Source organism: Tasmannia lanceolata, unplaced genomic scaffold (genome assembly GCF_043159265.1).
Source record: "Tasmannia lanceolata isolate RefF3 unplaced genomic scaffold, GAP_Taslan_0.1 ptg000015l, whole genome shotgun sequence".
NCBI lineage: Eukaryota > Viridiplantae > Streptophyta > Magnoliopsida > Canellales > Winteraceae > Tasmannia > Tasmannia lanceolata.
Genome location: NW_027518692.1, coordinates 8,997,146 through 9,069,234, shown reverse-complemented (window position 1 = coordinate 9,069,234; position 72,089 = coordinate 8,997,146). Strand labels below are relative to the sequence as shown.

Genomic DNA, 72,089 nt, shown 5'->3' with positions numbered 1-72,089 from the left:
ACCACAATTTGTTGTAGTGCCGACTCACGGTTGGTATGCCATCAGACATCCAAGCTGCCTACATACCCAAACCTCACTGGGATCAGAGTCGACGTAGTTCGGTGTACCTAAGCTAAGCTACTTATGCCTAACTCAACTAAGACACCGACCTAGACGGGATTGACTGTTTCAACAGTTTTAAGAGAAGTTATTTAATTCAAGTTGAGGATTTTATTATCCTAGGATTTCATCTAAGATGCTATATGATTCTTATCTAAATGCAAGTTGCTCCTTAGACTAATGCAGGTTAGCCTACATCCTAGTTTACTAGGCTTGCCCTAGGGAAAGATTGGGTGACTAGTGTAACTAGACCTATGGCACGGTTGCTATACATAGCAAACATCCGTGATGAGGCTGGACTCCTAACTCTAGGACTCCCTAAAATCTAAGACTCCCTAAAACCTAGGACACGACCTGACACAAGTGTTCCTAAATTGGGCTCTAATGGTTCTTATGACGGAAACCGTGATCCAACGGTTCCGAAAGACACGAAGCAAATCGATTCAAGTTCTTGAGGTTAATTAATTTCAGATTTCAAGGATTTTCGGTTTCTGGATATTTAAGGAATACCAATGGTTCTAGGGTTCACCAATTTCGGCCTCGAATGGCATCCAAGGAAGGGAATCGTGCGCTCTTTCCTTGTGTAATTTAATACTTAGGTTATAGCATCTTATTGCCTGGCATATCTCAGGATTTTCGTGGACAGTGAACCTCGGAGCCAACAACATGCTATAGCTAAAATATTCAAATTGTCAAAGATCGAGTGCAATTGGGATACGACTATGGATGCACTGGCCATTTTTCCAGGGAAATCTAAAGATCCTAAGATTTCTGTTTCAATGGATTAAGGACTTAATATGTAACAGAGATTTAAGGTTCTTTAGAGATTTTCAGATGATTTTCAATTAATTTTGGATTTTCAATGAATTTTATCAATTTTAAACATATGAGTGATTTTACAAATGAAACTGTTGTAAACGAATTCGAAATGAGTTGAAAATTCTACAGCAGTAAGATATGATGAAATGTAGCTTACTGAAAGATTTTTACAGATTTTTACATTAAGCTCATATTTAATTTTGATTTAACAATTAATTGATCAGATTGCAAAAATAACACAGAAACTACTAGAAATAGGAATCTAAATTCAATGAAATTTCTAAAGTAACAAGATATAACTAAAAATGGCATGCTCTGAGATTTTGATGAATTTTGGAAACCATTTACTATCATTTTTGGATTTTTTAATTTTCAGACAAGATTATGAATTAACTATACATCCCATATGAAACAAGATCTAAATAACTTGAAAATTTTACAAAAACTATAAACATGGAATATAAGACTACTGTAAAAATTTTGGGAATTTTATCTGTGATCTGGTCTGTAAAAATTCTCCAAAAATCTGATAAGTTTCAAAGAAAGCATAAAATAATATACCAAACCAATTTTAAAAATTCTCAAAAATTCATGGTAGAATGTATCAGCATTATATTATTTTCCTACGAAAGTTCATTAATTTTGGAATTCGTTTAGTATATATTTTATTTTTCTTCGTCGAAAAGATATTTTGAAGAGTTTTCTATTTTTAAAACACGATATTCTGATGTGATGAACACAAGAAAAATTTAAAATTCCAAAAAATAGATCAGCCTAAGATGGCTATTTTTTCGAATTTCGTAATTACTCAACCAATATTTTAAATAAAATACCACTCTTCACTCAAATTCTAAAAAACCGTTGATCCAATGTCCGATCCGATTCGATAGTTATTTTACTCTACTTAGATAGATCATTGTATTAAATTTTGGGACGAAACAGAATTGAAACACTCATGCAGATCATGATTTTAAACACACATATTTAATATTGAATTAAAATCATTTAAATGCTAAAAACCATGCAAAATACACAAAAAATACCAGATGATTCGGGAAAAATCCGAGAATGGGGTACCAACCTGTGATAGAGTTCCTCGCCGAATCCAAAAGCCAGAGAACCCGAAAAATATCGCCGACGTGTAATTCACTCCGTTTTTCTTCTTCTTTCTTTTCTTTGTTTTTTCTTCCCCACTGTGTATAGAGAGAGGGAGAGAGAGAGAGACACAGAGAGCTAGATAGAGAGAGAAATACATATAGATGGGGAGGGAGAGATAGAGAGGTATGGAGTGAAACAAGGTATGAAATAGAAGCAGAGATGGTGAGAAACGAGAGAGAAAAACCGAGAGCTTAGATAGAGAGAGAAACACATAGATGGAGAGAGTGTTTCGCAGAGAGTAAGAGTGACAGATTGATATGGAGTGTGAGGGATTGTGAGTGAGAGAGAAATGGAGTGAGATATATGGTGAATGAAAAAATAGAGGAACAAGTTAAAGAGGAGAGAAACCAATGGATACGATGCTCTGTTTTTGAGAGTTTTCTCTCTTTTCTTTTTATATTGTACGAGAAACACAAAAAGCTGTTGAGGGGGAAGATGTATGGGAGATGGAAACACAGAAGGAGATAGGGAAGATGAGATATAGAATGAGAACCTAAAAAACAGAGGGGAGAATGAGAAACGTAAAAAAACAGAGGGAGGGGATAAACAAAAAACGGCACTCTGTTTTTTACAATTTTCTTTTATTTTCTGCTTGGGGCTGAAGTGGATGAAGGAGATGTGGGATAGGGAGTGGGGGTTGGACCGAAGGTGAGGAGGGGCAGAGGGAGATTAGAAGATGCCGAATAGTGTTCTTCTTCCTCTTTTTTCCTATGCTTGCTGTTTTTTTTTTTTATATTGTTTCCTCGCTGCTGTTCTTGACATAAACAGAGCACTGCACTTTTTGATGGGCTGGAGAGAGTGAGAGGGTGAGAACAGAGGGATGGGTCAGGGAGATCATCGATAGGGGAGACCGAGACTTGATAATAATAAAAAAAATTCCTTTTTAAGAGCCCCCCTCCCCGCTGTAATTTGTGCAATTTTCTTTCTATAGAATACCCATGGAAGCTTGCCAAGCAAGAACGAGGGATTGCCCAATATTCAGAGATGATAAAAAAAGAAAGTCTCTCGAGATTTCCATCCAATAGGTAAAATAATAAAGAAAAATATAGTTCAATATTGAAAATACAGACTTGCCATCAAGGAAAATACTTGATTTACCTATCAAATGGATGGGCCAATAGACACATGTGAGAGCTATCCCACGAGTGGCTCAAATCATCCCCACGGTTTGGTCTATTCATGGGTTTCAATAAATCAATTATTGGACTTACAACTTGAACTTTCTGAGATGATCCTAACCATTCATCAGATGGGTCGAAGCATAAATGGGTTCAAATGTGCATTGGTCACGCCCTTAGTCTTTTCTATAGGATGATCGGAGCTATTCACTTGAATAAGCTATGGCATAAACGAGTTGCGCCCTCCTAAACCACTCCCTAGACCGATCCAAACCATGCAATTGATGGGCTGGATGTGCAACCAACATCACCCCCATGGGCTGATCCGATCCATTCATTGTGACAGGCCATGGCATGGACAACTTGTATCCTCCAAATATCATCCCCATGGGATGATCCAAACCATTAATTTATAAAGTTGTGCCTCAAAAATTACCTCCGAGGGTTATCCAAATAATTCAACTTGATGATCACAGCGAAAATTGGTTGTTAAAGTGACATCTCTGAGATCTTGACCATTCCCCCGATGGTCATCTTTAGGCATTAGATCGACGCAGGCTCAACGCTAATTTTTTATTAAATCAACATGCGGGCCCCCCCTGGTTGATTCAAATTTAAACAAATGTTCAATGCGGGCCCACCGAATAGGTCCAAATTCTCTCTTGCTCGGATTCTCGCGAATAACCACTCTCAACACTTAACGGAAAAATACGAAACATGGCGGAAATGATTGAAAACATCGAGAAAGCATAAGGGACGGACACGGGAATGGAAAACGATGGAAAACGGCTAGCAAAGACACTAACTTCTTTGCTGATTAGAGCGGAGCAAAATGGGGTATCTCACCAGCGTTTGTAGAGTCAAAGTCCGGTGAAAGGCTATTTCATCATGTTATCTTGTGGATATCGTTGTCAAAAATTAAAAATCTAAAATTTTAAACTCTCTAATCTTGGGCCAGTAAAAATGTGCTGTCTTTTCAACTTTGGCATTCGCGCAACAAGCACGCTCTGCCAAAGAGGGGCATCTGTAGACACCCCATTTTGACCGAGCCCTAATTGGCTTTGCGTAAATAGATACCTCATCAAACCAATGATTTAGGGCCTCAAATTTCACCCTAATCTAGGTTAGGGTCTCACCAAGGTCCCTGCGAAATTTCATCGTAATCCGAGAGTGTTTGCCTAGCGAACGAGTCAAGCAATGTCGTGGTACAAATACAGAAAACGGGGGTGAATTTATCCTGAGCGGTGCTGATTCAAATCCGAATGGGACAAGATTCGGTGGCGTGCCTATCATTTTTTCCGTCCAATGGCGCGCTCATCAAATAGTAGTGTCAATATCAACTTCTTATTTTACCTATAAATAGCAATATAGCCATCATTTTCAAAAATAAAATTAGAGTTTCTTAACCTAATCTAGAGAGAGAAGCTCTCGGTTTTGAGAGAGAAAACAGATCTCGCAAGTTATCTCTCCCGTTCATCTTCTCCGGCCAACTTTTCCGGCAAGATCTGTCTTTTCCGACAAGATTCACGATCATCTCTCCTCATTTACCTCCTTGAGATCTCCATTTATCTCTTTTAAACCCTTCTCCATGAAAATCTGGGGATCTCATTTTATTTTCTAAAAATCCAGAGAAAGCTGAGAGAGAGGGAGTTAAAAGAAGATTTTAAAACCCTAACCCTAGAATTTTCCTTGCTCTTCCGTTTCCGATCTTGTCCGGCTAGATTTCGATCACTCATGCCGGCGGTTAGATTGTTTTATTGCATTTTCGCTTTCCATGATCTATCGGATTTAGCTAGCATCACAGAGGCAAGAAGAAGGAAAAGGAGAAAATCAGAGAAAGAGAAGCTTGTAACAGGTTACATGTTTCTTTTTGTGCAATGATCTAAGGTCAGATTTTAGGATTAATCTCTTGATTTGTAGCGGCATATGATATATGTTGTTGATCTCTGTTCTATTAAATTTTGCCTATTATATTTTATCAGTTTGTGCTTTAAGGTTCTACTACTAATATGATCATTTCTATATCTGAAATTTGCAAAGTTGAGTGTAATTTTTCATTTGCAACTAGAGGAGAAAGTGTTTTGTCCTGAAGGAAATTTGAATATAGCTTGTATGTTATGGAATAGAACTCTATGCTTGCGGATTATTTATAATCTATGACGCTTGCAGATTATTATAATGTATGAAGCTTTCTTGTTGGTTGATCATTTTAAAATTTCTCATGATCCGTGGAGTTATGTGTATTGGATTAGGTTGTATGGATAGATCTTGCATCATTACCTCCTTTTACATCAATAACCCTACTTTTAGCTAAAAAACCCTAACTTTGCTTTTGCAAACCTTAACTCCGATGAGCTTCATAGATTCTAGCTAAGATCATTCTTCTCAGTGATCTTTCTCTGATCTGATTCTGAGAATTGATAATATCTACTATGCATCAAGTTTTTTTTTTTATTAAGCAAGCTTCAACAGAATTTGGCTAGTTTTCATCAACAAATGTTGTTAATTTTAGAATTTTGATCGTCATCAGCCATATACTTTGGTAATTTCATCATTTGAAAAAGTTAAAGTAGTAGCCTGATTATGTGTTCTATGCATTCTGATAATTGAGCCTTCTTTTATTTTTAAACTTGTTTTATGAATATTTTTCGATCTCAAATTTATGTGAATTTAAATGCCACAATTTATACCCCAAATCTGAGATTTAAAAGCGTGTAAAATTTCAATGATCTGTTGAGGTTTCCATTAATATCTTTTGTGATTTGTTGAGTAATATATCAATATTTTTAGTGGACATGATTTTTTTTTGAGGAAAAAATCTTCAAATTCTAAATTGTTTTTCTTATGGAAGAAATTTTACCTGACTGAATAATGTTTAGGTTCATAGATCAATTTTAAAATCGAATTTTAATTTTGTTGTGGTTTGTGTTTTGATGTGGTGAATTTATTCAGGTGGCATTTTGACCCTAATAACGCTAGTTATTGTTGTCAATATAATATAAACAAGAACAGGGCTCTTAGAACTCCTTTCGTAAAATCTGGTTCGGACATAGTTGTGAAAATAGAGATTTGATGATCCAAAAATACAAATCATGGAGTTCCTTATACTTGATGATGCTCGAAACAAATGATTCAAAGATAATGGCCATAACTTTTATGCACAGTTGTTACCTAAGGAAAACTCATTCCCATAACCTGCTCCCCAATAGCCCAACAAATTTCATCCCATTGTTTGATGCCATGCAACCATGTTTCGGTAATAGTATTCAATTAGTTAAGTGTTTAATGGATATTAATGGCTGCTCAACCATGTTTTGTGAAGTCCACAAATTCAGCTTGTTGAAACCATGTACCTTTTGGATTATATTGAATCCTCATAACTGTTGTCCATCGCTGCACAACTGTTGTCCATCATTGCACAACTGATGTCCATCGCTGTACAACTGCTGTCCATCATTGCAAAACTGCTGTCCTACAATTTCCTGCATTTCACAGCTATGATTTATGTTGGCTTAAAAGTTCACAGATGCTATCCTATATCTTCCTGCACTTTACTGTTATAAATTGTATTGATTGAAAAGCACATAGCTGATGTCCTTATAGGTCTGTACAGACATTGGTCATGATTCATTTTGCTTTTAAGCCCAAAGCTACTGTCCCATAAGTTCATATACTTTATAGTTGTAATTTTGATTTGGTCAAAAGCCCATAGCTGCTGTCATATAGGTTTGACACTCTGTACTTATAATAATAATTCAGTCAAAGGCATGTAGCTGTTGTCCCACCAGTTTATACATTCTGTAGCTGTGATATTTATTTGGTTTAAAGCACCCAGCTACGGTTTTATAGGTATATACATTTTGTAGTGGTGATCTTTGTTTAGTTTAAAATATTTGGCTGCTGTCCTACAGATTTCCAACCCTATGGGTATGTTTTGTTAGTCATTTATAGGTATGTCCCATATATTTTTGTACCCCATGGTTACGTTTTGCTGTTCTACAATTTTTTCTATAATTATAGTTATATTTTGGAAACATTTCAAACCATTCGTTGATTGGTTATTTTCAAGGATCAGGTACATTCGTTCATTTTCTCATACCTGTTTAAGCTGTAATTAACTATATCCAGATTGTTTTCGTTGATTTTGTTTGTTCTCTGTATACTTTAGAAACAAGAGGAGTTATATATATGGCAGTATAGACATTCACCAAATATTATTCAATGTTGTCTTTTCCATCATTTGAATTTAGGAAGGGATATGAAGAAATAATATTAGATAATGTATACAAGTGTGGTGCTGATATTTTATTATCCTGGACTTGGATTGAAATGATTCATTCTTATTGATTATATAAGTTAGATCCTTGGTGTAGGGAATTTGGTATTCAGGTTGAAAATGATAAGGATATTGTCTTGGAATTTGTTGCTTGCCGAGGATAAGTATGTTGATTGATTTTATAATGTCTTATTAGGGAAAATGAAATGACTTAGATATGATGGAATAAGTGAGAATGTATCACTAGTGATTTTTGTCAGCACTTCGTTATGTTTGCTATTGCATTCCTTCAATTTATTTAGACATATTCTTAGTTGTCTATCTTTTCTTTCATTGCCAAGGGCGATGAAGGCCTTAGCCCAAGCCCATTCCTTTAGAGGGACTTACCTAGTTATGATAGTACTCTTTTCCTTCTCTTTCCTTATATAGAAAGTTTCTGGTCTTTTAGATATCCTTCTTAGTCATTTGTCTTTCCTTGCATATCATCGCAAGGGCGATGAAGGCGTTAGCCTAAGCCCATCATTAGAGGACTTGCTCAGTCCAAGTAGTTCTCTCCTCTTTTTATTTTAAAGACTTGTTCAGTCTTTTGGATGTGTACCCTTGAACATTAGAAGCTCATATTTTGCAAAGGTGATGACAGCGCTAGCTGGAGCTTACTCTTTTAAGAGACAAGTTATGTCTCTTGTAAGAAATGTCCTACCCCTTTAGGAGACAAGCATTGTCTCATTTGCCCTGGTTATCTCTTTGTCTTAGGGAGACTCGTCGAGTCTCGTTTTTTTTCATTTAAGGAGACTCACCCAGTCTCATCCTTTTCTTTTAGGAGATTCACCCAGTCTCATCCTTTTCTTTTAAGGAGACTCGTCCACTCTCATTCTTTTCTTAGGAGACTTGCCCAGTCTCATTTTCTTGTCAATTCTTCTCTTTTAGGAGACAGGCTATGTCTCATTGATCCTAATGGTCATTTTCATTTGAGAGACAAGCCTTATCTCATCCGCACACTCTTTTAGAGAGGAGCAGTGCAAGACTTCATTTCTGACTCAATATTCTTAGGTTTTTACACCTTCTCAGGATTTCATCATTTCTATCAATTTGAGACACCGATTTGCTTGTTTAGGACAATCCTTAGGCTAAAAGGGTTCAGTCTTTTCGTCTGACACTTCTCCAGGCTATGGAGCACAGGAGTGTTCTTTTCGTTCCGGTTGTCTCCTTATTTCCCTTTGGCTAAAAGTGTTAAAATTCTTAAAAATCCAAAATATCATAAACTCGATATTTCAAAAACAATAAAAACAATTGAAAACATTTCAAAATCCAAAAATACTTGAAAAATATCTGAAAACCAAAAATCTCAAAAGTCTTGAGTCGTTAGGAGTAGTTAGGAAATTCTTTTCCGAACTACGTTGGCTTGATCCCTTTCCACAGGGTACGTAGTGCAGCTTGGGATCTATATCCCAAGTACAGCCAAACCTTTAAAAATAAACATTTCAAACCTTCCAAAAATACAAAACTTCTTCAAAACCTTTTCAAAAAGATTTTCCCCCAGAGTTAGGAGTCTGTCCTAGATATTTGGGGTGTTTTAGAGTTAAGAGGCTGTCCTGATTTGTATTGATATGGTGTGTCCTGTCGTGTGAGTGTCTCTAGAGTTAGGAGGCCTCGAGTTGATCGGTTAGACATTTAGTCGAACTGATGGCTAGACTAGGAAGCATATAGTCAGCCCATGGTTTTCATTAGGATGCACAGCCTAGATACACATAGGATATAAGGCCCACCTGCATTAGCTTAAGGCTAATCAACTTGCATTAGTTAAGGCATATAGAGAGTCTTAAAAATTACAATTCACTTGAATTTAAGCAATCGCACAAAAAGCTTTAAAAATCAGTTGAGTCTAGTGGATCGAGTCTAGGATAGCGGTTCTAGATGGTTAGACATCGTAGTTTAGAATAGGTCATCGAACTACGTTGATTCTGATTCTTCCCGAGGCCGGGATATGTAGAGCAGCCAGGGTGGATGGCCATTCTGGTCCGAGTCAAGTATTGCATTAGAGTTTTAGGATTCGTCTTGTCGAGTCGTGCTTAGAATTGAATTGTGTCGTGTGTTTTGCTGTGTTTTCTTACTTTCATGTACTGACCCTATACCTTTAGCCGTAGCATGTATGTGTTTGTACACCAGAACTTAGACACTAATTAGGTATGACACTCATAACCTAGCTATTCTTAGGCAACACTACTTTCATCTATTTTGTGTGTGCTTTTTATTCCTCCGAGACATGCATGATTATATAGACGTCTTCTCGGAGATATGTGTTTCCATTTCACATGACTTTCGCCCGAAACTCTTCAAAATCAATAAGTAAATGGCATAAGAGACCAGGTGTTTGCACTTGGGCGGATGAGGTGCTCTTCGGACCTTCCAAATTCGTAACCAGGCACGAACCTTCTTTTATATCTCTGGTTATCCGTTGCAACAGAGCATAGTATGGGATCCAGGGCCCACTTCCTTGGATGGAAACTCTTCTTTGTTTAAGGTACGCCTCGAATCCGGGCTAGTCCCCTGAATCGAGAGGTATCTCACCTTATATCGCCACTCATGCTGTGAGAGGCACTTCTTTCGAGAGTTTCTTGGTAGAGCTCTCCATTCACGTGGATGATCTGAGAGAAACTGTTCGTGGGGGGACGAGCCCCGCCTCTCTCGGATTGGGGTCCACACCAACCACAGAGACACCAAGGGATTTAAAGGTGAATGATTTTCAAACCACCCTTGGGCCACTAATGCATGATTTGCTAAGGTTGAAGGTATCAACCTAGCATATCATGCTCCCCCAAATATGTGCATATAATATACATATATATGTATAACACACACGGCACACATATGGCTAATCATGGTTAAGATGTTGGCTAAAAGCCAAAGAAATTAGTGTTTTAATTAAAGGTGAGTGTACACTCTCCATCTTACTAGGTAAGATGACTAAGAGTACAAATTGAGTGATTTTTAAATTTAAGTTTACCATCTTTACCATGTACCCAATAGCATACAAGGGGAAGTAATTATAAATTATATAGATTATCAATCAAGCTTAAATCTATAGAACTTAGACATTATAAGAGGGATTAATAAAATCCCATGTTTAAGAGAGACATCCATGGCTCATGCAATGAGAGCATTCATAAATAGTCTACCATGTTTGAACACAAGAATCATGGTCCAAACATCTATGCCTACATCCACAAACCACTATATATAAGACATGGCATTTACGCACAGTGCAAAATGCCCATGGAAAATCAAGATGTGTGGGAAACAAGTGGTCCCATCACACTGTGTTACATGATAACTACTACAATGAGAAACTGCCCAACAATGGTACTAGATTCCTATGACATTTTCAATTTTACTTAATGAGTTTCATACATTGAATCTAGACTCATTTTCAATTCTCTACAAAAAAATATATTCAGGCAGGACCGTAGAGAATAATCCAAGGACTTCTAGAGAATGTCAAGTGATGAACACCTTGGATACATGCATTCCAAAATAAACTACTATGACTAGATAGCTTTATCTTAGTCATGAGAGGATATTCATTTTAAGCCTTTTTGGAATACATCAATTTAACCCATCAAGATTTCTTATGCATTTAATGATAATCATTAAGTATATAAGAATGGGTTTAAAGGACAACTAGGTGCATAGTAATAAACATACTTACTTACCTAGGGGCATAAGAGATGTCTAAGAAAGGATTTGAGTGAATTTTCTTAGACATGGCTTTTAACACTTAATCTTGCTAAAAATGATATTCTACCTAAGTTAAATATACCAAGATCTAGCAAATGCCAAAATTATCCAAAATAGAGTTCAAGAATGAAGGGAATGAACTTGAAAGATCAATTTGAACTCAAGGGCAAAGAAGGAGGTTAATTTTCATGAAAGCACATATATGGTTTTCACATTGAATTTTCTATTGTGGATTTGCTATTGTGGATTTGCTATGTGGAAGTTAAGTGCACAAGTGATGTGATTTGCACTTAGATAGGCTTTCAAGTAAAGATATTCAATAAAGCACAAAAAAGAAAAATGTGATCATTTAAGCACAAAGAGCAAAGATACAAACTATTAAGAATATGAATAATGATAAGTATCTAAGCTCAAAATTAAAAAGATATAACATTAAGCTCATGAAAGCTAGATACAAAGAGTATTAAGTGAATTAAAGTATCTAGTAAGAATGTGAATGAAATGATCATTTAGCATAGCCCCTAAACTAACTCATTCACTAATTAGAATAGAGGAATTCTTTTGGAACACAAATCTCTTTGGTTCCATCCAAGTTTGTTTGTAGGAGTGTACTTTTTCTTATCCAAACAAACTTGTTAGATTTCACAATTCTAAGCTTACAGTCAGAATTGTGAAGTCCAGATCTACCACAATGGGTACAATAGTAATGCTTGGTAGATAAGGAACAACTAGAATCACAAGACTTAGAAGTATGTTTATCTTTTTCTTCTTGAAGTCTTTGATTCTTATTAGAGAGTTTTTTATTTATTTGTTCTTCATTTTCACAAACATGTTTATATTTTTCAAGAAGTTCAATGTTTGTGATTTCAAGGCTTTTAATTTCTTTCTCAAACGCATTGCATCTTTGAAGTAAGTCAACATTTTTATTTATTAAAAATATGCTCGATTGACTTAAGGTTTTATTTCTTTTCAAACATACATTTATTTCCAATTTCAAATTTTCAATTTGAATTTTCAAATTGTAAATAGAATGTTTGAAAGAACCTTCTTTTGCAAAAGATTTTTATGAGTCTCTTTTGGACAAAAAATTTTATCATTTGAAAAGAGACAAGATTTTTTTTCAAAAGTGTTTTCTAATGAAGTCCAAATATCTTTTGCATTGATGCAATTTGAAATATTGTAAAAAATGATTGCAGTTAAACCACAACACAACAAAATCATTGCCTTTGAGTTTAAGGAAAATAATTTCATATCACCTTCAGTGCATTTCCTTGAAAAAGAAATTTCCTCTTCAATGACATCTAAAATATCATGATCTATGAATTTGAGATAGGCTTGCATTTGTGTTTTCCAAGCTCCATAATTCATTCCATCAAAGAATGGAGGAATTAAGGTGGATCGGCCTTTCTCAAAATCCATATGGATTGTCACAGATCTTTTCCCTTGTAGATTTTTAAGATTTAAAAATCTCTTTAAGAGCCTAGGCTCTGATACCAAATGAAATACAGATGTGACAACCCAAGAGGGGGGTGAATGGGTCAATTAGAAATTTTAGGCTTGATTAAAGAAAGATTAAAAATTAATGCATTTAATTAAGCACTAATTAGTCTAACCCTTGTTCAAATAAGTATATCAATGAAAGCTAGGGTTTACACTTTCTAATCATGCGTATTTAGCTAACCCTTGTTTAAATACATATTATAATGCTTAGGGTTTAAAATTTTCAATAAAGTGCATTTACTAACCCTTGTTCAATCAAAAGCACAAATACAAGTTAGGTTAAAGATTACCAATCACAACACATGCAAGAGAAGGGAAGGAAGAGAGAGAGACAATGAACACAAAATTTATAGTGGTTCGGTCTATCATAAGACCTACTCCACTCTTCACGTCCGTGCGTGAGTTCCACTATCTCGATCCTCCTTCAAGGCCGGATCAATGAGCCATTACATGACCAAGCTTTTCCATTCTCAAGGGCCAAAGCGAAGCCTGCTTTTCCATTCTCATGGGCCAAAGCGAAGCCTGCTTTTTCATTCTCAAGAGCCAAAGCGAAGCCCGCTTGCACGAAGCCTTCGGCGAGGGGACACACCCTCATATGCCGGATTCACTATTCTTAACGGGCCGAATCGGAGACCCTCAATGAAGAACAAGAAAAAATAAAAACTCTCAATGTCTCTTAATAAGCGGATTACAACTTTGAAAGTTCACAATCACTCCAAGAAAATACAAATGTAAAGCCCTATGGAGTGCCTCTTGATAAGATGTAGAAATAGAAGATCAAAGAGGTTTTCAGCTTTTGAAATAAAATGTTGAAGCTAAAAGAGAAATGGGATTTTATCTTTCTCAAAATGTTCAAAAGCTTGTAGAGATAGGTTTTAATCATGTATATATAGTGTATTTGAAAATATGACCGTTTGGCATAAAACTGTAAATAACTGGCTTGAAAAAGTCAAGCAAAAAATGCCCCAACGGCTAGTTTGCCCAACCGTCGCGGTCGACCAAGCCACCGCGGTCACCCGCCCCTATCAGGCGCCATTTTATATTTTCAAATTTCTTACCGTCGCGGTCGACCGGCCCCATGGCGGTCGTCCGGCGAGGCTAACCTGTTAGCTCAAAAATTCGGCTCAAAAACCTATCCGCGGTCGATCGACCCATTGCGGTAGTCCTCCAAGCCCAACCTGGATGCTTTCTGAATTTTCAGAAAATCAATCCACAGTCGACCGGATTGGCCCCGTCGACCGGCCCGATAAATTTCGAGATGTCCTGGACTTCCATGTTCTATCTCGCGGTCGCCCGGCAAAGCCCAGTCGACCGGCCTTGTGTAAAATTCCATTTTTAACTTTAAAAATCAGGGGTTTTTGGGCCATGGTCTTGGGCTTAAGTCGTAGGTTTTTAAACATATTTTTGGGTGTGTATGGTTTTCAAAGATGTAAAAAGTTAAGTATTAAAACCTTTTGAAAGTGCATTTAAACATAAAATCAGGAAGACTCCAAATACATTCTAAAAATGAATACCATGAGTCTTCTTGGAATGTGTTGGCTCCTTTGCCTTTTCTTGGACTTCTCCTACTTGGGTGAACATCTTGACCTTGTCTTGGCTCTTGTGACTTGTCCTCCAATCTTCAATGCATGTTGAGGTACATGAGGTGTCACCATGGCATGTTGAACTCCTAGTGCCTTCTTGACACTTGCTTAGGGAACTTGTGGGATCTTCATGATGAGCTTCTTGACTTGAACATCTTCAAATGAGGATGTCTCCAATGTATGTGCAAGCTCTTGGTTCTGTTGACCCTTGATCCACAAGCCATGTGTTGAGAAGAGTTGTGTAATGGCGATTATGACATGAAATTCATGTATATAACACAACACATCAGTCCATAAATGCTAATCAATTTAGTTTGCTAGCATCAAAACAAGAATGTAAGGTGAATGATTAACCCATGGGAACCCTTGGACTTACATTAACCAAAATGGGTCCTACTTTGATACCCCAAGACATGAGTTGCTCGAGAGTTTAAAGGTGGGCAATTTAGTGAGCCCTACTTATAATATAATATATTGGAAAATAAAACACAAACGTGGGCTAATGTTTTGGTTGCATGGCAGAATGGGTCCCACCATGAGTAAAAAGAAGTAATATTCATGCCCCCATTTATTACTAAAGACACCCATCTGCCATTGATACACTTACGCTAGGTGTCCCTGGTAATGAAAAGGGGTGTAAAAACATCGGCTCTTATCAAGTGGATCCCACCATTTCCAAAATCCAAATCCGCGCCCACTTCTCAAATTTCTTATGATGTGTATATTAAAAAATCAAAGTCCGGGTGGAATTGCCAAGCCGAATGGATGAGTGGGGTCCACATGAAGAAAGAGAGTGCGCTCAAAATCCAAAATAAATAAGCCATGTTATTTTCCTGGGAAAATCTTGATCGTCCAATGTAATGGGCTACGATGTAACTTGATGGTGCCCCGTAAACAATTCCATTAAAATGATCTGAGCCGTCCAAATATTAGTGATAAATATCACCTATAAAGGCCCTTGTTGACTAATCCAAATTGTCCACTTTATGAGCTCTAATGGACATGGCCTAAATCATTTCTATTGGATGATCTAAACTGTTCATTTCATGGGCCTTAGCTAAATTTTTTGTAAAAATCCGAAAGTAGTCCTGAAACACCAAAAACAAGCAAATACCTTAGTAGTACCGCTTAAAATGATAAAAATATGCATGTTTCCTACCACTACCATTCACACATAATTGTGTTCATCAGATTCCCCCATACTTGAGCTTCGCTTGTCCTCAAGCAAATAAGAAGAAAATAAATAAAAACAAAGGCAAAAACAAATATGAAATCCTAACTCACTTTCGTAGGAATCATGATTGCACTTAGCATGTGCAATAAGCCTTTAAACCCCTAGGTTACCCTAGTGGATGAGTTTTGTCTCGTGAGTGTTTGCATTGAATATACACACAAAATTCTAAAAACAAACTTTTATTTCCAAATCTCACTATAAAATAAAGCCAAAAATTTCTAATCCTTTTTCTTTGATAAATTACTCAAAATGGAAGAACAAGAATACCTCCATACTTAAACTTTGCATCCTATCCCGAGTTGAAAAAATTAGAAAAATATTTTAATCAAGGAATCATTTTTTGCATTTGTCCTACTCTTCTCCCTTAAATTTGATTCTAATGTAATCATACCATAAAAGAAATTTGAGTTCGAAACTTAATAGAAAAATTACAAATTTATATGGTCCACCACAGTTTTCACTTTTTCCATACTTTCTAAGAATAGAACTCACTTTTTTTTTGTAATCCTCTATTGCTTTTGGCGTGAATGACATGCGGGGCATGCACCAGACTCTCAGGCTACTAAGCAGTTTCAGACAAATTATTTGATTTTGCATATATCATAGACATTGCTGCATATGAGTTCAAGCTTTACCTTTGATTATATGCAATGCTTTAATTTATTAAGCTTTCTAATTGACCAATGTATCAAGCTTTCAATCAGTTGCTCTCATGCCGGTTGGTTTTAAGGAACTAGGCATAAAAAACCCCTTGGACTTACTCGAATAAAAAAAGCTACAAATCTTCAAGAAGCAAACTTTCTAAACAATAGTTCTTTCTTTCTTTTCTTTTTTCTTTCTTTCCTTTTTAACCATACCATACAAAAAGCAAGTTTCTATTTCTATTTCTTTCTCAAATTCTTTTAAAAACATAATTCCAAAAGAAGACAAATCTAAGAAATGAAAGTATTCTTTCTAATTTTTTTAGATTCCAAAATTAAAATATTAACCAATCTACTTTCTTAAAATACGAAAACAAACTTCTTTCTAAAAAAATACCAAGTTCTTTCTAATTTGACAGAAATACCAAAAACAAAAGGAAAAGAAAATTTCTAACTTTAACTATAGAAAAGACTAGAAAAGAAAGTTTTCAAAAGCCACCCCCCGATACTTGATTTATGCATTGTTCTCAATACATTCAAAAATAGAAAGAAAAATAAGAAGACCAAAAAGGAAAGGGAGGGTACATACCGTATTTGTTTAGGCAGGATTCGAATAGGAAGGTTCATGGAGATCCATGACCTCTTCCATATTTGATTTTTGTAATTTAATAAACAGCTTTAATCTATGACCATTTACCTTAAATATCTCACCATCTTTAGGATTTAGAAACTCAACCGCACCATGGGAGAAAATTTTGTTAACCACATATGGTCCATCCCATCGAGACCGCAACTTCCCAGGAAAGAGATGCAAGCGTGAGTTATGAGAAGAATTTTATCACCCTTATTGAACTCTTCCGCACGATGTACTTGTCATGGAAGGCTTTCGTCTTCTCTTTATAAATCTTTACATTCTCGTACGCTTCATTCTGCAACTCCTTCAACTCCGAAAGTTGAAGTTTTCTTTGAGTACCTGCAGCAGACAAATCAAAGTTTAGTTTTTTAATGGCTCAAAAAGCTTTATGTTCTAAATCTACAGGGAGATGACAAGCCTTTCCATATATAAGAAGGTATGGAGACTGACCAAGATCAGTCTTATATGCCATTCTATAAGCCCACAAGACGTCCACTAATCTAATGGACCAATCCTTGCGGTTAGGATTAACTGTTTTCTCTAAGATTTGCTTTATTTGCCTGTTTGAAACCTCTACTTGGCCACTCATTTGAGGGTGATAGGGGATAGCAAACTTATAAGTAATGCTGTACTTCTTCATAAGTGACTCAAAAGATCGATTGCAAAAATGTGTACTCCTATCACTAATTATGGCTCGTGGTGTACCAAAGCGAGAAAGAATGTTTTCTTTAAGAAACTTGACCACCACCTTGTGGTCATTGGATTTGCAAGCAATTGCTTCAATCCACTTTGACACTAGTGAACTGCTAAGAAAATATATAAGTTCCCAAACGAATTGTGAAATGGACCCATGAAGTCGATACCCCATACATCAAAAACCTCTACAACAAGAATGGGACTGAGGGGCATCATATTTCTCTTTGTAACCCTTCCTAAAGACTAGCATGCTCTACAAGACTTACAAAAGTCAAATGAGTCTTTAAAAAGACTAGGCCAATAAAACCCGCACTCCAACACCTTATGTGCTGTTTTCTTCGGACCGAAGTGGCCACCACATGTTTGATCATGGCAAAAAGATAGAATGGAATGTTTGTCATGATCAGAGACACACCTACGAATAATTTGATCGGAACATGTTTTAAACAAGTAGAGGTCTTCCCAATAAAAATACTTTACCTGAGAGTGGAACCGGTATTTGTCCTGGGTGGACTAATGAAACGGTGTCTCACCCGTGACTAGGTAATTCACGATGTCTGTATACCATGGTTCACTCGAGATCGTGAACAACTACTAATCTGGAAAGCTCTCATTAATCGGATGCTCATCATCCTTTGCATTAGGGAGTCTGGATAGTTGATCGGCAACCAAGTTCTCCATACCTTTCTTATCACTTTTTTCTAAATCAAACTCTTGAAGAAGCAAAACCCACCTGATGAGGCAAGCTTTTGCATCCTTCTTTCCTACAAGGTATTTGATTCCCGAGTGGTCTGTATAAATGATCACATGTGATCCAATCAAGTAGGGCCTAAAATTTTCTAATGCAAACACAACTGCTAAGAATTCTTTTTCAGTAGTGGTGTAGTTGAGTTGTGCATCGTTTAAGGTCCTAGTTTGTTAAAATGTTGGCCTAATACGGCCCCAATTGCAAAGTCTGAAACGTCGCACATTATTTTGAAAGGGCTCAGCCCAAATGTGCGCTTGAGTAATGGGAGCCGTAGTGAGTTCCTTTTTCAAGCGCTCAAATGAACCAAGACACTCTTAGGAGAACTCGAACTTTTGATCTTTTGATAATAAGATAGTAAGAGGTCTAGCAATTTTTTAAAAATCCTTGATGAATCTATGGTAAAAGCCTGCGTGACCCAAAAATGCTCGGACATCCCTTACATTTTTTGGTGGTGGAAGATGGACTATGAGGTCCACTTTGGCCTTGTCTACCTTGATCCCATCTTTTGAAATGACATGCCCTAGAACTATGCCCTCTTTTACCATGAAATGACATTTTTCCCAATTGAGGACAATGTTCTTTTCCCTACTCCTTTCTAAGACCAATTTTAGGTGATGTAAATATTCGGCGAAAGTATCACTGTGAATTGAAAAATCATCCATAAAGACCTCCGGGAAGGTCTCTACCATGTTGGAAAAGATACTCATCATGCACCTTTGGAAAGTTATCGGAGCATTGCACAACCCAAAGGGCATGCGTCTATAGGTAAAAGTTCCAAAGGGGCACGTAAATGTCGTTTTCTCTTGATCTTCTGGAGTTATTGGGATTTGGTTATATCCAGAGTAACCATCAAGTAAACAATAGTATTCATGGCCGGCTAGCCTTTCTAGCATTTGGTCAATAAAAGGTAAGGGGAAGTGATCCTTCCAAGTAGCTGCATTAAGTTTCCGGTAGTCTATACAAACCCGCCATCCGGTTTGAATCCGAGTAGGGATGACCTCATTAGTGGCAGATTGTATAGTCGTAACTCCCGATTTCTTAGGGACTACTTGAACGGGACTTTCCCATTGGCTGTCTGAGATGGGATAAATTATCCCTTTCTCCAAACACTTTAAGATTTCTTTCTGGATGGCTTCCTTCATCACGGGATTAGCCCTTCTTTGAGGTTCCCTTGAAGACTTGGAACCCTCAATGAGGTGAATGTGATGTTGGACTATGGAGGGGCTAATCCCTTTGATGTCGGCCATCGTCCATCCTATGGCTTCTTTACTATGTTTTAATAACATCAAAAGGTCCTCCTCTTGTAGAGGAATCAAGCCCGCATAAATAATTATAGGTAAAGTATAATTATTTCCTAAAAAAGCATAACGTAAAGAAGAGGGAAGCGGCTTCAAGTCCAGCTGTGGGGCCTCCTCAATCGATGGCTTTGGCAATGACTTTGCTAGGGGTCCCATAGGCTCCATGTCTTGAATGGCACATGCATCGGCAAAGAAATCGCTTCCTCCATCACCTCCTAGCTCCTCCAAGCAATTTTGGAAACCTGCATCAAAATCAATTTCAAAATTAGTAAGAATATCATCAGGAAAGGAATGTAACATGTGAACTTCTTCATGAAAATTAGGTTGCTTACCTAAACGGAATACATTGAAATCAACCGAAGTGTTTCCAAAAGACAGTTTCATTAAACCATTTCTACAATTAATTAGAGCGTTGCCAGTAGCAAGGAATAGCCTACCAAGAATGATAGGAATTTGGTCATTGTTATTAACAACGGGCTCCGTATCCAAGATAACAAAATCCACAGGTAATAAGAAATCGCCTACTTTGACTAGGACATCCTCAACCATGCCTTTGGGTGTCTTCACTGACCTATCCGCCAATTGGAGTGTGACGGTGGTAGGTTTGAGGTCTCCTAATCCTAATTGCTTGAAAATCGAAAATGGTTTGAGGTTCACACTAGCTCCCAAATCTAACAAGGTATGGTCAATCTGAGTGTTTCCAATTGTACTTTGCTACCATTTGATGAGATAAAATAGAACTAACGTTTGCGGCCAAGAAAGCTTTCTTGGGTACATTCGTTGTTCTCTTTTGAGTACATAAATCTTTCAAAACCTTAGCATAAGTAGGGACTTGGGAAATCACATCAAGCAATGGTATGTTCACATGTACTTGTTTAAAAACATTCAAAACTTTATCAATTTGATCTAACTTTTATTATTAGCAAGTCTCCTTGGGAAAGGAGCCTTAGGAATATTTGGAGGATCTTGAGCATTTTTGGAAGGTTCGGATCTGACCTCCTCCTTGTGATATTCTTTTCCACTCCTCAAAGTATAAACGGCATTACATTGGTTCGTAGGGTCCTACTGCGACAAGCTGGGTTGAATGGCATTCAACTGTTTAACCTGTGGTTGTTGATTCCCATTTATGACCACAGTCCTTGGGTTAGAAATGGGCTGACTTGGCATCTTTCCTTTTTCCCTTTTACTTAGGGCCGTGGCAAGTTGAGAAATTTGTTTCTCCATTTTATGTTGGCTTGTCATGAAGGTACTCATGAGAAGTTCTATATTTTTCTCTAAGGAAGCAATGCGGTCTGACTCTCCCTATTTTTTAAAACCCGGTAGCTGATTTGAAACATTATTTATCAAGGGATTTTGAAATGTAGGATGTGGAGGGGGTGGCCGAACAAAAGTGGGAGGGAAGGTGGGCCTAGGTTGGCTGAATTGGCCCTGGCCTTGGAAATTGGATGGCCCACCTTGACTCTAAGAAAAGTTGGGATGATTTCTCCATCCCGAATTATAAGTGCTAGAATAAGGATTATTAGCATAGAGAGCACTCACATTCTCCGTAGCACTACCAAACTTTGCAAGAGTTGGACACTCTTCCATGACATGGTCCGTGGCTTGGCACCAACTACACATGGGAACACTATGTGTAATTTGGTGGACCTGTGAAGGTCCTTTGACAACTATCGCTTCCAGCCTTTTAATTAGGCTATCAAGTTGGGCCTCCTTAGCAACGGCACCCTCTAAAAGAAATCCCTTACCTGCGGTGGCTCTCTCACCTTCTTGAGTGGATTCCCACTCACTTGTATTCTCTGCTAAATCAAGCAAGAAATTCCATGCAAGGTTCTCATCTGTGAAAGATGTGAACCCTGTAGGGCACAAGGACTCACGTAATTTCTTTGTTTGGTAATCAATGCCCTCATATACTATTTGGCACAAGTGCCACAAATCTAAACCATGGTGAGGACACTCTTGGAGTAGATCCTTGAATCTCTCCATAAACTTAGAAAACGACTCTAATCGTTTTTGCTTAAATTGTAAAATATCATTCCTTAGCTTGTTTGCTTTATGTAAAGGAAAAAACTTCTTAAGGAACGCAACCGTGGACCCCTCCCAAGTGGTAATGGAGTTTGTGGGCAAACCATAGAGCCATTTTTTGGCTCCCTCCTTGAGTGAGAAGGTGATGAACCGCAACTTTACCGCATCATCAGAAAGTTGTTGCAGTTTAATCAAAGCACAAACCTCCTCAAACTCATGTAAAAATAAATAGGCATCCTCAGATGGGAGCCCGTGAAAATGGGAAGCATGGAAATAAAATGCGACTTAAGCTCAAAATTATTGCCCTGAGCAGCTGACAATCTAATGCATGAGGGTTGCGTTGCTCGGGCCAGATAGAAACGGTCACGAAGGTTCTTGGGCGCTTCTTCTTCCGCCATGGCGATTGGAATTGGTTGAATATCCTTCTCTGTTTCTGATCGAATTACTCTCTCCAAGCGATTGACATAGTTGCGCACCCAACCTACACTCATACACAGAAAATAGCCAAGTTAGAAAAAGAAGTAACCAAAAACCAAAGTAAACAAGTAAATAATTAAAACTAAAAGAAAAATAAAAATCACTTCGAGTAATATAAGAATTAAAATAATCGCACTCTTCCCCGCCAACGGCGCCAAAAACTAGATTGAGATAATAAATAACAGCAAGTGCACGGATCACGTGTAGATACGAGTCGAACTCAGGGAAGAGAATTGAAATTCTACCCCTATATTATTCAGAAAATAAACTTACGATATATTATTGCCTGGAATGGACTCAGGATTTCCGTGGACAGCAACCTTAGAGCCAACAATATATTATAAATTTATTAACTAAATAGATACAGAGGTCGAAAATAATGTAAAAAGGATTACCATTTTAACTCTTATATTTAGGCAAAGTGTACCAAAATTCTAATAATCTCTTTTAACTACTTATCTAATCTAATTATCAAATCAAAACCCAAGGGCTTAAGTGAATTGGAAAATTGCAAAAGTAATTGGGAATGGTGTAAAAATCTTAATTCAATATAAAAAATTACTTAGGGTTAGAATCCACCATGTGTTTGGATAAAATTGATTAATTAAAACAACTCTTGAATTTGTTTGAAAATTCGATTAACTAGTCAATAAGGAATAAGATCAAAGGGATGTCATTCCTTATAAGTAATTAATCAAATACACTCTCCAATTTATAGTAATTATATAGAAATTACAATCATTCATACGAAAGGGGAAAGCCAATGGCATGAATGATTGAGATTTTTTTCAAATATGAAATCCTACACAATTTTTTTCAAGTGAGTAAATTGATTTAATTAACAATCTCTCTCCTTCCCCATAGCTTCAACTAAACCCTAAGTAAATAGGATTTAGTTACTCATTGAGAAGGGAAGAAAAATAAAAATAAAAGGGAAAGAGGGGAGAAGAATTACCAAATAATACTTGAAAGGAAACGAAACAAAAACAAATTACTTCTTCACTAACTTGAATTGGAACAAAATTACATCAAATTGAACTTAAAATAAATAACAAAAATTAAATACAACTTAGTCTTTTTCTCCTCCAACTTTGGCCAAATCCTCTTCTTCAAGCTTTAGTGTCACCTTGGATTGAACGGCGGATAATTGATCCTTGGTTGAGAGTAGAAAAGAAAAAGAACTTGAAAAAGAGCAAGAGAGAACAAAAAGACCTAAGAGAGAGAGCTTGAGAGTGGTAGAGAAGTAGAGAGTTGTGTTGTAGAGAGATCTCTTCAATATATAACTTTTTTCCCTTTCTATCTTTAGCACTAAAGAGAAACTCCAACTTGGAAAGTATATTGTATTTTTGAAAATCACCACCTGTAGTTGGCAATTTTGTAACTTTGAGTATTTGTTGGTAATGGCAAACTTCATCTTTTCTTTCTTCATAATTTCAACAACCTTGCACTCCTTTTTGGTAACCTTGACTTTTCTCCTCAATTTTCCAACGTTGGGGAAGGTGGAAATTTGGGCAACTCTCTTTGTTTTCCTCATTGTGGGTCCCACCTATATAATATATAAAAGCAAATAAAACAAATTAGTAATAAAAACAAAGAGATTCTCATGAGTGCAAGTGGACCCCACTTAATTGTATATTGTATACATTACAAAGTAGCCCAAAACTACAAAAAATGTGGGCTGCTTTTTTTAGAAATTGCTTTATATTTGGAATGGAAAGTCGATACTGTTTAGATAACTTTGCATGTATCTTTAATTGTAAGTGGGTTCCACCATAGCAATACACCAAATTAGCAATTGCTCTTTCCAGTTCAAAAGAAAGACGTGAGCTAATGTGTAAGAGGAAACTTGCATGTATTTTGTAATTTCAAGGTGGGTCTCATATATATATATATATATATATATATATATATATATATATATGTGTGTGTGATTTGTAATTTGTGTCTGTCCATTTTTGTCCTCCACAAATGGAGGGGTTAGGATGATCCTATGGAGCTGATTTTTGGTACACCCCCTATCTATGATAAGGCCTTGCAAATGAATGGTTTGGATCACGCCCCAAAATGTGGGACCCATGTGATTGGGCAAGCTAGCTCACCAACACTTTCCTATATATATATATATATATATGGGACCTACTTTGTTAGGATGATCCAAAGCATTCATTTGAAAGGCCCTTACATAAATGGGGTGTGTACCAAAAATCAGCTCCATAGGATCATCCTAACCCATCCATTTGTGGAGGTCAAAATGGACAGACATTATTTATCCACAAATCTGCCCATTTTTGTCATTGACAAATGGAGGGGTTAGGATGATCCTATAGAGTGGATTTTTGGTACACACCCTATCTATGATAGGGCCTTGCAAATGAATGGTTTGGATCACCACAGAAAATGTGGGACCCATGTGATTGGGGCGCTTAAGCTCACCATAAGTTTGGTGAGCTTAAGCTCATCAACACTTTCCTCATATATATATATGAGAGAACATTTCCTATACACTTGTGTAGGTAAGTTACCTACACACTACCTTAAAATACAGTGGGGGCCCACATTGTTTGGGTGATCCAAACCATTCATTTGAATGATCCTCACATAGATAGGGTGTCCACAAAAAATCAGATCCATAGGATCATCCTAACCATTCAAACTATGGAGGCAAAAAATGGACTAATTTGTGAAGGTTTATACACGTCCATTTTACCTCCACAAATCGTACGGTTGGGATGATCCTATGGATCTGATTTTTTGTGGACACCCTATCTATGTGAGGATCATTCAAATGAATTGTTTGGATCACCCAAACAATGTGGGCCCCCACTGTATTTTAAGGTAGTGTGTAGATAACTTACCTACACAAGTGTGTAGGAAATGTTCTCTCTCTCTCTCTCTCTCTATATATATATATATATATATATATATATATATATATATATATATATATATATGGCAATATAGGGAATTGGCAATTTCCTAAAACTGAGAGCTGCTTTCTATATTCAAGAGAGAGACACACGTGTCTGCTTAGTGCTTTGTTAGTGAAATAGAAAGTGCATGGTTTTATAAACACCACAGTGGGTCGCACGTCAGCATGTACATACACTACATGCATATTTTAATAATAAACCAAAACAAAGAATGGGCTGGAAACGTGGATGACTTTTGTAGAACCAAAATGGGTCCCACTTTGATACCCCAAGACATGAGTGGCTCGAGAGATGAAATCCAACGCGGACAATTTAGTGAGCCCTACTTATAATATAATATATTGGAAAATAAAACACAAACGTGGGCTAATGTTTTGGTTGAATGGGAGAATGGGTCCCATCATGAATAAAAAGAAGTAATATTCACACCCCCTTTTATTACTAAAGACACCCATCTGCCATTGATACACTTACACTAGGTGTCCCTGGTAATGAAAAAGGGTGTAAAAACGTGGGCTCTTATCAAGTGGATCCCACCATTTCCAAAATCCTAATTCGCGCCCACTTCTCAACTTTCATATGATGTGTATATTCAAAAATCGAAGTCCGGGTGGAATTGGCAAGCTTAATAGATATGAGTGGGGTCCACATGAAGAAAGAGAGTGCGCCCAAAATCCAAAATAAATAAGCCATGTTATTTTCCTAAGAAAATCTTGACCGTCCAATGTAATGGGCTACGATGTAACTTGATGGTGCCTCGTAAACAATTCTAATAAAATGATCTGAGCCATCCAAATATTAGTGATAAATATCACCTATAAAGGCCACTTGTTCACTAATCGAAATTGTCCACTTTATGAGCTCTGATGGACATGGCCTAAACCATTTCTATTGGATGATCTAAATTGTTCATTTCATGGGCCTTAGCTCTATTTTCTGTAAAAATCCGAAAGTAGTCCTGAAACACCAAAAACAAGCAAATACCTTAGTAGTACCGCTTAAAATGATAAAAATATGCATGTTTCCTACCACTACCACTCACACTTAAATGTGTTCTTCACTTATCCAAAAGATTGGTAAACACTGGTTTATCTCTCGCAAGATCAAATACCAAAGCCCTTCTCCCCAGTAGAGTCAAGATAAACAAATGTTTGTTAAGTGCTCCCTGAATGAGAACCCTTGCTCGGGCGATCCGTCTGTCAACGGATTCATTAAATCATGGTCAAACACGACTGATTCCGACACTGATTGATGGATGTTTACATCCCCTTCAGAATAAATTCTCCAAACAGTCAGTATAACATCGGCTCCCTCGACATAGTCAGGATCACCATCATCAGAATCAATCCCAATTGACTCTCAGTCAATTTACGGCATCTAAGGAACCTTACTAGCTTCGATAGCTCGAACGGTCTTCCTCACCAGGATTGAGACAACATATTGTCGTAGGTCCTATTATCCCAAACCTCACATCCCCAGAGAGTCGTTCGAACCTAGTCTTTTAACAAAGAATGTATGTTCCCAGATTCTCGAACATGATATACCCAGTGGTATTTGGAACCAAATCCTCAGCGGACTTTGTACCAAAATCCCCAGCGGCATTTGCAACTAAATCCTCAGCGGACTTTGTACCCAAACCCCCAACGACATTTGCAACCAAATCCCAAGCGGACTTTGTACCCAAACCCCCAAGCTGCGTTTGCAACCAAATCCCGAGCGGACTTTGTACCCAAATCCTCAGCGGCGTTTTCAACCAAATCCCCAGCGGACTTTGTACCCAAATCCCTAGTGGCGTTTACAACCAAATCCCCTCGGAGTTTGTAACCAAATCCTCAGCAAAGTTTATACCCGCTTCCACAACAGAGTTTGTGACCAAACCAGGCATTCAAAACCAGCAAAAGCCCCATGAGGCTTCATCCCCAGGGAGTCATTCGAATCCAGTCCTTAATAACAGGCATACGTTCCAAGAGTCCCAACCAAAATCCCCAGCGGAGTTTACAACCAAATCCCCAACGGAATTTGTACCCAATCCCTGATCGACACAAGCTCACTCGCTTGGTTGATTCCATTGGCCCTGGCTCACTCGCTCGCCTGGTCGATGGAGTGGCCTTTGCTCGTTCGCTCGCCAGACCAATCCCTGATCGACACAAGCTCACTCACTCGCTTGGTTGATTCCATTGGCTCTGGCTCACTCGCTAGCCTGGTCGATGGTGTGGCCTTAGCTCGTTCGCTCGCTAGCCCAATCCCTGATCGACTCAAGCTCACTCGCTCGCTTGGTCGATTCCATTGGCCCTGGCTCACTCCCTCGCCTGGTCGATGGTGTGGCCTTGGTTCGTTCGCTCACCAGACCAATACCTGATCGATACAAGCTCACTCTCTCGCTTGGTCACTTCCCTTAGCCCTGACTCACTCGCTCGTCAGGCCAACTTCTGACTTTTAAGTTCATCCGCAACCAAGTCAAATGCTCCTGTAGCCGTTCTAAACCACAGCAAACCCGTTCTGAAGCGTTAGCCCTCCAGGGTAAGTCCGTTTCACCACGGTAACCCTCCAAATCAAGATAAATCAAATCCATGCAGTGATCCTGCAAACCAAATCAAAGCCCGTGCAAGTCCGTTTGTACACGGTATCTCGTCGAAATCAAGCACTGTTTAAAACACAGTATCAAATCAAGATCATACGTACGATCTATCACTTCAATCACCAGGTGCCAAGTTGGCATTCCTGTGATCAGTGTCCGCACTGGATGTCATTTTGACATCCCCCGAGGTCCCACCCCAAATCGGGTGTCCTTAACCTGACCCAGTGTGGGACCCGATCCCGCAAGAGGGGAATGGGCGCGCGAGGCGCTACACTCTCTCTTGGTCTCCCGTACCCACGCTGTTGGCGTGTGCTTTTTATTATTGATTTTAATTACCCAACCAAGCAGGCAGCAACCAAGCGATAGGGTGCAAACAAACGTGCAACCCAGTACCCATAAGGGCAGGGGTAAGCTGCCGAGCCTAGCAAGGTGTGATTTAATTCATCTTTTCCGTGAACTTGGGATCACTGAGGTAATCCGAATTCCACGCAAAAGAGAGTGACAGAGTCGCCACCTAGATGAGGGATCTAGGACCCATAATTGACCAGAAATCTAGACTCGTTACCTGGTTTTGAGAATGGAAGGTATGGGGAGTTACCACCACATGCACCATTCCTGCCCGATAATCGGTCTTCAATTCCAAAAGTTAACTCTTTTGAATTTCTTTTAAATGGCTCACTTAACTCTATTGACGTGCGAACTATATGACATGCATCATAAAATCTAATTTTAATGTAATTTCTAAATGTGTATCTTGATTTTCTTAATTTGTTTGAATTCAATCTAAGTGAAAGTTCTCCTAAAATTCTAATTTCATGGAAAGTTCTAAGTGATTTAATTACTTTTAATTTAATGATTAATATACAAATTCCCACTACTTATGAGTGGAGCCGACTCGGGCTTGGTATGCCACTCAAGTATCCAAGTTGCCTAAGTATCCCAGCCTCACTGGAATCAGAGTCGATCGTAGTTCGGTGCACTGAACTAAGCTACTTATGCCTAACTCATCTAGAACACCGATCTAGACTGGATTGACTGTTTTAACAGTTTAAGAGAAATTATTTAGTTCAAGTTGAAGATTTTATTATCCTAGGACTTCATCTAAGATGCTACATGGTCAGAGCTAAGTGCAAGACGTCCCTTTGGCTAATGCAGGTTAACCTATATCCTAGGTAACTAGGCCCGTCTTATGAGAAAATTGGGTTACTAATGTAACTAGATCTATGGGACGGTTACTATCCATAGCAAGCGGCAGTGATGAGGCTGGACTCCTAATTCTAGGACTCCTTAAAACTTAGGACATGACGTGACGTAAGTGTTCCTAAGGGGGCCCTAAAGGTTCCTACGATAGGAGACCGCAATCCAACGGTTCCAAAGACATGGATCGAGTTAACTCAATTTGTTGGACTTAATGATTTTTAATTTTTCAAAGTATTTTCGATTCCTAAACATCTAAGGAATACCAAAGGCTCTATGGTTCACAAATTTCAGCCTTGTATAATTTAACACATAAATTATAGTATTTTATTGCCTCGCATGATTCTCAGGATTTCCGTGGACAGTGGACCTCGGAGCTAACAAAATACTATAATTTACATGCTCAAATTATGCATGAACGATCACAATTAGTATACGATTATGAATGCGATCTCGGCAGTTAAACCGTCACAGCATAGTCAATTTACAAAGGGAATCTATAACCTCTAGGGTTTCTATTTCAAAAAAATTTAAGGTTAAATATATGATGAAAAATTAGGGTTTTCTGAAAGTTTTCACTGACTTTTGTGTTGATTTGCTATTAAGTTGTGATTTATTAATATTAAGACCAGATTGCTAGGATTACACAGAAACCCTAAGCAATCGAACTCCAAATCAGTTGAAATGTTTTCATTAACAAGATATGAATGAGTTTAGACTACTGGAAGAGTTTCAAGAATTTAGAATAAGTTTTGCTATCAATTTCAGAATTTCTATAATTTAGGTCAGATTACAAATTAACAAATCAACTCATAGCATATGAATCTCAAATCAAGTAAAACTATTACAGTATAAATAGAATCATGGTATTAGACTACTGTAAAAATTTCAAATGTGTTTATAAAGATTTGATGCCAATTAAAATTCACATAAATTCGGATAAAATCAATGAATCAATTAAAAAGTAGATTAAATGGTATCCTAAAATCATGTACAAATTCCAGTAGATATAAAATAGGTTATATGATTTAATGTCAAAATTTTAAGACCTAATAATTAATGCTCCTCCATAAAATTGATTTTTGAATAAAAAGGGGATTTTGTTTCCTAAGAATTAAAACACGTTTTTTAAAAAGAAAATTGTGAAATCGTATTAAACCTTTGTAAAATCTTTTAAAAATTTTCACTAACCTTCTAATGGCCTAAACTACTGGTTTGTGGAAAAAGATTCAAAATTTCATTAATTTAATATAAAAAAGAATTACGACACGTAAAACGAAGAAGCGATTAGAAAACAAAGAAAAAAACTTTTTTCGAAAATATAATTTCATGAGAAATTCAATGTATTATTGAACATTAATTCTGGAGAGTTTCATCAATTTTCAAAACCTTTTGATATTTATTAAAAATGGCCGAAATTTAAAATAATTTAAAACCGGATTAAAAAAATTCAAAAGCTCCGAACATTTTTGGGTGGTCTGGAAATCAAAAAATTGGTTTGGAAATAAGATTTCACAAATTTGGGACATGGTTTGATATACTTTTGGCTTCGTTCATAAATAAATAACCCCTTTCGGGGTTATTTTTTTTAAAATAGAATGAAAATTAAAACGGCCAAACCGCGATTGGAAATTAAGTTTCCATTAGTATTTTATTTTATAGAAATCCCCAAAAATATCAGTTTTTAAAGAAACCCACGTTTTCAAACACTTGCTTTGATAATCCGATTTAAATCCATATTGAATAAAAAATGAAAGAAAATCATTATTAAATGGAGAAAAATTAATTTTTTGTTCAAATTTTGGATTTTGAAAACTTATAATCTATATTATAACATACTAGAATTTCAAGGAAAAATTCATTGATTTGATCTATCAAAAGTAAAACCCTAGCATGCTTTTCTACTTTTAATATTACAAAGATAAAGATCTTACTGTTGATCGCGCTCCTTGTCTCTAGGGTGCGTAGATCCGAGGTATACGCTTTGTCGCACCCTTTTATATGATGAAGAAGACCCAAAGAACACCCCAAAGATCCTTGATGTGTGATTTGTTGAAGAAGAAAAGAGAACTCAAGAATCCCTTTTGTGAAGAACCTTTGAGAGAGATGAACACACTTCAAGAGAGAAAAGGTTTTTTTTTTTCTTGGGAGGAGAGAGAAAAATGATGAAATTGGATTTTTTTTGAATTGTTTGCTTAGATTTTTATACAAAAAGGCTAGGGTTAGAGAGAAATAGTAATTTTCAATGTGAGAGCTCCCATTTTTTGCTTGTTTCCAATTTTTTCCTCTTGCTTTCTTTCTTTCTTGTTTCCAAATTGGATTTGATTCCAATCTTAATTTCTTGCCAATCAAGACATGCTATTCTCATTCCACATTGCTTCATTGGAAGAAAATATTTTTACGCAATCATTCCTCTTTTTCTTCTTTCCTTCTTTTCTTTTTTTATTCTTTTTATTTTTCTTTTAACAAATATGATGTCACCATTGTGAGATCATCAAGGTTGGGTGCTCAACTCATGTGGGTCAGCCATGTGGGGAGCCCAATGGGTTTATCCCAATGGGTCATTTCACACGGGTTTCGGGTTTTTTCCGTAAAAATTTAATAAAATCTTTCTAAATTCAACATTTTATATATGGACCAAACCCATTTGACATTTATGGTGCATCCCTCACACATGATCGGACCATCTTTTTTGGAAAACAACTTTTTGGACCAAAATGCCCCTATTTAAAGGGAAAAATTAAAAATTGAAAGTCTTTGTGTTCAAACTTCAAAAATAGAAACTTTTAAAATTCGGTCCTTTCGGTGAGCAATATTAAACAGGATCATTTGGTATCACCTGAAAATACCCAAAATGCCCTCAACACTCAGAATTTCCAAATTAAGCGAAACCCCTGAGAAATTCTAAATTTAGTAGGTTTTCCAAAATTCAGAAAATCATTCATAATCTCTCAGACATATTTCGGGGATCAAAAGAATTACACAGGAAGAGACCAAATTACCCCGAAGTGCTAGAATTTGGCGAGACTAGGGAAAACCCTGAGAAATTCCAAAAATAGCAGATTTTCGAAAATTTATGAACGGACTCAAGATTTCTTAGACACAACTTAGGGACCAAATATGATATATTGGAAATGTCTAAAATACCCCCGAAATGCAAGACTAAGAGAAAATCTTGAGAGATCTAAATTTAGCTGGTTTCCCAAATCTTACGAAATTACTCCTAATTCATGAGCCGTACCCTCGAGATGGTTTGGATATATAAGAAATGATTGAAATATCAATAAGATGATAAAAATGTGGAAGCCCCATGAGTTTATAAAAATAACAGTTTTTTTTTAAATTTGTAAAATCACTCAAGATTTCTCAAATATAACTCGGGGGTCAAACGAGACACATCGGGAATAACCAAAATACCCCTGTAGTGTAAAAATGGGCAAAAATGAGGGAAACCCCAAAAATTCTAAAAATAACAGATTTTTTTTAGTTTGTTGGAAACTTGAATTTTCATCTTCTAGATACCATTGGAACACCCTAGAAACCTTTAGGATCGCGAATCAACTTCAGAATTCCTTCAACGAGGCAAAATCTACCATAAAATGCACAGACACTTAATCCTAGGTGGAATATGGACTCGAAACTTGACAAACTACCAAATCTTTTGCGTTTTAAAGTATAGGAAGATGGGGGTGTCTACAGATGTCCCTCTTTGGCTGAGATGGCATAGTCATCGAATACCAAAGCAAAAGTGATAGAGCCATTTTGCGCAGCTTTAATCAAGAAAGGACTCTAGGCAAAATGTAACCTAGACGCAAACATATACTCCATAATGCAAGACCCTGAACGAAGTCCTAGAATTTGAATGTAATAAAAAATTATTTATTCTTGCTACCATGAGCTGGTAGTTCAGAATAAATGGAGAAATGAATTCAATCTAAGAGCGAAAGTCATACAACTTAGAATGAAAAATAATCCTGATGTGGCGCTGTTCACAAACGGGCATTGAGAGAATGAGATATCATTTTCGACTAGATTCTGAAGAGAAGAAACAAAGATCGTTCTCAAACGGTTTTTAGAAGAAAATGAGACACCGTTCACAAGCAGGCTCAAGGAGGATAAGAGACCATTCACAAATGGACTTGGAAAACGAGACACCGTTCACAAACGGGCTAAAAGAGGATATGGGGCCATTAACAAATGGACTCGGAAAATGAGACACCGTTCATAAACGGGCTCAAGGAGGATATGAGACCATTCACAAATGGATTTCAAAAATGAGACACCGTTCACAAAAGGGCTCAAAGAGGATAAGAGACCATTCACAAATGGACTCGAATAATGAGACACCGTTCACAAACGGGCCCAAAGAGGATAAGAGACCATTCACAAATGGACTCGGAAAATGAGACACCGTTCACAAACGGGCCCAAGCAGGACATGAGACCATTCACAAATGAACTTCGAAAATGAGATACCGTTCACAAACGGGCTCAAAGAGGATAAGAGACCATTCACAAATGAACTCGAAAAATGAGACACCGTTCACAAACGGGCTCAAGGAGGATATGAGGTCATTCATAAATGGACTTGAAAAATGAGACACCGTTCACAAACGGGTTCAAGGAGGATATGAGACCATTCACAAATGGACTTCGAAAATGAGACACCGTTCACAAATGTGCTCGAAGAGGATAAGAGACCATTCACAAATGGACTCGAAAAATGAGACACCGTTCACAAACGGGCTCAAGGAGGACATGAGACCATTCACAAATGGACTTCGAAAATGAGACACCGTTCACAAACGGGCTCAAGGAGGACATGAGACCATTCACAAATGGACTTCGAAAATGAGACACCGTTCACAAACGGGCTCAAAGAGGATAAGTGACCATTCAAAAATGGACTCGAAAAATAAGACACCGTTCACAAACGGGCTCAAGGAGGATAAGAGACCATTCACAAATGGACTCGGGAAATGAGACACCGTTCTCAAACGGGCTCAAGAAGGACATGAGACTATTAACAAATGGACTAAGAAAATGAGATACCATTCACAAATGGGCTCAAAGAGGATATGACGCCATTCACAAATGGGCTCGAAAAATGAGACACCATTCGCAAACGGACTGAAGGAGGATATGAGGCCATTCACAAATGGACTCGAAAAATGAGACACCGTTCACAAACGGGCTCAAGGAGGATATGAGGCCATTCACAAATGGACTCGAAAAATGAGACACCGTTCACAAACGGGATCAAGGAGGATATGAGGCCATTCACAAATGGACTCGAAAAATGAAACACCGTTCACACACGGGCTCAAGGTGGATATGAGGCCATTCACAAATGGACTCAGAAAATGAGATACCGTTCACAGACGGGCTCAAGGAGGATATGAGCCCATTCACAAATGGACTCAGAAAATGAGACACCGTTCACACACGGGCTCAAGGAGGATAGGAGACCATTCACAAATGGACTCACAAAATGAGACACCGTTCACAAACGGGCTCAAGGAGGATATGAGACCATTCACAAATGGACTCAGAAAATCAGACACCGTTCAGAAACGGGCTCAAGGAGGATATGAGACCATTCACAAATGGACTCAGAAAATGAGATACCGTTAACAAACGGGCTCAAAGAGGATATGAGGCCATTCACAAATGGACTCAGAAAATGAGACACCGTTCAGAAACGGGCTCAAGGAGGATATGAGGCCATTCATAAATGGACTCGGAAAATGGGACACCGTTCACAAACGGGCTCAAAGAGGATATGAGGCCATTCATAAATGGACTCAGAAAATGAGATACCGTTAACAAACGGGCTCAAAGAGGATATGAGGCCATTCACAAATGGACTCGAAAAATGAGACACCGTTCACAAATGGGCTCAAGGAGGATATGAGGCCGTTCGCAAATGAACTCGGAAAATGAGACACCGTTCACAAATAGGCTCAAGGAGGATATGAGGCCATTCACAAATGGACTCGGAAAATGGGACACCGTTCACAAACGGGCTCGAGGAGGACATGAGACCATTCACAAATGGACTCAGAAAATGAGATATCGTTCACAAACGAGCTCAAAGAGGATATTAGGCCATTAACAAATGGACTCGAAAAATGAGACACCGTTCACAAACGGGCTCAAGGAGGATATGAGGCCATTCACAAATGGACTCAAAAATGAGACATCGTTCACACACGGGCTCAAGGAGGATATGAGGTCATTCACAAATGGACTCAGAAAATGAGACACCGTTCACACACTGGCTCAAGGAGGATATGAGACCATTCACAAATGGACTAAGAAAATGAGACACCGTTCACAAACGGGCTCAAGGAGGATATGAGACTATTCACATATGGACTCAGAAAATGGGATACCGTTCACAAACGAGCTCAAAGAGGATATGAGGCCATTCACAAATGGACTCAGAAAATGAGACACCGTTCACAAATGGGCTCAAGGTGGATATGAGGCCATTCACAAATGGACTCAGAAAATGAGACACCGTTCACAAACGAGCTCAAGGAGGATATGAGGCCATTCACAAATGGATTCAGAAAATGAGATACCGTTCACAAACGGGCTCAAAGAGGATATGAGGCCATTCACAAATGTACTCGAAAAATGAGACACCGTTCACAAACGGGCTCAAGGAGGATATGAGGTCATTCACAAATGGACTTGGAAAATGAGATACCGTTAACAAACGGGTTCAAAGAAGATAAGAAACTATTCCCAAATGGATTCGAAAAATGAGGCACCATTCCCAAACGGGTTCGAAGAAGATAAGAGACCATTCCCAAACGGACTCGGAAAATGAGACACCGTTCCCAAACGGGCTCAGAAAAATGAGATAGCTTCGATTGATGAATTCAACAACGAAGAATTTAGAGATTTTTCATGAATTTGAATTTGACGTAAGATTGGATTTGATGAATTTTAGATTTTTTGAACTCACTGAAATCAGGGATAATAGAGATCGTGCCCGATAAAGATATTGGAAACTAAGACTTTGACGAATGATGAGACGACAAACCTTAGGAACGAAGAAGCATGACTAACGAGAATGGTTTAGGAACACTTTCATGAAGCTTCAACAAGATTTTTCGCAAAGAGACTGTTGGTCTTGTCTTCTGGGGATTTTGATAACTGAAACCTTGATCTAAATACTTGAAATTGGTAATCTAGAACAACGGCTCTTTTGGATACTAACATGGAAAAGTGGGATTTGCCTCTTAACAGGTGTTTAGATAAATATTTTTTGACCAGGATAGTATTTAACTAACTGGAAGGAAATTCTGAATTTTAATGGTTCATCTTTCTGAGAAATTGGCTCAACCACCATTGCATCTGAGGTTCTTCCAAGCTTAATGTGCCTTCCTGGGGTATGATCTTCTTAGTGGAACCGGGCTTTCTGATGTTTCTACTTCTGAATTCTTCTGAGTTGATCTTCTTTGAAATGAAGCTGTTTGACTAGATTCTCGAGCTCTTTCAGCTACAATCGCAGGGAGCTGACGAGGCCGGGCCTCCTTCACCGAGACAGTTGCATCATTTGGACATAAGGACAACGATTGACTCTATCTAAAGAGAAAACTTAGATAAAATGCACTACTCAAAGGATTGAGGAGCTCTGAAGGAGTGAACTTAAAATAACAAAGATTGACTGACTATACTGACAAATAGAGTGATGCTTTTGACTTGGTTAATATTTTGTTTGGTAAGTCTATCCTTTTGAGGAATAGTTTCTCAACTGGTAAACACTGGACTTTTTCCTTAAAACAGTAATGCCTCCAGGATTTAATTACGACTCCTAAGATTGCTTAGCTTCAATGCCCCCAGTTTTGAGGATGGCACTTGAATTTGCCTGAACTTTTGTTGATCTTCAGTCTTGATACCGGCTGTAGCCTTCTTATAATGATTCTCTTACCGTGACCAAGTCACCTCTTCGGGGTTTTTAACTTGGCGGACCGTGTTAGCCTTAACTTTTGCCTGAACCACCTTTCTTGGTTTTCGATCCAGCAGGCTATCCCCTTAGCTTTTGCCTAAGCCGCCCTTTCGGGTTTTCAACTTTGATCTTAAATTTTGCCTAGACCGCCCTTTCAGGTTTTCAGTCTAGCAGATCTTCAAACTCTGTTTTTTTTCTTTTTCACTTTTTGTGTTTCGGGACTTAGATCATTAATTTTGAACATCGTAAGGACTTTATAAGTAGGATATGGCTTTTCAAAGAATGGCTTAAGGTTCAACAAAGATTTCGACCGAACCTGTGAACAGGTTGCCTACGTATCCTAGGGTAGGAAAAAAGTCGTGCGTAGTTCAGGGCGAATGCCCCTAGTTTGAAGATAAATTTTTTGAATGTTAATTGATTTTTCTTTTTTTTCTTTCATTCTGGAATGATTGACTTCTCTTCTTTTGGAATTTGTCCCTCTTTTTTTCTAGAACAATTGAATTTCTTTTCTTTTGAAATGAATCGAGCGAACTCGGTTTAACCGAGCTGCCTACGTACCCCAGTGTAAGGATCAGGTCTCGCGTAGTTCGGGTGGATGCCCCTAGTTTGATGGGTTTTCAAGAAAATTTTATTCGGGCTCAAAAGGTTTGCAAACCGGTATTCTTTTGACGCTGGGTTATGATTTTGGGATTTATTCGGCCAAAGGAGGCCTTCCGATGTTCAGATTGGGAATCGATCTAGGTTACTAGAGTCCCTCTGGTACTGATTATTTATTTATTTTTCTATTTTTTCACGGAGTTTGACTGCATTTTTCGGTAAGAGATAATGATTCTTCTTCCTTCCGGATATTGATAAGTAATTTGACTTTGAGAGTGCATACTAGTTTTTGGACATCATTTCATCCTTGAATCGGTGACCCTTGATATTTTGATGATCGCTCTGAGATGATTGCTCTTGCACTTTTCATATTGAATTTGATGGCTTTACATTGTCAGTGGTGAAACCTGTGACCGGGGCCATTGACTGGAGATATGGAAGTTGTTTCGAATCCATGCTCCTTGTATAACATGTGATATTCACTTCATTCTTTCTTGGACCGTCTATCTTGGTCTTTCTCCTGGCATTAATGGTAGCGCTTATTGGACCATCTCTTTATCCTCGAAATGGGTTTACCAATTCTTCACACTCTTCAGAGGGCAATGTATTTTCAATAGGCATTTACTGAATCAAAGTTTCAGTGCTAATGTTTATCATTTCAATTTTCTCTTTTGGGGGCTGGGCTCGGCGCTCCTCCTCTTGTTTGAGCATAGGCTGCACCTCAAGAGGAGTTTCAGCGGCATCTTCTTCCTAGTTCGAGGAGGGAGTATTATTCTCATTGTTTATTAAAGTCAGAAGCACACGTTGAAATGTATAGAGGAAGCAAATTTCATTGAATTGAAAATATCTACATCTGATAAGACTTATCCTGAACAAACTCAGGATTCACATTATTGACTCAAAAATAAAAATAAGACAAGACTCAACTGGACTAGGAATTTATTCAAACTTTTGGAAGACTGCACTTAACAACTGGACTTGACATCATGACTGGACTTAATTAAAATAACAAAATGACTAAGACTGCTGCAACTGTCTAGCTTTGGAGGCTGGGCGAGCACTGGCTCATAACTAGACCTGCTCCTTTTGTTAACCCTGGGTCGTCTAAGCATCGAGATCATCTGGCGACAGGGGATCAAGGAATCCTTCTGGCGACAGGAGATCAAGGAATCCTTCTGGCAACACTACGTTTAGATCTCCTCCGACATCTGAGTCACTGTCATCATCACTGCTACTACTGAGCTCGATTATCTGATTTGGTTTGGATGGTCCTTCGTGATCATGCTCACGAGTCAGAGACTTGAGTGGTTCCTTAGAGCTTTGACTGGCCGAGTTCCATATAACAAAACTTCGTGCTCTATCATCTTGGAGCTTGGAGTCCTGCGGTTGGAAACAATTGGTCTGCATTTGTTGCTTCATTTGATGAATCTCTTGCGCGAGGGCAGTCATTTGTCTAGAGAGATTCAGAATCAATCCTTCAGAACCCATGGCCATGGAACTTTGAGCACGCCCATATGCCATGAAGAAGCTAGGGCTTTTGCCTTTAGAGGTAACATCAGCTGAGCCAAATATCTCATTCAATTGAGCCCTGATGCAGCGATTCTCTTCTTTAAGCTCTTGCAATTGTTGGAGGATAAGAGCCAAAGTATCAGCAGTGGTATTGGACCGGGTATTTCTTGAGCTTTCTGCCATAGGAGCTAACGGAGGAGGTGGTGCAGAGAGCCAGGCCTCATTTGTAATAATGAACTGATCCGGACCCGAGAAATATTAGACATGGCTATGACAGTTCCTGGAATGGAAACAAGGAATATAAAATGTAAGCTTGACATTCAAGGTGCGCTTTCTACTTAATGACTGAAAGATGATGGAATAAGCAAGTAATTGGGACAATAAGATAAATCCTAAAGGACCGAAACATGACAATGATGACAAAATCGTATAAGGAAATGCCCCTAGTTCAAGGATCATGAGAGTGAAATCTGAAGGACTTACAAAATATTCTTGAAAAAGGTTGCCCTTAGAGTAAGAAGAGACTAAGGGTACAAGTACGATCAGATCATCAAGATTGCACAATCAAATGATTGAGACGCAATTCCTGCCAATTGAGAAAGGGAATGAAGACATAATCGAATCCCACAAGAGGCGAATGATAGACACATGACCAAAAGATGAGATTGCATAGGATTGCTTTCAACGGGTAGATCAAGAATGGCTAATCCTAAGAGATCTTAGGAAAGATGGGATTTATATCCTAATCCCAAAGGGAAAGTTTTTTAATCTTCGTACATTTTAACAGTGTTACCTGAAGGCATCAAACCCTAATCCTAATCTAGCGGAGTGGAGAGAGGATCTCGACTCAAGACTTTGTTAGTGTTCCTAAGAACCGATCGTAGCCATTAGAACATGGACTACGGCCTAATCTAGGCACCATTGGATAAGATATTGTAATCTAAGCTCACACACGTGATGCACGTGTGTTCATATACTATATACATGTGTGGGGTAATCTAGGGGTAAGGCCAAGAGTTCTCTTAGCGCGAATCCGTACTCAATATACTGTACCAGTGTCCGGCGTATCAGTACGTGAACAAGAGATCCGTTTACGCACCATAAAGGTACTAGGCTAAGAGTGAAATGCTTCTCTAGCACAGAGGCACCAGGTGATGAAATCCCAGTCAACCATGCTAGATAACACTCTGGGTTCCTAAAATAGGACGTGTGTGCATGTGAGATGCAAGGGTTTAGATGCAAGTGATGTAAGTGTGTGCAATAAGTTCTCGCGATTCTATGATGCCTTCAGGTTTTGTTAGATTAAGTTTGAGTATGATGTGATGAGAAAACAACACATACAAACTTATCTAGCAAGTATATAAGATATAAGATAGAGTTTTTATGAGCCAGTTAAAATAAATTCAAACAAATTATCCTTTAAAATTTTAATGAAGTTAGGTGGTCCCTAGCAGAGTCGCCAAACTGTGGACTCGATCCCGCGAGAGGGGAATGGGCGCGCGAGGCGCTACACTCTCTCTTAGTCTCTCGTACCCACGCGGTTGGCGTATGCTTTTTATTATTGATTTTAATTACCCAAACGATAGGGTGCAAACAAACGTACAACCCAGTACCCATAAGGGCAGGGGTAAGCTGCCGAGCCTAGCAAGGTGTGATTTAATTCATCTTTTTCGTGAACTTGGGATCACTAAGGTAATCCGAATTCCACGTAAAAGAGAGTGACAGAGTCGCTACCTAGATGAGGGATCTATGACTCATAATTGACCAGAAATCAAGACTCGTTACCTGGTTACGAGAATTGAAGGTATGGGGAGTTACCACCACGTGCACCATTCCTGCCCGATAATCGGTCTTCAATTCCAAAAGTTAACTCTTTTGAATTTCTTTTAAATGGCTCACTTAACTCTATTGACGTGCGAACTACGTGACATGCATCCTAAAATCTAATTTTAATGTAATTTCTAAATGTGTATCTTGATTTTCTTAAGTTGTTTGAATTCAATCTAAGTGAAAGTTCTCCTAAAATTCTAATTTCATGGAAAGTTCTAAGTGATTTAATAACTTTTAATTTAAGGATTAATATACAAATTCCCACCACTTATGTGTGGAGCCGACTCGGGCTTGGAAAAAAATATATTTACCTTTATTTTTTAATATTTTTTTATACTTACCCCTTTTTAAAAAATATGCCCCCCTTTCTAATCATCCCTAAGATAGAAAACAAGTTTAAAATTTTAATGTTACCATTTTTTATCTCCCTTCTTTGTGCAAAATTTACTATAATTTTTGCCCCCCTGTGCAAAATTTTAGATAGAAATTTTTTCTATCTTAATTTTAAGATAGATAAAAAATTACTATAATTTTTGCCCCCCTTGTGCAAAATTTCTGGCATCGCCCCTGCTTGGTAAGCCACTCAAGTATCCAAGTTGCCTACGTATCCCAGCCAGCGCCATCCATGGGACCCTGAACTAAAAGCTGTTCAAATCCCCTTTATAAAATGGCAGGACAGAGGAGTGCCCGGGTACCAACTGCTTGGACGGCCCGAGCTGAAGCGCCTCGCAAGACTCGGAGCGAACTAGTGGCCTCACAGATAATGGCTCCTTCAGCAATAGCAGAACAGAGGCCGGCCCATTTGGAACACCTGAACCTTGCTCCTACTCCCGAACAAGTCCAAGCCCTCTTTCAACATAGGACTACTCTTGTTGGTCAATACCAAAATCTAATCCAAGCGTCTCCCCAGCATCCCCCAGAGGCTCCTCGACATGTACAAGAAAGGTCGAGTGCCCACAGGGGGGAGCTGGTACATCCTAGTAGAGACCACCACTCTATGAGGAGAGTTCATCATTCCAAGACCAGGCATGCCCATACGGAACCTCACTATTGTCGCAGGTCACGTTCTCGCTCAGTGCAAAGGCACCGAGCCCAGGACGACCGTGCACCACGAGAGAGGCCCAGACATCGTTGAAAAAGCTCGGAGAGTCACTCCGGCTCCACAGAGAGTCCCTCTGTGGAGAGAAACAGATCAGTGGGCCGAGCAGACCAGAGGGCTGATCCAATGCTACGGATGATAGAAGAGATAGACCACCATATAGAAGAGCTGGCAAAGGAGAAAGGCCGGCCTGCTGCAAAGACGTTCTCAAGCAGACCGCCGTTCACTGACAATGTTATGAACGAGCCAACGCCCAGAGGGTTCAAAATGCCGACCGTTCTGCAATATGATGGAACCACCGACCCTGTAGACCACCTGGAGACGTTCAGGACTATGATGCTCCTCCACGGTGCCTCTGACGGGTTCCTTTGCAGAGTGTTCCCGACCACACTGACCGGCGCAGCCCGGGACTGGTACTCAAGGATCAAGTCGAACTCCATCAGCAACTTTGAGGACTTTGGGGACGATCTGGTCCGCCATTTCATGAGCAGCCGGAGGCCAAGGAAAACAATAGCATCCCTAATGGCCTTGCGGCAGGAGGATAATGAACCTCTGAAAATATTCGTCAACCGTTTCAACAAGGAGGCCCTCCAAGTGCCAAATTTGGATCCTTCAGCCGCCATGAATGCACTCCTCGCGGGCGCCAAATCTAATAATTTACACCAATCAGTAGCTCGCCAAAACTCGCACTCACTGGCAGATCTGATGGCTGGAGCCGAGGAGTACATAGCCGTGGAGGAGACTCTGGCAGCCTTAGATTCAAACCGAAGGAGGACCTCTGAAGAAAAGAACCCTACCAAGGAGGGCAGGGATGATAATGCCTCCAGAAGAGAAAGGTCCCCCCAGAGGAGGGAAGAGAACTATACCCCTCTCAACACCTCCCGAAGACACATACTGGCCGCGATCAAAGGCGAAGAATTCGTAAGATGGCCGACCAGGATGATCTCTAGAGGAAGCAAGAGAGACAAGTCGAAGTATTGTCGGTTCCACAGGGACCACGGGCACGACACATACAAGTGCTGGCAGCTCAAGGAAGAAATTGAGCTGCTGATCAATCGGGGATACTTGAAAAAATATGTCAAAGATGACGGCCACAGGAGAGAGCGCAGGGAGAAGAGCCTTCAGGGCCAGAGCCTTCGACGGTCACAACCGCCCCCTGCGCGGAATCAATATCCCCCACCATCAAGCCCACAGCCGGAGATGCGCCGATCCCAGCCTAATGGGGTCATCAACACAATTATGGGTGGACCGACCGCCGGGGGTACATCATCTGCTGCTTGAAAGGCCTACGCACGTCGAGTCAATGCCGTGCACACATGCAGCAAAAAGATGAAGACAGAGAGTGAGATCTCCTTCTCATATGCGGATCTCGACAACTTGATACTACCTCACGACGACACCCTGGTCCTAACCATGCTCGTTGCGAACTGGGAGTTAAAGAAAATCCTTGCCGATAACGGGAGTTCGGCCGACATCCTGTACTATCATGCTTTTAAGCAAATGATGATAGGAGACGACCGCTTGAGGCCGGCGAACTCCGATCTGTTCGGTTTCTAGGGAGAGATCGTGAAAGTAGAAAGACAGATTGAACTCCCAGTCCTCGTTCGGGAGCCGCCCTGTCAAGCCTTCACGATAGTCAACTTCCTGGTAGTGAGGGCCACATCGGTCTACAACGCTATCTTAGGACGACCCGGCCAGAATCTCATCCGTGTTGTTGCCTCCGCTTATCATCAGAAAATGGAATTCATAACTCCAAATGGTGTGGGAGAAGTCAGAGGAGACCAGCCTCAATCCAGGGAGTGCTATGCCATGGCACTGAGAGGCAAAAATGCATCGGAATCGCTGGCGATTGAGCTACTTGATCTAAGAGATGAAGCCCAAGTGAATGAATCCGCTGAAAACCTCATCCCCATTCCTCTGTTCGAAGACGACAGCGAGAAGGTCTTCCAAATCGGCTCCTCTCTGGACAGTTGCACCCGGCAGAACCTCACCCAGTTTCTTCAAAGACAATGCAGACGTCTTCGCATGGGCTCCGCAGACATGCTCGGCATAGATCCGGAGGTCAGCACGCACAGACTCGGTGTCGATCCCACCTGCAGGCCGGTGAAACCAAAAAGGAGACATTTTGCCATGGAAAGGCGGTAGGCGATCAAGGAAGAAGTGGAGAGGCTCTTGAGGGCTAACTTCATTCGAGAAATCCAATATCCGGACTGGCTGGCGAACGTGGTCCTGGTAAAGAAAGCCAATGGGAAGTGGAGGACCTGTGTTGATTTCACCGATCTGAACAAAGCTTGTCCAAAGGACAGCTACCTGCTCCCAAAAATCGACCAGCTGATAGATGCCACCACAAGTCACGAACTGCTGAGCTTCATGGACGCCTTCTTCGGGTACAACCAGATCAGAATGTATGAATCAGATATACCAACGACTTCCTTCATAACGGATCAGGGGATGTATTGTTACCGCGTCATGCCTGTAATACCCGTCGATGTTGGCGTCCCGTCTCCCAGAGTCACCAACTTCAATGAGCAGCTCAATGGAGATGGGCTCCGCGCAAACCTTGACTTGCTGGAAGAAGCCCGGGAAGAATCCCGAATCAGGGTCGCGGCCTACAAACAGAAAGTGTCCAACTATCGTGACCTGAAGATATGCCCAAGAGAGTTCCGAGCCGGGGACCTAGTCCTGAGGAAGGCTGCTATCTCCCAACCGAAGAAGGTAGGCAAACTCTCCTCGACCTAGGAGGGGCCGTACCGGGTGAAAGAGGTAATTCGCCCAGGGAGTTATAAGCTGGAAACACTTGGGGAGCACCTACTACCTCACGCCTGGAATTCAAAGAACCTCCAAAAATACAATCAATAGCCAGCCACTTGGCGCAAAAGCAAATGCCGTTATAAGTACGCTTGAATGTGAATGAGAAAGGATACTGTTTCTTTGCAAATCTCTGAGCAGTCCGTCTCAGAAACCCAGTTCACCAAAACTTGGGTACTCGCTGCTTAATTCACCCCGGTTCATCTCCACAAAGACCGGAAGCACATTTCTGGTTGGGAACGGGCCCGCGTAGAAAACCAAACCTGCTTAGAAACCCAGTTCACCAAAACTTGGGTACTCGCTGCTTGGTTCACCCCGGTTTGTCTCCACAAAGACCGGAAGCACACTTCTGGTCAGGAATGGGCCCGGGCAGAAAACCAAACCTGTTCAGAAACCCAGTTCACCAAAACTTGGGTACTCGCTGCTTGGTTCACCCCAGTTCGTCTCCACAAAGACCGGAAGCACACTTCTGGTCAAGAATGGGCCCGGGCAGAAAACCAAACCTGCTCAGAAACCCAGTTCACCAAAACTTGGGTACTCGCTGCTTGGTTCACCCCGGTTCCTCTCCACAAAGACCGGAAGCATACTTCTGGTCGGGAACGGGCCCGGGCAGAAAACCAAACCTGCTCAGAAACCCAGTTCACCAAAACTTGGGTACTCGCTGCTTGGATCACCCCGGTTCATCTCCACAAAGACCGAAAGCACACTTCTGGTCGGGAACGGGCCCGGGCAGAAAACCAAACCTGCTCAGAAATTCAGTTCACCAAAACTTGGGTACTCGCTGCTTGGTTCACCCCGGTTCGTCTCCACAAAGACCGAAAGCACACTTCTGGTCAGGAACGGGCCCGAGCAGAAAACAAAACCTGATCAGAAACCTAGTTCACCAAAACTTGGGTACTCGCTGCTTGGTTCACCCCGGTTCGTCTCCACAAAGACCGGAACACATTTCTGGTAGGGAAAGGGCCCGGGCAGAAAACCAAACCTGCTCAGAAACCCAGTTCACCAAAACTTGGGTACTCGCTGCTTGGTTCACCCAGGTTCGTCTCCACAAAGACCGGAAGCACACTTCTGGTCGGGAAAGGGCCCGGGCAGAAAACCAAACCTGCCCAGAAACCCAGTTCACCAAAACTTGGGTACTCGCTGCTTGGTTCACCCAGGTTCGTCTCCATAAAGACCGGAAGCACACTTCTGGTCGGGAACGGGCCCGGGCAGAAAACCAAACCTGCTCAGAAACCCAGTTCACCAAAACTTGGGTAGTCGCTGCTTGGTTCACCTCGGTTCGTCTCCACAAAGACCGGAAGCACGCTTCTGGTCGGGAACGGGCCCGGGCAGAAAACCAAATCTGCTCAGAAACCCAGTTCACCAAAACTTGGGTACTCGCTGCTTGGTTCTCCCCGGTTCGTGTCCACAAAGACCGGAAGCACACTTCTGGTCATGAACGGGCCTGGGCAGAAAACCAAACCTGCTCAGAAACACAGTTCACCAAAACTTGGGTACTCGCTGCTTGGTTCACCCCGATTCGTCTCCACAAAGACCGAAAACACACTTCTGGTCGGGAACGGGCCCGAGCAAAAAACCAAACCTTCTTAGAGACCCAGTTCACCAAAATGTGGGTACTCGCTGCTTGGTCCACCCCGGTTCGTCTCCACAAAGACCGGAAGCACACTTCTGGTCATGAACGGGCCCGGGCAGAAAACCAAACTTTCTCAGAAACCCAGTTCACCAAAACTTGGGTACTCGCTGCTTGGTTCACCTCGGTTCGTCTCCACAAAGACCGGAAGCACACTTCTGGTCAGGAACGGGCCCGGGCAGAAAACCAAACCTTCTCAGAAATCCAGTTCACCAAAACTCGGGTACTCACTGCTTGGTTCATTCCGGTTCGTCTCCATAAAGACCGGAAGCACACTTCTGGTCAGGAATGGGCCCGGGCAAAAAACCAAACCTGCTCAGAAACCCAGTTCACCAAAACTCGATACTCGCTGCCCAATTCACCCCGGTTCGTCTCCACAAAGGCCGGAAGCGCACTTCTGGTCAGGAACGGGCCCGGGCAGAAAAAATAAACCTTTGCGAGAATCCAGGTCAGTAAAAACTTGAATACCTGTCGGGAGCGTCGTTCTGTTCGGAAACAAACTGTTTTACAAGTGTTATTGGCCCAGTGTTGAATTAATCAATACTAGTCAGAGGCACACAAGCAGAAACAATAGACTAGCAAAATGTAACTTCTATTCATGAAAAGTTGTGCCTCTAAAGGCCATTACAAAAAGTTGAACCTCCAAGGGCCATTATAAAGAGAATCAAGAAACGTTGCCAAAAAGGGGAAAATGGGGAGCTCAAGACACCCCATGACCACCATCCCGCGGGGGATCTGCCACCGGGGCTTCAGTTGCTGCGAGGGCGTCTTGCTCGTCGTCGTCCCTGGCCACCGGCGCATTAGGAAGGACAAGGCCCGTCAGAATGACATTTGGGTTGGATCCCTTGACCTGCTCAAGGCAATCCATGAATCCCAGCTTGTAAGATTCAGTGGACAAACTAATGAGTTCGTCCTCCTTCTTCTGCACAGCCTCTTCCACGGCCACTGTCTGCCTCTCCCGGGCTCTCTCCCTCTGCGCATTGAGGGCTTCGGAGGCCTTCTGCTTCTGGGCGGCCATCTCCGTCTTGAGCCTGTTTATCTCCTGGTCCCTATCCTTAATGGACCTATTGAGCTCGGCAGCCTCCTGCTCCAGCTTACCGTTCTCCTCCTCAGACCGAGTGATTGCAGCAGAAAACTTCCGGCTCTTCTCGCGGAAGTCATGATAATATAGTCAGATCTGGTAAAGTGAAGAGAAGATGGCCTTATCGGCCGCATCTGGAGGCTCGTTTAGAACCTGGGTTTGTCATGGTTCAGTAGGCCTTTGGTGACAATATCCATGGCCACCCGGTTGTCACCCAAGCCGGTGTCGCTCTTCTGAACGGCCCAGTTGGGCCGGAAAACATTGTCCCCGGGCCTTGCAGGGGTGGATCGGACTCCGGTAGCTGCGTCCCCTTGCTTAGAGGACCCCGCTCCCCGGCCGTATGCGCCGACCATCTTTACCGTGGGCTTGCCCCTGGGGCACAGTGCGTCCTGAGTTGGTGCGGGACTTGAAACCTCGAGAGCTTTACTTTTCAGGCCCTGGTCCCTACCGAAGGCCCCTTGCCTCACCTTCTCCAGCTGGGATTGCTTCTTCATTTCTGAAATTCAACAGGACAAACAAAAACCGGTCAGGAAGGAAGGAAAGAAAAGAGGAGCTCAAAAACAAGACTAGCCACATATGTGCCGGGGCCGCAGTACTAATGCCGAGCCAGACCAGAATCTCTTCCGTAGAGAACTCCTCACAATGAATCATGCCCGTTCGTTGCAGCTCGTCACAGACTCGAGCAAACGTGAGCCTATCCTCGCCTTCTAAGCTCGGCTTGCGACTCAACGCAAGCGTGTTCGGCGTATCCCATTTTAATGGAACCGGCCATGGCTCGGAAAGCTCGCTGTCCTCAATGTAGAAGAACCTGTTTTTCCACTTATGAATAGACATCTTCACATCGGGACGCTGGCTGATATAGATCCAACCCCCGTCCTTGTGCCTCTTCAAATGTGCACACATTTCGAACAGATGTATGGACTTGTTCCTTTCAAGACGACCTTGGACTAGATATATGAACCCGACCAGCGTCCTCCATGAGTTCGGTGCAACCTGGGCCGGGGTCAAGCCGTAATATCGGAGGACCTCGGCAAAGAGGGGATGCAGAGGGAACCTAAGCCCGGCTCTTAAGGACTCATCATAAATACAGACGTCGGTACTCTCATTGCTGGCCTTATCCCCCTCTATTGCCGCCCTCAGTTTGAGTCGCTCAGGAATGCAATATTTATCCCTAACTTCCCCTAGCCTGGACTCGTCAAGGATATTCTCCCCGTACAGAGCCTGGATGTTATACTGGGGATTTGCGTCCATCCGAGCCGCAGCTATAACCTCAATAGCCCGGCTTAGAACGAAAGTGGTGGATGCCTCTGCAACATCACTACCCCCACTCGCCTCTGCTCAGAAGTAGCTATCCGTTGGGGCCGGGGTGGTATTTAAATCCAAAATCACCTCGTCCCTACTATCTATGACCTCTACACTAACATTAGGACTCGCCATATACGGCCGGGAACCCTAGGCGAATTCGTTTGGGTCCTCTTCGACGAACTGGACCCCGAACTGCTAGAGGATGCGAACTCCCCTGAGGACGACCTGGAACTGGACTCAGAACTAGATTCACTACTGGACATGAAGGACGCAGGAAAAGAAACGAGTAAAAGACACGCTCAAGAAGATTACCAGTCTGAAGAGGGAGGCTCCTAACCCACAGACGACCACAACCCCCATAATTGATGAGCCGAACAAGCAGAGTAAAAGAAAAAAAAAGAGGAGTGGAAATTGAAAAGTGAAAATGAAAGGTGAAAACCTTTATTTATAGCCTTAAGACCTGAGGCGGTTCGTATTCGTCAACTAGGTGATGCCACGTGTCCCTCATTAATGAAGGGCACACACTTCGAGGCAAGGGCGCGAGTAAATGCGCGTGTGTATAGACTACGCACGTACAATGTGGATGCGGAAAAATCTTCCAAGTGATTGAGGGTTATCTATGAAGTGCTTGAGTACGGGATATCTTCTAAGTGACTGCCCGTCTAAAAAAAAAAATCAAGCCGGACAGAATATGACGCGTCCGCAAAATTGAAAAACATCTGCCCGGCCCAAGCCGTACAGAATATGACGCGTCCGCAAAACGATAAACATCTGCCCGGCCCAAACCTGACATAATATGACGCGTCCGCTAAACGACAAACATCTGCCCGGCCCAAGCCGGACAGAATATGACGCGTCCGCAAAACGATAAACATCTACCAGGCCCAAGCCGGACAGAATATGACGCGTTTGCAAAACGACAAACATCTGCCCGGCCCCACCGGACAGAATATGACGCGTCCGCAAAACAACAAACATCTACCCGGCCTAAGCCAGATAGAATATAACGCGTCCGCTAAACGACAAACATCTGCCCGGCCCAAGCCGGACAGAATATGATGCATCCGCTAAAAGACAAACATCTGCCCGGCCCAAGCCGTATAGAATATGACGCGTCCGCTAAAAGACAAACATCTGTCTGGCCCAAACGGGACAGAATATGATGCGTCCGCTAAAACGATAAATATTTGCCCGACCCAAGCCGGACAGAATATGACGCGTCCGCAAAACGACAAACATATGCCCAACCTAGGCCGTACAGATTTTACCCTTCAACATCTGCCCGTCCCAGGCCGGACAGACGGCTTGGCGGGACAGATTTTACCCTTCAACTTCTGGTCGTCCCAGGCCGGACAGACGGCTTGGCTGGACAGATTTTACCCTTCAACTTCTGGTCGTCCCAGGCCGGACATACGGTTTAGCCGGACAAATTTTACATTTCAACTTCTGGCCGTCCCAGGCCGGACAGACGGCTTGGCCGGACAGATTTCACCCCATTTATCCCGGTCAATCCCAGCCGGATCTCTTACTTCATTTCATCGAACCATTCCGAACACCGGCTCGTTCTACCGTTCAGGAACATAACTCATCGCACTTCCCCAAATCACTACAATGACTTGGAGAACTGGGGGACAACTGATAGGGTATGAAAAACAACAACTAATTAGCTGTCGACACGTGGCCCCAGAAGGGCCCACCACAAATCCGGCATCTGACCAGGGGTAATCCGGTAATTACCTAAGAACAGGTGAACCTAAACCCACAAAAGGGCCCACACCTGTCCTGGGGGAGGTAATCCAACCACCCCAGGTCTCCCTCTATAAAAGGCCTCTCAAGGCTCAAAGCAAAGGGTAATAACTTCTAAAACTACCACTCTTAAAGTTTTGGCTCTGCACTTCGTTCATACTGACTTGAGTGTTGAAGGGCCCGTCTGGAGCAACGACTCCGGGTTAGTCTTCTGACCTCGTGTGCTCTTGTGCAGGACTTAATTCCTTCAGCTTGGTCCCTTGGACCTGCCAAATCATCTCTTTCGTCACTGCCGTATCTGTTACCAATTTTAGGCCTAACAGGTGCCATTACCAATATAGAGAAGAGAGTGGGAAGAGAGAGAGAGAGAGAGAGAAAGCAACATTCCGCTGGTGAATAAGAGGAGAGAGAGAGAGAGAGAAAGGTGAAAATGTGAGAGGCAGAGCCGGATGGGTTGAACCTTCAGGAAGCGAGAGTCTCCCTTCTCGTATCGGCCGGCTACTCCCCTATAGGTACGGGCAAATTGATGTTAAATTGTAAAATGTGAATGCCTCTTCCAAGTGTCCTTCGATTTTCTCTCTTTGTAATCTAATCAAACAACTAGACTTAATCACGAATCTTTTACTGGTTGCTTCGTAAGTGGGCTAAAGGAAAATCAGACCATGATATATCCTGTCCCCATGTTAAAAAAAGTGATAGAAACAATTGGTTTGGCACATCTCGAAGAGGAACACCTTTCTGCTCAACTACATCAGAATAAATTACCTGTCACTAAAGACATGTGGCACTCCATGACACAAAATTCCATTATTAATGGTGATTTTCCAACCATATGAAGATACTGAAATGCAAAATTGAATAATCTAAACCCGTAGTTGTTGCACTGCTGAACACATTTATGTGTGAATGGTAGTGATAGGAAACATGCATATTTTGTCATTTAAAGCAGTGCTACTAATATTTTGTGTGTTTCTGGTGTTATAGGGTTATCTATGGTTTTTTACAAAAAATGAAGCTAAAAAGATAAAAAGGGCATCGGTTTGGTCGAAAATCAAGAAGTGGGTGTAAATATCACTTCTCTTATACAATGTTGGCACCCAATTACACATCAGCTCTCACCATCCTCACCCACGTCGTACCAAGGGCCCACAACGAACTAGTCCCATTTGCTATTTTCATCTTTGATGCAAGGGCAGTTCTATCACAATATTGCTGGTCCTTTTTTCAACCACATTTTTAGGATATTAAATGACAAAATTAGGGAAAGTGGTAAAGGCTAAAGTTTTAGGTCTTCTCAAGATCTTTCTAACATGTACTTGTGGACAAAATTTGAAGCAGCGGTTAAAAAGTTATTGCTGATTTAGTAGGCTGTGTCTGTGTGCGATCAAATGGGCTGTGTGGATCATCAATATTGAATGACTTGGATCATGCCTTGACGTGGGCCATACACAAGCATGTGCGAAGAAAATATGGCCGAATATATTATTTCGCTATTGATGTGGCAAGTTAAAGTGGGCTGCTTAGAATAAAAATCCAAAGGACCACCAATTCCCATTGTGGGCCATCATTTGTGCGGATTAGATCGACCTATGGGAATGGATTATGGGCGATAATTAATTCACATTTTTTTTGCCACTAATTGGACGGCTTAGATCAACAGAAACATGGGCATCAAGGGCGCCATCTAATTACACTGTGAGCCCACTAAATGGACTGTTTAGATCATCTTGTGAAAGGGACTGAGAGAACCATCAATGTACAATATGATCCATCAAATGAACGGTTTGGATTGACCTTAGGAAATGATTTGAAGGGTACATTCTAATTTACGTTGCAGTCGACAGTATAGAGTGATCCGAACCATCCATTTAACGGGGATGGTGGGTGGCGATTGTCCATTGAAAATGGGTTGTGGTTACCAAATTGAAGTGGGTTATTAACATTAGAATTGAAGTAGTGGGCTGTTTTTAATGTGAATCAAGATGGGCTGTGGATATCAAAGTCATGGGCTGATATTGGTTTGGATTTGAATGGGCTAAAAAAATGGTTCGGACCACCCTTCAAATATGATTGATTGGGCATAACCGGTTTGCATTATTGCAGCCCATTGAATGAATGGATTGGATCAATTAAGGATCTTGGAATTTATTTAAGGGACAAACTAAATTGCATTGAGATCATTATTTGGACGGTTAGGGTCAGTTTGTAAGAATGGATTAGAGGAGAATGATTTATGGAAGCCTATTGAATGGACGGTTGGATCAGCCTATGGAGGTAAATTCAAGGGACGACCAATTTATATTACAACCTGCCAATAATAGCCGTTTTTACTTATTCTCACATGCATTGAGATATTCACCGACCTACTCTATTATGGAAAGCAGCTTGGACATTCCTTTTTATCACTCTCTTTTATGTAGTCAAAGAAGAAAAAGGAAAGCCCCCATATACATATCTGTTTAGAAAATTGGCAAGCATTCAACATTCTTTGTCTTTTGCCAACACACACCAAGAAGAATAGAAGTTGCATGGGGTGTACAAGAATGAAAGAAGATATATCTGTTTTATGTCTAAAAATATGAGAAGTTGCATTAGAATCCAAGGGATTAGAAGGGTATGCATGTCTTATTTAGAATTCTTGGATTATGGGGAATGAAGTAGCGTGCATGCCATTCTTGGAAATAAAGAGAATCAGCAAGTATCCAAAAGAGATGATTATGTTAAATTTTTAGAGTTTTCACAAGCAGCCACCATATTGCTATTTTGTATTTTAGTTCACAAGATAAAAGAAAAATGGCAACTTTATCTCTACCAATGAACTTTCATTCTATATACAGTGGAGCAACGAATTAGGAAGGAAGGATGGTCGGTTGCATGGAGGCAACTTTTATATATATCTCTCTTATTTTTTTGCCCATATCTTTTCTTGAGTTGGAATTTTTTTTTTTTGTCTCCACTACTTTCTTTTCCTCGCTTGGTCTCTTTTCTATTAGTTTCTCTCCCAATTTTATCATTCAACCACTCTCAAGCTTTCTCTCCCTATGCCTTCTTTTCTCTCTCATCTCACTCTCTCCTCTCTCTACACTCTCTTTCTCTCTACTTCTCCACCACTCTCAAGCTCTCTCTCTCTCTCTTAGGTTTTGTTGTTCATGCTCTTTTTCTTTTTTACTCTCAACCAAGGATCAATCATCCACTGTTCAATCCAAGGTGACATTAAAGCTTGAAGAGGAGAATTCGGCAAAAGTTGGAGGACAAAAAGACTAAGTTCTATTTAATTTTATTTATTTATTTTAAGTTCAATTTGATGTAATTTTGTTCCAATTCAAGTTAGTGAAGAATTAATTTGCTTTTGTTTCATTTCCTTTCAAGTTCTATATGGCAATTCTTCTCCCATCTATCTCTTTTATTTTTGTTTTTCTTTTCCTTCACTTCTTCATGAATAACTAAATCCTAGTTACTTAGGGTTTAGTTGAAGCCATGGGGAAGGAGAAATATTTATAATTAAATCAATTTACTCAATTGAAAATTTCTGTAGGATTATGTGTTTGGAAAATCCCAATCATTCATGCACCATGGAACTAAATTTCTTTTTTTTAATGGCAATTAAAATATATATTAAAAGGGGCAAAAAGCCCAAGAATAGTACAACAATAGACCAGGACAACAGATGAGGATAGAAATCAAGGAGGCAGGAAGTTAAACGTCGAAATGATATCCCTAGAGACACCATCCTTGGTTAATTTATCCGCTACCGAATTAGCAGATCTTTTCAAGAAATTTCCTCCAAAAAGTTTACAATATAGCCAGTAGTTGCCCCTCTGTCTGAACGTGATCCTACCCAATTTGCATCTGAGAAGCTTCACTCTTAAATGACCATTTTTCTTGAATATAAGCCCCTTTCCTAGAGCTCTCCGAACATTACAGTTTCTAACAATAGGTCTGTAACATATTTCATTTGAGACTGACTAATATTAAATTTCGACTATGCAACTTCAATGTTGAGGAAGTAGCATGCTTACCCAAATCCTTGGTCTATACATATTTTTGCAAGTATTGCTTAACAACATCTATCTTACACATATACCGTGAATCACAATCTGATTGTCTCCATATGAAAATTAAGTGATCCACACGACTGTGACGGAATCCATATTTCACGATCTTAGAGTTAAAATTTTCAAACCAAGCACAAGGGGATTTGTTTTAGACCATAGATTGCCTTTATTAGTTTGCAGAATTTCCTTGACTCCCCTTGAGTAACATGCCCGACAAGTTGCTCCATATAAACCTCTTCATGTATATCTCTATGTTGAAAGCATTTTTGACGTCTAGTCGTCACAATGGGCAGTCGAAATTTGTTGTAGAGGAAATTAGTACCCTGACTGACTTTAGTTTTGCAGCATTTACAAATTTTTTCTAGAAGTCAAGGCTGAATGTCTGTAGTATACTTTTTTGCAACAAGCGGTGCCTCCAACAGTTTAATTGTATCATCTGCTAAGCACTTTATGTAAATAGGTTGTGCCCAAAAAATCATTTCCATAGGATGATGCTAGCTCTCTGATCTATGGAGGAATTGTATATTATTATTTGTGGAAACCTCTATAGATCGGAGGGCAAGGTTCTTCCTATGGAAATGATTTTTGGGGCACAAACTATTTAAGTTGTGTTCCATCACATGGACGGTTTAGATCATCCAATGATGTGGTTTGTGCAGTACTTTCTGAAAAATACGGGACTATAAGGGCTTACACCATATAAAATCTTGAGTTTTTATATGGTGCCCGACCGTCAAGTACCGTCAAAACAGTACCACCCTGGATATTTGATCCAACAGAAGTCAACTTTCTAACATGCTACTGTTGGATCAAATATCAAGGGTGGTACTTTTGGAGTACCACCTTCACGTGACTTGACCCTCGGGCATCATATAATTTCTCTAAAATCTAAATCATTTGGGTTTTTACGGGCACCGGCTGGTCCACCCGGCCCGGCCCAGTTTTCACGTGACCCGTAATAATCGTAGTGGATATATTCTTAGGAAAATCAGCAAAAAGTAAATTTCCTTTGTACACATGGCACATTCTCATTGCAGGGTCCCATGCTCGGTGGTACTCTCGGTCTCCATATCAATTTCCCTTTTCCTTTTGTTTTTCTACCTCTTTAAAAGTCAGAAAAGAAAGCCCTTGGTTATCATTTTATTTACCCCCCATGCCCTTCCCTATTTAAGTATCAAAATAACTAAGAAATTCTTCAAATTTACCAGTGCATACCATTAGGCCCTAAAACAACTCTTTCCCCTTTCCAAACCCATTTTCTTCCCCAAACGAAATTTCCAAAATTCCAAGCGCGAATTCTCTAGGATTCTTTTCGCCCATTTTTCCCTCTATAAAAACCCACCTCACATCCTCTTCTTCTTCTTCTCCAACTATCTGACACGCGAGCTTTGACGGACATTTCTAAAAACAGGGAAGGACTAAACTCTTCTTCTCCTGTTTTATTTTCCTTACTATTATTGTCTTCGTGTTTTAATCTTCATAGACATACATGCTAAAATTTGGTCTGTTGCATTCCTGCCACTGTTTTCATTTGATTCCAAAACTCATTTATATCATAGAGAGAAAGTAAAAGGAAGCTACTCATAATTCTGTATTTTTGAAATTAATGCACTGTCTCATTCCCCTACAGGCTAGTTAATTCATTACAGAGATTTAGTTCGTCATTGTAACTTGATTGGTTTCATCTAATGCTGCACTTCATTCAAGAAATAAGTCATCTGTCACTTAGGCCCTATTCTTTTGTACTGTTTTGAATTGTTGCTTTAAACAACATATTGTGTAGTAATATACACTCCCATCTGGACTCTACACAATATCTTGCTGACAAGAATTTCAAATCACATCTTAGTTCATTAACTTATGCTCCCATAGTGTTTACTGATAAGAATTTATTCATTCTTTCACCCACTGGACAGCAGCCTACCTTGTTGACTTATATCTCCACCTTATATCAAACCACGTTTAGAAATCAGTCACTATCCATAGGCGGATATCCCCATTCCTCCATTTGGACTAATTAACTGATAGATTCAAATTCAGGATTTACTTGTTTTCAGTGAGTATGGAACAAAAACGAAAAGGCAATTGAATTGAACACGGGAGAATACGAGTATGGAAGTAAAGCTTAGAGATGGAAAACAAACAAACAAACAAAAGGAACAGTAGAAAGAAGCCAAAAAAAAAAAAAAACAGTTGAAAGACTTCAGACTCCATAAATGTAAGAACAGAACTAAGACTTTTTAAAATAGCTACCAACGGGAAAAGAAGTTGAGAGACACGGGTAGACTCTTATCATACCTCTTTTATTTATACCTTCAGCACCAAATTCTGCCTCTTGAGCTGCACTTCTCGCATCACTAACCAAGTAACCAGCCTACCGCCTTGATGCCAACCTGCAAACAACACATATTTGTACATTCATACTAGGTAATACGTATTGAGATCCGCCTACCTTGACTGAATCCCTGATTGGAAGTTCCTTGAAGAGAGCCTTTCATTTGTATTTTGTGAAATGTTATTGTTTACCTATTTTGTTCTCTCCTTTGAGTGTGTAATTGAGGGGCGAATGCGCACTAGACTTCCGTAAAAACATTGTGGACCACTAACCTCTATTTGATCCAGCCAAGGCCATTGTTGCATCTGTTGGAGAAAATGGATGTGGAGATAGTGGGAAATGAAATGGAATGAGATGCTTCGAGGCGCATAGTCGCTTTCCTTAAGACGATATTTGCCCCCACCAATTGTGTGCAAGGGAATCTCGAATTCGCCCCGAAGATACAATGAAGCCCAATGATTTCTTCACAAAATGTTTGCACTAAACGGAGAAAAACCCCGAATCACCTTTGGATAACAAATATGTGAGACACTAGTTTCTATTTCTGTAGAAAACAACACACTAGAATAAAACTAATAAAAATATGTAAAGAATAAACTTTCAAAGGCTTTCAAGAAAGTGAAATGCTTTTCAATTTTGCAATTTGGAAGCCTCCAAAAGTGGATTTCGGATTCTGCTGTAAATGGGCGTTTTTTGCTCTTTTTATAGAGCTTCCCGTGTCTTTTCTGTTTGAAAAGGACCTTTCCAAGGCACCTTATCAGAGCAGGACAAAAGGTTAGATTGCGCTAATTTGCGAATCTATGGACCAGATCGACCCTTGAGTGACTGTTGGTTTGTATAAAAATCTCCGTCCACCCTTGTAAGTGCTAGATCGTCAATCCACGATGCGGATTGCATCTGTTCGGCTTCTGATCGTTGGGACGCGATCTGATGATCCACCTCGCACCCGATCACCCCTTAGCCGTTACACGCGATCCGATGAGCCGGCTAGACCGAATTATTATATCCCGTGAGTGGGATGAGCACTTCCCCCTCATCACTCAGAAGGCTTTCCCCAAAACATTATCGGATCATAACACAATCATGCTGGAGATTTCGGATTTCTCTGGAGGACTGCGACCTTTCAAGTTTAATCTGGACCTTTTAGAGATCCTGGGATTTGATGATAAGGTCAAGGAATGGTCGGAGGAGATTGTTATCCAAGGCTGGAAGGGATATGTTTTGTGAAAAAAGTTGAAGGCTGGAAGGGATATGTTTTGTGAAAAAAGTTGAAGGCGGTGAAGCTGAAAACAAAAGAATGGCAAAAAACGGTTGATGAAGATAATAAGCGCAGGAAGGAGGAAATCTCTATAGCTCTGAGGTTTTTGGAAGGTAAAGAAACCGATGGCCCCCTCTCGGCTGTCGAGAGAATTGACAGGTTGAAGCAGAGACGAAATTAGGTGGAGGCAGAAATCAAGAACAACTTGGCTCAAAGAAGGTGATTTGAACTCAAAATTCTTCCATCGGGTGGCAAATACGAGACGACGAATCAATACTATCACTTGTCTGAAGGATGAGGATACATTGATAGAAGATACCAATTTGATTAAAGGAAGAAGCGGTGATTAATACTCTGCATTTTACACAAAACCAGTTGAATGGCGTCCATTTTACTGAGGAAGAAGTTGAACATGCCATATTCTCCATGCAAAAAGATAAAGCTCCGGGACCAGACAGGTTCCCCATGGCATTCTTTCAAAGATATTGGGTATCATGAAGAAGGATGTCATGGCCTTTATCTATGAATTTTAGGAGAGAGGGATTATTAGTTGTTAAAGTATAAAAGATAAACAACGCCTTTCTCCAACAGCTTAAGCTTTTGGAGAAGTTGGTAAGTTAACATGGTATCAAAGCCAAAGGTCTCAAGTTCAAACCTCCCAGATAGCAAAAATCCACATGCAATGGTCAGCCCAAAGTGGGACCCCATGTGCCACGTGTTTGCCAAGTGGGCCACACGTGCGGGGGAGTGTTAAAGTATAAAAGATTAATAATGCCTTTCTCCAACAGCTTAAGCTTTTGGAGAAGTTGGTAAGTTAACATTAGTGAAGCAGTAAAAGCTACATTTATTGCGCTAATTCCAAAACCGAAGGGGGTAATTGGGAGAGTGACAAGCTTGTATCTAAACTGCTTGCTCGAAGAGTGACAAGCTTTATGGGTGGTATCATATCCCATTTTCAGGGTGCGTTTGTCGACTCAAGACAAATCCTGGACAGGGTGCTAATAGCTAATGAGATTGTTGACTCTGTCAACAGCGGTGGGAGCTCTAGCCTGGTTCTTAAAATTGACATTGAAAAAGCCTACGACCATATTGACTGGGAGGTTCTTGATTTTATACAAGAACGTATGGGTTTTGGCACGAAGTGGAAAAAATGGACTAACTCGTTAATTTCCTACAATAGTTTCTCAATCATAATCAATGGGTCCGTGGAGGGCTATTGAGTTCAAGGGGTCTTCGGTACGGCGACCCATTAGCTCCATACATCTTCATTTTGGTGGTGGAAACCCTTAGTCTAATGTTGATGAGGCTAGTAATTCAGGACTGATTCATGGATTGAGAGCGGGACCTAATGGTGACAAAATTACACACCTTCAATTTGCTGATGACACGCTTGTTTTCCTGGAAAACAATGTTCAGGCCATTCCCAATGTTAAAAGAATTTTGGTTTGAGATCTCCTCTGGTTTGAAAATTAATTTCAGCAAAAGTGTGCTCTTGGGCGTCAACATGGATCGGCAGGTGGTTCATAATCTGGCGCAATCTATTGGTTGTATCGCTAGGGTTTTCCCGGTATCTTATCTGGGGTTACCATTGGTTTTCGGCATTGCAATGGGACCCAGTGGTGGAAAGAGTAGAACACAAGTTAGCTATCTGGAAGAAAAAATACATCTCCTTTGAGGGAAGAATCACTCTGATGAAAGCGGCACTTGCAAACATGCTGGTCTATTTCATGTCACTCTTCAAAATACCGGTTAAGGTAGCTTTGAGAATTGAAAAGTTACAGCGTGATTTCCTGTGGGATGGTGATGGGCAATCTAGAAAACTAAGACACTTGATGAATTGGGAGGGGGTGACCAAATCAAAGAAGGATGGAGGGCTGGGAATTGGGAAGCTAAGGATGCGAATTAGGTCTCTATTAGGTAAATGGCTATGGAGGTACCGTAATGAAAAGTTAGCTCTCTGGCATCGGGTGGTAGGATCCAAATATGGTTCGAAATGGGGGGACTGGAACATTAAGATACTGGTTACCGGAAAGGGTTCAAGATCTTGCAAATCCATCTGTTCAGTCTAGGAAGATTTCGAACAAGAAATTTGCTATAAAGTTGGAAAGATACGGCGGTGCGATTCTAGCTTGACCTTTGGTGTTGCAAAACACTGCTTTGTGTGGAGTACCCGAGATTATTCCAAGTTGCAGTGCGACCTGATGCAACGGTGGCAGATTATCTGGTTCGAGAGGGGCATATGGGGAGAGGATTCTGGGACATTCGACTACGAAGGGACGTTAAAGAGGTGAAGGATTTCCTAAGACTCCATACACAGCTAAATTCGGTATATTGTTCAAATTTCAAGGAAGATGAGAGGATATGGTCATCGGACTCAAATGGTGAATTCACCGCTAAATCTTTCTTTGCGGTATTAAATGCAGGACAAGTGTCAGAAATAAGGCGCATCTGAAAATTCCTTGCACCTACAAGAGTGGTTGCTTTTGGATGGACGTTGGTGCACTGAAAAATTAATACTTGTGATCGCTTAAAAAGGAGATCCTTCAGTCTAGCAATATGTGTGTTCTCTGCCAACATGATGAAGAAACATTGGATCATCTGATGCTGCATTGTCCTTTCTCATACCATTTGTGGTCAAGGGCAGTTGGAGCTTTTGGAATGAACTGGGTTTGCCCGAGCTCTATTAGTTCACTTATGATTAATTGGCCTAATGGGCCTTTTGGGGAAACCGGTAAGCTGTTATGGTCCACCTTTCCTTACGCCATTGTCTGGAATATTTGGAAGGAACAGAATAGACGTATCTTTGAGGGACAGAGCAAGACATTTGGTCGGTTGGCGACGGATATCAAGGTGGAAATTATTACATGGGCCAAGATCAAGAAGAGAATCCCTTACATTGTGGAAGATCTCATAAGAAATTGGTGGTCAATTATCTGGGATAGAACAATCCGAACTAAGCCAAAACCAAAATGGAAGGCCCCACCATGTGGGTGGCTCAAACTCAATTTTGATGGGAGCTCTATTGGCAAGCCAGGGAAGGCTAGCATTGGGGGTCTGACCAGAGATGATAAAGAAAATACTGCCATGACATTTTCAGGTCCAATAAGGATATGTGATTCAAATGAGGCTGAAATTAGGGCTCTCCTCTTCGACTTGCGACGGGCATACGCGAACAACATCGGGTACCTCAAACGGACCTTGGAAACTACAAGACTTAATAGCGGAAATACTTGATTTAATAAGGTCTGTGGATCTTAGGATTGAACATCAAAGGAGATCGGCAAATGAGGCGGTGGATAGTTTAGCAAAAGCAGGAGTTCTGAGGGAGGAAATGTTGGTTGTTAGTTCTTTGTAATCCTTTACGGGTATGTTTCAGATCATTGATCCGGATCTTGTACTCTGTGTGTGTGTGTGGGGGGGCAACTTGTCCCAACCGATCTTTAATAAAAGTGTCAACTTTTAAAAAAAAAAAGGTTTAAACCATGCTGGTCTTCCCTCAATTTTAGTCAGTTGGAGTGTTCATGGTTCAGGTTATGTTTTAAGGAAGATAGAGCTTTTGGTAATTTCAGTAGCAGGTTTTTTTTTTTGAACCCGAGAGAAATAATGGGTGCAACACGAGGACTTCCCATGAGATCGCCCATCCTATCAGTCTAATACTACTTACTATATTTAGTAAAAAACTTTGGTCTGTCATCCATGCTTTTTGTAATTTCACCAGATAATTTATGCTACTTCTTAATGCCTGACATTTCATTTGAAGCTTAACTTACTATGTTCTCCTTTTATAGAAACTTGAAAAGGTGCAACTCAGTCTTCATGCAGAGCAGAAAGTTTGTGACACTTTCAAACTAAAGTATGTTGCAGCAGTTGCAGAGCAACAGTGTCACTCCTCTTCTAAAAACTCCAGGTTACCCCAAAGCAACATAATAGTTACCAATGATCAATACCTAAAGCTTTCAAGTTTTCGAACACATATTATTGTGCAAATATGAAAAGATGGTTGTGCTGATATCATTTCCCTATACATACATATGTGTGTGTGTGCGCGCGCGCGCGCGGTGGGGTGGGGGGTGGGGTGGGGATTTGGTAGGGACTTTCACAGAAAGGCATTTTGTGGCTGGCTATTGCATGAGAGAGAGCAGTCACACATGCTTACTTCTCAGAAGATTTTGTCATATTCATTTAATTCATCTGAGTTGGCCGCTCTCTCATGGAACGACCAACTGCGAACCGTCTTTCTATGAAAGCTCCTAGAAAATCCATAACGTTAGCAGCTAGCTTAGCTGCTAACTTTATCATAAAACAAGGGTGGGGCCACATTGTTGGGGTGATCCTAAGCATTCATTTGAAAGGCCCATCATGGATGGGGTGTGTACCAAAAATCAGCTTCATTGGATCATAATAGGATGTCCATTTGTGGGGGTGAAAATGGACACATACTGTTTGTCCACTAATCTGCCAATTTTTTTTCACCAAAAATCAGCTTCATTGGATCATAACAGGATGTCCATTTGTGGGGGTGAAAATGGACAGATATTGTTTGTCCACTAATCTGCTAATTTTTTTCACCCCACAAATGGGCACCCTAAGATGATCCAATGAAGCTGATTTTTGGTGGACACCCTATCCATGAAAGGGCCTTCCAAATGAATGCTTTGGATCCCCCAAGAATAAGGGCCCGACCTTGTTTTATGCTAACGTTAGCAGCTAAGCTTAGCTGCTAACATTAGCAGCAACCCTTTTCTCATTATATATATATATATATATATATATATATATATATATATATATATATATATATATAAAGAGAGAGAGAGAGAGAGAGAGAGAGAGAGAGAGAGAGACCTAATAGTGAGGCATAATAGATTATTATCTTAATATTGTTTGAGCAAATTCACGGTGTGCATGAATGAAGCCGGTTCCAAATTCCAAAGGCAAAGATAATAATGACAAATGATTAAAATGTTCATCGAAAGAGATTGATCCTAAAATTCTGGCAATGATCAAGCTCATCCGGTCCCACTCCATGCCGATGCTTTATCTAATATTGCTTTCATGTCTTTTCCTTGCCCTCTCTAATTACGGCTAAGAATCTTGAGGAAGAATATGCAAGAAACAAATGCCTTTGGCGGTTTTCTTCCATCTAGAACTTCCATCATGATTGGTGATTAGGTTTCCTTAAACCTAATTTAAGTAATCTCATGCCATAACCTTATTTTAGACAGAACTCTTTGGAATATTTTGAGCCTTGCTGTCTAATTAATTGAGCTTACATGCCAACTTTACATGTCCCTTTCTAACTAAACTCCTTAGCTCTTTTTCCTATTTTTCGAGCTATAGGCATGACTCTTCTTCATTTTGGATTTCTTACAGTTACCTCAAATCTAATCTGATGTGGATGGGTGAGTGGAGGCAAGAGGAGCCATCTACAGTTTGAAGAAAGCTATATATCTTACAGCCTTCCACCTTCTACCTTGACAGAAAAAGAGCCAGGTATACAAATGCATGTGCATCCACGTGAATGTGAAACTAAAGTTATTTTCTCACCATTCTACTTAAGCTAAACTGTTAACTTACCAACTTCTCCAAAAGCTTAAGTTGTTGCAGAAAGGCGTTATTTATCTTTTATACTTAAACACTCCCCCGCACCACTTGGCAAACACCTGGCACATGTGGTCCCACTTTGAGCTGACCATCGCATGTGGATTTTTGCTATCTGGGAGGTTTGAACTCGAGACCTTTGGCTCTAATACCATGTTAACTTGCCAACTTCTCCAAAAGCTTAAGCTGTTAGAGAAAGGTGTTATTTATCTTTTATACTTTAACATAAACAAATGGTTGAAGTAGCAACAATTATTGATCTGTCATGGACTCATGGGGTCAGTTTCTACTTCTGTTTCCTTAACCTTAATATCATCACTAAATACATCATGTAGTCTATCGTGACTTGTCATGGCTCGCCCTCACGATTGACATGATAGATTTGATTATAGTTATGGTATTTTTTTTCCATAACTTACAGGGTGAAAAGAGAGGATGAAAAAAAAGACAGAATCCATAGCACGTAAAATCGCTGCCTCCCCAATGCGACACCCTGCGTGGGCTCCGTCTACGGCAAACATGCAAACTCATCTTCAATCCACCAGGGCATGTCCAGTACTGAAAGGAATTGGGTTTGGCACAGGGATGACCATATGTTATGTTGACAAAAAAGAAAACAAGGTATAACCATGAAAACTACAAGAATACCCTCCCATATCATCAGTCTCTGTTAAAGCGATGGGAACTTGTGCCTTCTTTGAAGTGGGTTAATTTGTGGGGAACCTATTTTATCTAGATCATTGTCGTTTTGCATGGGAGGATCCTTCATATCCTGGGCAATAAGATGTCGGTTCTTGTGTCTTTGAGCTGAATATTCAAATAAGAACCCTCTATATCTTTTTATATACAAGACAAGAAGAGAACAGAGACATTTTGTTTGCATGCACGTACATGATTTGATATAACTTATCTGCTCGGGCCTTGCGCATAGGAACTAACCAAATTCCCCTACTCTTTTTTACCCACAACCGTCCAAGCAATCACATGTCTCAATGTATAGAGGAGAGAGAAAGAAAGACGTTTGCTCCACTGATTTCCCAAAATGATTGGTTAGGGAGAGAATACAAAAGGTACTAAAGTTAACTTGGCTAGAAAGGGAGAGAGTATAGCTAGCCCACATGCACACTGTTCTGATCATCTGTCTCAAATGGCTGCTTTAAAGGTGCGTGGAGGCGAACCGAAGAGAGCGCCTTGTTGAAGTATTTCGCCTTGATTCCGAGATACTCGGTCCATGTCACAGGGCGGTATAAAGGAGGGTGATAATCAGTAACTAGTTTTGAGAAGGGAGAAAGTTTAATGTTGGTTGGTGGCCCCCACAGATAGGCGATAGACAGGCGGTGGTGGGTCCGGTTTACAACTGCACGGTGAAGGGTACTCCTGAATCTGCCATTTGAGAGGATGTGGAGGAGGTCGCCGATATTTACGACGAGTGCCCCTGGCAAGGGGGGAACTGTCACCCACCTAGGGACCCCCCCTTCTCTAAGGACTTGGAGGCCACTTATGCTGCTTTGGTAGAGGATGGTTAGTAGGGGTGAATCCGTGTGCTCGGCGAGCCCCATTGCTCTTTTGGGGTCCGGGCAGGCCGGGTACGAGTTCAATTGTAACACGGCCGATGTACTTTCAAACTCGCCTTTGGGGCCCGCCCACTTCACGTCCTCTTTGGTAATGCCCAAGTAGGCAAGCAACAGCCACATCAGCCATCGAACCAGCTTCTTCATCTCCTTCTCATATTCTTCCATTACATCACTGCATCCACAAAAAGTTTGGTTTAGAAAAATATTCCTAATTATGTGTAATTCCTCTATAGTCTAATTAATAGTCTACTTATTAGCAAAATGCTTGGACTTAAAGCATCTGTAATTAACACTTCTTGCAGTTTGCATCTATTAGTTCAAACTTCGGCCAAGTTTTAGAAACTTGAAACTTAGACATGGATTCAATGAAGAGCCAAGTATTTTTCGTGTTTTGGACACCAATCATGATCGAGTTGATCCAAGATAGAGAGTAAACTTCGAATCGAGTTTATAAACATTGGCATGACTAAGTGTGTGCATGTGTTTTACAAGTGTAAGAATGCACATTTACCAGAATTGCTTGTTGTCATGAGGCCAAAGTTTTTGAGCATGTTCAATGGGGGAGCCAAAGATGGTGAAGCCTTCAGACCACATGCGTTTTGAGAAGAAAGAAGAGATGCGAGCGAAGCCATAACCATCAATTCCTTCTGGTGCTCTTGCCGCCTTTAGCTTTTGTTGAGTGGGGAGCATGAAGAGGCGGCGGCCTTGGGACTCGACATCAGAGAGAAGGTCCATGGGGATGCCATGGTTGGTGACTTGGAACACACCCCATGTCTCACACGCATGGCCGATTCGATTGACAACATGAGGGTCAGCTAGATCAATAACAGGTACGGATTCATCGTTCAATGAGTCACCCGATGGGTAGTCATTTAGTAGGGGCCACGTGTGCGAATCGGGAACTTCTCGTGCCAAGTCAAAGTCGAGATGAGAGTTATGGAGGTAGACAGGGTGGCCTTTGAAGGCTTCTGCAAGAGAAGGCATGCTGAATTGAGTAAACAAACAGAAAGAAAGAGAAGAGAAAGGATGAGAGTGAGAATTGGGAAGTGGGTTTGTAACAATTTGGATCTCTATTGTGGAAAGAACTGGTAGAGAACTTACTACTACTACTAGTAGCTGTTGTTGATAGTAAAAGAAGATAGGAGAAAGGAGGAATTGTATGCGATTATATATAAAAGGTGGTGAAGGTGGGTGTTTGGAAGGAGTGGTGTCTTTGAGTGGTGTTGGGGGGAGTGTTGGAAGAAGGAGACAAGGAATGAAAGGGAGTGTTGGACAAGAGAAGGAACAAAAAAGGTAAAGGACCCTCTTGTCCTTTAGGCTAAGATGTGAGTTAACAATAAGGGGGGCATCTCAACCGGCTTCCATTTCAAGGGCTCTCTCTTACCCTTTCCCATGTGCCCATGTCTTGTCCGTAAGTAGAAAAACATCCAAATCATGCTCTTGGGAGAACTTGTTATCTTTCCTTATCGCATATGCATCCAAAACTCCCCCTTGATTTGGAAAATGACCTAATTACCACAAAAACTTCTTATTTGTCCCCTTCCATTACCCTCTTTGGAATTGGTGACTTCCCTAGAATCTATGATGCTAAGGCACTACAAGACTAAAGTCTGTAGAATCCTCACCATAAAGGACAAAAATCAGATGGTTTTTTTGGGTACCCATATTGCATTTCGTAGAGAGGTATTTTTGTCATCTGCAAATATGGAAAGTGCGTTTAGTGCTAGTGCTTTATCTGATGTTTTCCTCCAGTCATTTCCATGAATAGTGGTTAAGTTTTTCTATCTTTTCTTTATTTTTATGTTATTGTTTTGTCGGCACGGCCGATGCCCATTGTGGGAGGCTTCGCCGGTGATGTCTTGACGGCAGTGTGTCCGGCCAAAATAAACACTATTCCTACTACTATTATGAAATCACTCATTCAGCCTTCTCCCATTAGCCAAAAATAAATTTTAAAGAGAATTCTATTCAGAAATGGAACAGCAAATCTTGGAACTTCTTGTGGTGTTTAGTGGATAAATGTGTCCTTTTCCACCTTACTTAAGTGGGCTATCATCACCCTAACCCTTTTACGATTTTTTTGTGCACTATATAGCACTTTTGTTCCTTTCAAAACGTGTGTTTATTATAAAAGATTATGAGGATCGTTAATGACTTTCTTTGGAATGCTAATATCACTTGCCCAAGTCTTCTAGCACGAAAAGGAGATCCCATCCTCTCACTCAAGGCCTAAAAAGTATACTAAATTGAAATCTCTTGAAAAATTTGCCTATTAAAGCTTCTATTTTATTTTTATTTTTTTTGGGAATTGTTAGACATATCTGTCAACATAGGACCCCTGGTTTAAAATTTCCACCGAAAATGACACAACACATGAAATGTTTGTGACTGTTTCCATCTCCACTGAAACCAAAATTATTGAAGTGCATAAACCAAAATCTTAAGGGTAATAATAGTAGTATACTATTTCACTGTGTTTCTTTATCATATTTTTTCGAATTCCATGTGAAAAGTGTTCCGTGCAATTCATATAAATATTTATCTAAATTACATTTGAAATTTAGCATGTACTAAATTATCAGACATGCGTAATAGTGCATGTCACTAGGTGTTCAGTGTTTGTAAACCATTATGAACAATTGTCTTACCTATGTGATGGCTTCTAGGTATGTATTTGTGCTTATTCTAGAATTTTCCTAAGTTTCGTCTTTAAAACCTACCATTTGCACATATTTCATATGTTTCCATGATTTTATAGGATTTCCTCCGAAACTTCCTACAGAAACTGAAATGTTTTTGTTTCCGTGGCGACCAAAATTAGAAATTTAAAACCTTGCATAGCGTTATATTTAGGAAAATGATATGTTCACCTATTTTTCTTTCTTTGGACAGCCCCCTTGTAGTGTAAAAGGCTAGTAAAAAATGCATTGGAGAGTGCTATCCGAGGGAAAAAAGGGGGCGAATATATCACTTTCCTATAATTATGTCTTGAATTCTATCCAATCATCTAACATTGGCATGGCCTCATTAAAATGCAGTGCCCAAAGGCTCATGTATAACTTGTGTATAACCGTTGTACTTGGATTAGGGTTGTGATTCTACAGGGATTTGTTAGGCAAATTTGCAGAAAGCCGGGTCACTTTTGCAGGAGAGAACAGGGCCAGATGAATAAAATGAATAAGACAAAATCTGCTAAAAAGTGAGCCTTTGTGACTGTTTTCTCCTGCAAAAGTGAGGTGGAAAATGGCTTCCCCCAAAATTGCCTAGGAAATCCCGAGATTCTATATAAGGTACTGTTAAGACCTTTAGGATTTCCTGTAATTTCCAATTTTCTCATATAGTAGAAGCTCTTAACAATCACTCTGTAGTGTTATTGTGTTCCGAGTTCTTTGGTCTTAGTTGGACAAGTGATACTAGCTTTTGAAAAGTGTTATTGTGTTATGAGTTCTTTGTCTTAGGTGGACAAGTGATTATCTCTCTCTCTCTCTCTCTCTCTGTCTTAGGTGGACAAGTGATACTCTCTCTCTCTCTTTCTCTCTCTCTCTTGTTATGAGTTCTTTGTCTTAGGTGGACAAGTGACTCTCTCTCTCTCTCTCTCTCTCTCTCACAGAAAGAGATATACTCATTAGTAGCTTTCCTTTTTGTTTCTTTTGATGGAGGTGTGGATACGATAAAGGGAAGGAAAACTAAGAGATCCAATTAAGTCAACTTCCCTTTTTTTGTTGGGACCATTGGAATCAGGTTTAGATATTTGAGTTTCTGTTCTCTAATTTTATATTAGAGATAAGACACCCAATTATGAGCTTTCAATTGTGTTATGATTTTGAATTTGAATGGAGAGGTTAGGATTTCTTCTGTCCTCAGTTTAAGTTGTGGAAAGGGATATGAGGATAGCCAGGGTGTTTTAGGCAGAGGAAACGGGCTAGAGGGAAGAATGAGAATTGCTCTAATCAAATCCCCGTGGTTTCAAAAAATCGGGTGAAAACTCATTCTCCCACAACTTTTGGAGAATGAGCACTGTTGGGTAAAAATTCCGTGGCTTAGAAAAATTGGGTGAAAACTCTTTTTTTGCAGGCATATGGAGAAACATGCAGAAGGGATCTGCTTGCCTATAGGGGTGCAACTCAGGTTGATTTTTTGGAATTTGGGTTGAGCTTTTATCTTAAAATTGGGTCAGGTTCGGGTTGATTCCAATCCATTTTTTAGCAAAATCTCAACCTGACCCGACCCAAGTTGCACCTAGTAGGATTTTCCCTGATTTTTCATCCTTTCTCATTCTCCACAGGGCTAAATTGACAGCAGCCTTTTTGAAGAAAGGTGTTTAACATGCCCTTATTATCCTCCATGCCAAAACCTAATAATCATATGGGATATATTCTTTTCTAGATAGGTTCATAATTGAAAGTGACATTGGAGACCCATATAAAAGGAGGAAATTGGAGAATGGAGTATGGAACAAAAACAAAAAGGCAATTGAATTGAACACGGGAGAACGCGAGTATGGAAGTAAAACTTAAAGATGGAAAAACAAACAAACAAACAAAAGGAACAGTTGAAAGAACCCATTCAAAAAAAAAAAAACGGTTGAAAGAGTTCAAACTCCATAAATGCAAGAACATAACTAAGACTTTTTTTTTTAAAAAAAAGCTACTAACGGGAAGAGAAGGTTAGAGACTGATGGCCTCATATCGTGCATCTTTTATACCTTTAGTACCAAATCCTGCCTCTTGAGCTGCACTTCTCGCATCTCTAACTAGCCTAATGCCTCGATGCCAAACTACAAACAACAGGTATTTGTACATTCACAAATTTTGACCTAGAAATGAACTACTACATACTAGGTAATACGTATTGAGATCCGCCCACCTTGACTGAATCCCTGATTGGAAATTCCTTGAAGAGAGCCTTTCATTTGTATCTTGTAAAAATTTATTGTTCACCCCTTTCGTTCTCTCCATTGGGTAAGGTACGTTTAGGGGCGAATGCGCACTAGACTTCTGTAAAAATGTTGTGGACCACAAAACTCCGTTTGATCCAGCCAAGGCCATTCATTGTTGCATATGTTAGATAAAATGGATGTCGAGATGGTGGGAAGTGAAATGGAATTAGATGCTTTGAGGCACGTATTTGCTTTCCTTAAGATGATATTCGCACCCACCAATTGTGTGTAAGGAAATCACGAATTCGCCTCCAAGATACAATGAAGCCCGGTGATATCTTCACAAAATGTATGTCTATATTTTGCACTAAAAGGAGACAAACCCCGAATCACCTTTGGAATAACAAATATGGGAGACACTAGTTTCTATTTCAATAGAAAACAACAAACTAGAATAAAACTTAAAAAAAGATGTAAAGAATAAACTTTCAAAGGCTTTCAAGAAATTGAAATCTTTGGAATTTTGCAATTAGGAAGCCTCCAAAAGTGGATTTCGAATTCTACTGTAAATGGGCATTTTCTGCTATTTTTTATAGAGCTTCCTGTGTCTTTTCTGTTTGAAAATGACCTTTCCAAGGCACCTTATCAGAGCAAGACAAAAGGTTAGATTGCGCCAATTCGCGACTTTATGGTCCAGGTCGATCCTAGAGTGACTATTGGTCTGTATAAAAACCTCTGTCCACCCTATAACCGCTAGATCGTCAATCCACGATGCGGATTGAATCCATTGGGCTTCTGATCGTTGGTAGGCGATCCAACGATCCACCTCACACCCGATCACCCATTAGTTGTTACCCGTGATCTGACGAACCATATCGCACGCGTTCCCACACTAGCTATTGCAAAACATCAGGGTTACCGACCACACACGAAAACACCATTAGTCGTGTAATACCATCGGATGACACCGATATTGTTCCAACGACCTAGATCTAGTATGGAAAGATTTAAGCGCTCCAATGGCAACTAATGCGAAGTATGTCAAAAAGCGCCACTAATGCCCTACAGCCCATGTTGCTTGTGCAGTGAAGGTGCACCATCCTGCGGGTCCACTACTCTAAAACCCATTGTGCAACAAAGTAAGAGAGAAAAGTAGAAGTTTTATATACCCTCTCCAACTTTTTGAGTTTTCAATGTGGGACTATTCACACAAGGGATTTGCTAGGGACCATCACAGAAGGCATTTCCTAGATGGTCTGTTGCATACTTGAATGAGAGAACAGCCACATAGGCTCACTTTTCAACAGATTTTGTCTTTATTCATAAGGTGGCTGCTCTCTCATGCAACATACCATCCACGAAATGCCTTCTGCAATGGTCCCTAGCAAATCTCTTCTCACAACACACTTTCACCTATTTTCAAAAGCACCCCACTTTACAAACAAAATACACATTTCTTTTTTAAAACCATTCCAAAACACAATTTTGAAAATACTCTTCACACATACGCTTGTTACTAGCAATGGAACCACAAGTGTATCATAGAATAATTTCCATTAACTGAAGAAACCAGAAGGAATGCGGGATTGAAGTAGGGGGTGATGATGCCGAAATCCGCTCTACACGATCTAGTGGTGATAGAGTTAATCCTGTAAGGAACTTGTACTCACAGAAAAGATGTTAGTAGAACCCGAATTATGATACTTCAATAGTTAAGCTAGAAATCAGAATCACAGGGGAATTGAAGGGAAGGATATTAGATTTAGAAGCATTACCAACAAAGATTGAAGGGAAGGATATTAGATTTAGAAGCATTACCAACAAAGATTGATGGAGAAGGATTGTGGCTGAACTTGGTTGTTACAAGCTACCTACGTACCCCTTCTTTGAGGATCAAGTCTAACGTAGTTCCATTATGAATATAAGGGTCCCCTTTCATAGAGAAAAGAGTCCTCAATGATTAGAATCTTGCTGTTTTAGGAGTCTTACCTAATTGGTCAACTCCTCGGGAGATAAGTTTATATCTATATTTAATAGATATCTTACTTCCCTGAACGAGCAAGTTACTATTTAATGA

The 72,089-nt window shown here is 40.3% G+C and overlaps 1 protein-coding gene, 1 long non-coding RNA gene and 1 other non-coding gene across 3 annotated transcripts; 2 read left to right on the top strand and 1 right to left on the bottom strand.

Moving 5' to 3' along the window:
* Positions 1-21,475: 21,475 nt before the first annotated feature.
* Positions 21,476-21,582, top strand: LOC143847714 (small nucleolar RNA R71). The gene has a single exon (XR_013235225.1). It is a non-coding gene; the product is annotated as a small nucleolar RNA R71 (small nucleolar RNA).
* A 37,272-nt stretch (positions 21,583-58,854) lies between these two features.
* On the top strand, positions 58,855-67,054 carry LOC143845562 (uncharacterized). The gene is made up of 3 exons (XR_013234475.1): positions 58,855-61,865; positions 63,332-63,451; positions 63,981-67,054. It is a non-coding gene; the product is annotated as an uncharacterized LOC143845562 (long non-coding RNA).
* LOC143845561 (gibberellin 3-beta-dioxygenase 1-like) lies at positions 64,001-66,117 on the bottom strand. The gene is made up of 2 exons (XM_077353943.1): positions 65,645-66,117; positions 64,001-65,305 (listed from the first exon to the last, which is right to left on the bottom strand). Exons 1-2 carry the CDS (start codon positions 66,115-66,117, stop codon positions 64,669-64,671), a joined length of 1,110 nt encoding a protein of 369 aa, XP_077210058.1. The 3' UTR covers positions 64,001-64,668.
* Positions 67,055-72,089: the final 5,035 nt, after the last annotated feature.

Excerpts from the sequence above, each read along its gene's own strand:
- LOC143845561 (XM_077353943.1), bottom strand. The coding sequence starts at position 66,117 with ATGCCTTCTCTTGCAGAAGCCTTCAAAGGCCACCCTGTCTACCTCCAT. Across the intron at positions 65,306-65,644 it reads CATGACAACAAGCAATTCTG|TGATGTAATGGAAGAATATG; the intron begins GTAAATGTGCAT and ends TTGTGGATGCAG.